We start from the raw sequence: 72089 nt of genomic DNA on the forward strand, positions 1-72089 counted from the left end.
AAGTTTACAACATTGGTATTTTCATATATGTTTTTTATACGCAAATCTTAATAGTTAGTTTGTTACGAGGAGCCGAGGAGGGAGGGAATGTTAGTAGCAGAGATTGAACCCTAAACTATGTGGTATAGACACAACACGAGTATTGATACGTCCACACCAATAATATTTCGAAAAATAACATAATTTAATGTGATCACGTGATTTATAGTGTCAAACTCCGACATGTGTTTGACATTGGGACACCCCTAATTTCGGGTAGTGTACCGGTTGTGCTTAAGAGAGGGGAATGTTGTAAAGTGTATGATATTGAAGGGAGAGAGTATTTCTTCCTTTTGTATATTTAGTTATTGATAGGCTTTGTCTTTCTCTATCGAGAACAGCTTATCATATCTATAATGTGCCATATGGCTTCCTAGAAACTTTGTTTTTGTGGCATATTGATATTGTAAGTTTTCCTTAGACGTGCCTTGGTTTATATTTTGGACAAAATTACTCTACTATCTTTTATCTCAGCTGTATGTGATGTAGCCTAAGATCATAACGTAATGAAATTGTGCTGATTGTAGTAATTAAGATAATGTATGTAATGGCATTGTATGACATATTCTATAATTTCAGTACAACGTAAATGCGTTTGAAGGGTATTTTTCTTTAAGTAAAAAAATATTCATCATGTGTGGAAGTGAATAGATTTATACATCAAGATGCTAATCGTACCATAAGTTATAAGAAAAATAATAAAAGTGTAAGATAGAAGTAGTGTTTTATTTATGAATATTTTGTTAAAAATCAAACAACAACCAACATAATCACAAAAATTACATATCTTTTTTTTAAGAAGCTAAGCAAAATTATATTAAAAAGCTAAAGTAGTCCCTCAAGTACAAGAAGTGTCGGAAGAGACTGAAATCTGAGAAACTACACAACAGTTAGGTTACAAAACAACCTATAAACAACGCAAATGGTTTAACCTCCAAGAAGAATAGTCGAAGTCAAAAAGAACAAAGTGAGCTTGAATTAACCTTATGTTTTGAGTAAAATAGTCATATAAGGTCTACAAACATACTACATTCATGAAACATCTAACTATTTCCACGAGTCACAAAATGACATAATAGATCATCTTTGTAAAGTTTTTTTAGGAGAGTATTCTCAAAGTTTTATTTATTTATTTTCAATAAATATAATAAAGGTGCACCATAAATGATATTTTAAACCTTTAATAAACATAGTACAATAAAGTTACTACAAAACAAGAATTTTAAAAAAATTTAAACCATGCTAAACTCAAAATAATAAATAATAATCCAAAAAAACTGAGTTGAAGCCTGAAGAAACTAGGGATCCACCCAACTGATCCGTGCTTGACAGTTGACATCAAATCATCTGTAGTTACGAAGCCATTTGTAGAAAATGGTAGAGACCCCTAAGCCAAAAAAAATATAGTTGTGGGTATTAACAAAATCACATACAATATTAACAAAGTTAAATCCCATATATCAATGATAGTATCTTTTGCTATCACAACAATATTCCAGGCTTGATCAAGTGTGGTTTCCATAGTAAACATCGAGAGAATAGAAGCAGAAACAAACAAAAATATGCGGATTACACAAGCACAAATTTCATTAGTTATTAAGATGTAGTTGTAAGATGAAACTCCGTCAATTAACATAAGTAATACAACTTCGAAATTACTGGTATTCGGTGAACACACAACAACATAGAACATAAAATAAGCATACAACACCTCAAAAGCAATGAAGAACAAATTAATTAACTATGTGAGATTAACATTCACAAGATTCTCCAAACTCTTTGCAGCAGGAGCTGGAACAAGATTCTTCACAGTCTTTTGAGCAGCGATTGAAATCTCAACAGTTACGAGAGTTCCAGCAACAACATGTAACCAAAAACATAAAATTTTTATCTCCCTCATTTTCTTCCAATACATCACATTAACATGCCTAGTTTTCTCTGGATTTGGATTTTATTTTCCATTATGAATATGTTATTTGAGTGAAGGATAAGTTTGTTATTTTAAATGTGTTGTTGAAAGAAAAAGATTGGATTTTTATGAGTCTGTTGTTCGGATTAGCGGCGAGAGAAATGTTTCAATGAGTGAGTGAAGGATTGTTATTGTTATATAGTACTAGAAAAATACTAATATGGGTCCCGGGTTTGAAGTATGTAGTGTGAAAAACAATGTGAATTATATGTATTTTTTCAGAGAACAATGTGAGAAAAATTGAAATACGAAAAATCAAGGTTAATGTATTATATAATATTGTTCTCATTATTATGTCGAAGATTTGTTTGTCTTTTTGTTATTTAAAATATTTTGATTATGCATTATGAGTGAAAGATAAGCTTGAGTTTTGTTGTTTGAAAGTAAAGGAAGAAATTTTTATGAGTCGGTTGTTTTTCAGGTTTTGATGTTTGAAAGAAAAAGATGAGATTTTTTAAGAGTGGGTTGTTTTTCTAAATGAAGAGGATTATTGTTATATAGTACCAGTACAATAAGCGAATAGTGATAAAATAAAAAGATTATATTTTTGAGTGTGTTGTTTTTCTGAATTAATGAAATGAGTCAAGAGGAATGTTGATATATAGTACTAATACTAGGAAATCGTTGTTATACAATATTGTACTAGGTAATGAGAGCCATAAGAAAATTATATATGGTATCGGGGATTTAAAATATCATACATCCTATTAACATAGTCAAATTCCAGATACTGATGATAGTATCTACTGCTATCTCAACAATATTCAAGGCCTGATCAAATGTGGTTTCCAAAGTATACGTCAAGAGAAGAGAAGCAGAAACAAACCAAATTTTGAGGATTAGATGAGCACTACTTTCACTAGTTATTGAGATGTAGTAATAAGATGAAACTCCATTAAACAACATAAGTAATACAACTTCGAAACAATCAGTATTCAGTCGACACACAGCGACATAGAACATAAAATAAGCATATAAAACCTCAAAAGCTATGAAGAATGAATTCATGAAGTTATTAAAATTACCATTCGTAAGATTCTGCAAACTATTTGCAGCAATACTGGAGCAAGATTCTTTGCAATAGTCTGAGCAACAACAATCAGAATCTCAACAGTTATGAGAGTTCCAGCAACAATATGTAATCAAAAACATAAATTTCTTATCTCTCTTATTTTTCTCACCGTACACAGAATTTAGATGCCCACTTTGTTCATTTTTTGAAATTGGATTTGGATTTTGAACTTGATTTTGATTTGGATTTTGATTTTGATTATGCATTATGAGTGAAGGATAAGCTTGAGTTTTGTTGTTTGAAAGAAAAAGATGAGATTTTTATGAGTGAGTTGTTTTTCTGAATGAAAGAAAGGAAGGAAGAGGATTGTTGTTACATAGTACCAGTACACTGAGCGAATATTGATAAAAGAAAAATATTGTATTTTTGAGTGTGTTGTTTTTCTGAATGAATGAAATGAGTCAAGAGGAATGTTGATATATAGAACTAATACTAGTAAATCGTTGTTATACAATATTGTACTATGTAATGAGAGCCATAAGCAAATTATATATATTATCGGGGATTATATAGTACCAGTACAATATATAGTTATTGAGATGTAGTAGTAAGATGAAGCTCCATTAAACAACATAAGTAATACAACTTCGAAACAATCGGTATTCTGTGGACACACAACGACAGAGAACATAAAATAAGCATATAAAACCTCAAAAGCTATGAAGAATGAATTAATGAAGTTAATAAAATTACCATTCGCAAGATTCTGCAAACTATTTGCAGCAGCAGCTAGAGCAAGATTCTTTACAATCGTCTGAGCAACAATAATCAGAATCTCAACAGTTTTGAGAGTTCCAGCAACAACATGTAACCAAAAACATAAATTTCTTATCTCTCTCATCTTTTCACCGTACATAGAATTTAGATACCTAGTATGTTCAGGATTTGGATTTTGAACTTGATTTTGATTTGGATTTGGATTTTGATTATGCATTATGAGTGAAGGATAAACTTGAGTATTGTTGTTTGAAAGAAAAAGATGAGATTTTTATGAGTGTGTTGTTTTTCTGGTTTTGCTGTTTGAAAGAAAAAGATGAGATTTTTATGAGCGGATTGTTTTTCTGAATGAAAGAATGGGAGGAAGAGGATTGTTGTTATATAGTATTAGTACAATGTTGGTGGTTTTGTTAGGAGCATAATGCCGACTTGTATTTTTGAGTGTGTTGTTTTTCTGAATGAATGAAATGAGTCAAGAGGAATGTTGATATATAGTACTAATACTAGGAAATCGTTGTTATACAATATTGTTCTAGGTAATGAGAGCCATAAGAAAATTATATATGGTATCGGGGATTAAAAATATCATACATCCTATTAACATAGTCAAATTCCAGATACTGATGACAATATCTACTGCTATCTCAACAATATTCAAGGCCTGGTCAAGTGTGGTTTCCATAGTATACGTCAAGAGAAGAGAAGCAGAAACAAACCAAATTTTGAGGATTAGACAAACATGACTTTCACTAGTTATTGAGATGTAGTAGTAAGATGAAGCTCCATTAAACAACATTAGTAATACAACTTCGAAACAATCGGTATTCTGTGGACACACAACGACAGAGAACATAAAATAAGCATATGAAACCTCAAAAGCTATGAAGAATGAATTAATGAAGTTAATAAAATTACTATTCGCAAGATTCTGCAAACTATTTGCAGCAACAGCTAGAGCAAGATTCTTTACAATCGTCTGAGCAACAACAATCAGAATCTGAACAATTTTGAGAGTTCCAACAACAACATGTAACCAAAAACATAAATTTCTTATCTCTTTCATTTTTTCACCGTACATAGAATTTTGATGCCTAGTTTGTTCAGGATTTGGATTTTGAACTTGATTTTGATTTAGATTTGGATTTTGATTATGCATTATGAGTGAAGGATAAACTTGAGTATTGTTGTTTGAAAGAAAAAGATGAGATTTTTAAGATGAGATTTTTATGAGTGTGTTGTTTTTCTGGTTTTGCTGTTTGAAAGAAAAAGATGAGATTTTTATGAGTGAGTTGTTTTTTTGAATGAAAGAATGGAAGGAAGAGGATTGTTGTTATATAGTACCAGTACAATGAGCGAATAGTAATAAAAGAAAAAGATTGTATATTTGAGTGTGTTGTTTTTCTGAATGAATGAAATGATTGAAGAAGAATGTTGATATATAGTACTAATACTAGGAAATCGTTGTTATACAATATTGTAATAGGTAATGAGAGTCATAAGCAAATTATATATAGTACCGGGGATTAAAAAAATCATACACCCTATTAAAATAGTCAAATTCCAGATACTGATGATAGTATCTACATCTATCTTAACAATATTCACGTATAATATTATAATGTGTTACATTTCTTTTTAATTTTGATGTGTATCGTTAGTATGTTTGGATGCGTGTTTCAAATCAACGTAAATTTGTAAGTATGCGTGGCCCCTGCCAAATATGTTTGGGCTGATATAATTTGAATTATATAAACCGAAAACATATTTTATGTATCATGTTTATAGAATCCGAAAATATGTCAATATAATGACTGCTAATGTTCTTAAAAGCTGATTTGATTTGACACGTTTTAGATTGTACAAACCAATATGTTATTCAAATTCTATTTGCTGAAATGTTATAAAACATGATTATAGAGCGATTAAATGGCAAAATACTCGGTCTTCTGAGTTTAAGATGTTTCAGATCATATACTCCAAAATTTATAAAAACACTTCAAAATATGTAATCCAAACGAGAGTAAAATTAGAAAAATAGAGAGCAAACGAGAAGCAAAAAGAGGGAAAAATTATCATTCTATTTATCAGTTTAGGTAACATTTTTCATCATACATTGAATGTGTATTTGGCTAATTTTTTATTTATTTATTTCTTTTTATGAAAGAAATGTATTTGGCTAGTCTTAAATACAACGAATATTGTTTATTTGTTTAAGTACTAGGATCATTCCCCTAAAATAAGGTACTAGAAACAATGAATATCATTTTTTTTAATATATACATACATACATATATATATATATATATATAATGTAATATAGTATAATATAATATAATATAAATAAAATATCGCACACTGATTTTTTATGTTATTGAATTTAAGGTTAATCAGTAAATGATCCATATAAATACAATTTTTTTGTTTTTGTTTTTAAGTATCTATAAAAAAATTGTACTTTTTAGCATTGTACCATTTTTCTTTTGCTTTTTTAGAGACAAAAAATGTTGAAGGAAAAGACTAAAAAGTGCGATTTTTTTGTAGGGACTAAAATTGAAATTCTGAATATTTATTAGAACCATTAACTTAATTAACCCTTATATTTGTATATTTTGAATCAAGAGATATTCTATAAACTAAAAAAAAGATAAAAAAGATAAAAAGAATAGAAAATAAATTAAAAATAACCCTTAAAAGTATATTAAAATAAGCAATTTCCAAAAATATAAAAAGAAAAAAAGTAATATAAATATATTTCCTTTTTTTTAAAGAATATAAATATATAAATATATTTCCTAACATTCAATATTTTTTCCATTTAATAAAAAAATATTTTCTTAATAATAAACAAAAAAAATTCAAAAAGAAAGAAAATTTAGAAATATTTTGGTGCATTTACTTTATATACCACTACTATTATTTTCTTTGACTATCACAGAATATATATTTATATTTTCTTAATTTGTTTTTGTATTTTTGTTAAACTTTTGTTGATTACAATGAAATATTAGTTTTATTCTTTTAATCATTATTTCTTTCTTTCCTAGCATTATTTCTTTCTTTTCTAGCACAACAAACTCCTTAATACCCATCTTATTTTCTTCCCTCTATCTTAAATATCTTTTTGACTCAGTTTAATATTTATGTTTTGACTAGTCAAAAGCAAGAATACATTAAACATTCTAACTATTCTTAGAGCTAAAACAAAGAGAGGAATACGTAGTGCAAGAGGCAAGTGTGAAGTGAAGTGTTGAGATGAGCATAATGGAAATTGGTGATATAAGCACAATGAAGGTTTTGTTAGGAGCAATTTTGGTGGTTTTGGCTCATCTTTTGCATGTTTTTGTTTTGAAGCCAAGATCCCTTAGAGCAAAGCTTCAAAAACAAGGAATTGATGGACCTTCTCCTCACTTCTACTTTGGCAACATCCCAGAAATGAAGAGCCTTTTGCTTCAAGCTCACTCACTCAAAGATGGTGTTCCAACATCCATTTCTCATAACTGGCTTTCAACTGTGTTTCCTCACATTCTCAAGTGGAGAAAACAATACGGTCAATTACTTTATCCTTTCTCATAGTTTTGATTTTTTTTTTTAATATATCAAATGTTAAGACTACTTTTGTACCTTGTTAATTACTACCATAGGTTCTTGTTCGTTTTCTGTTCTTTTTTAATTGTCGCATTTGCAATTCCAACATTAACATTGATTTGTTAATAATATCATTTGTTATTTATTGTCGAGAAAGAAATATATAAAAGGTTATTATGAGCCGTGCTATATCCAGTGAAAGAACATATAGCGAATTTTTCACGAAGGTTTTCACGAAGGTTATTTTATAAACTTGTTGACGTCATTAAATCCCCTTTTTTTGTTGAATACACCCTGCTAGTGGTTCTATTCAGTCAATAGCGTCTATTCACAATTGGTACAAACAAGCTAATCTTATCTTTGTTTGCTACAAACAAGCAAACCTTATCTCATTTGTTTAGGGGATTATCTCATTTTTCTTTTGTTATTAGTGTTTTTTTTTTACAGCTCATTGTACTAATGTTTTTTTTAGGGGAGCTCATAGTATTAATGTTGGTACCTTCATTTTGTTTTGAGAAAAAAATCAATAACCATGATTAAAAAAGTAATGACCATCATAACTTGATCATTTTTGTAAATATATAATCGTAATTTGATATTATTGTTTAACATAAAAACGAACTTGATGCATAATTATAACTTAAAAAAAACTAATTTAACATCTTTTAAGATAACAAACTGTAATAATATAATGGAACGAAAATGAACTCAAGCTATGTACAAAATCTAAAGAAAATAAAATCGGGTTCAGTGTTTTTTTTATCCATAATTTTAAAGTTATTATTTTCAAAATTTTAAGCAAACAAAATTTGAGTAAGCTGAATAAAAAAATTAGTATGCTGGTGGTACGTCTCTTTCAATTTCAATCAAAGAACCCTAATCTCAACCTAGATATATATACATGCAGGTCCCATATACTTGTTTTCTTCTGGAAGTATACAGTGGTTAATGGTGACAGAAATAGAGATGGTGAAGGAAATTGTTTTAAACACCTCTTTGATTCTAGGGAAGCCTTCTTTTTTGTCCAAAGATAATAGGCCACTCCTAGGAAAAGGTATATTATCATCAAGTGGACTTTTTTGGGCTCATCAAAGGAAGATAATTGCCCCTGAATTGTACCTAGATAAAATGAAGGTAAGTCTATATATTCTACCTAATAAGAAGTGTATTAAAAATACACTCTCTAATACACACATTCACTTTTATTGTTTAAAATTTATATAGGTTCCACCAAATTTTTATGTGAAAAATGTGTGTTAGATAGTGTGTTGGTATTACTATTTCTTTTTTCTTTTTAAAAGACAAATGGTAGTATATTAGTGATTGTTAGGTTAATATTTTTCTTCTTTGTCAAGATTTGAATCTGAACCTTTAACTCCTCAACTTTTTAAATTCCCTTAGTCTTTCTTAAGTTGTTGAACTTAAGTTGCTAAAATTATTCTAATCGATAATATCCATTCTTCTCAAGAGAAAAGAAAAATTGCATTAAAAAGAAATGTTTAAATATGCTTTTTTTAAAAGTTTAAATATGTTTTCAATCCTTGAAAATATATAGTTTATCGTTTAGTTCCTATAAAAATATTTTATTGTTGTTAGTTCACACAAATATATAATTTTTTTTTTATCTTTTTTGTTTTATCTTGATCCTGTTAATTATATTTATACTGGTTATGAAATACGTAGAATATTTAATTTTGGTCTCTCAAATAGAACTAACTTCAATGTGAACAAAGTTTGTTGGGGTTACAACAAAATACCAAAGATCAAATTAAAGTAAAAAGTGATAAACTTGCGAGGACTAGAAATAGTTTTTTAAGGACTAAAAGCACACAATAGTATATTTGTAAGGACTTAAAGCATATTTAAATATAAAAAAGTTCCATGAATATAACTCAGTTGGGAGGAACAATGCATACAAATTAATTTTTTTAACGCATAGTAATATGTTGGGGCCAGGGTTTGAACCTCGGACACCCTACTTATTCAATTTTTTATTTTTTAAGATGTTGGAGTATTTTGACATTGAAAACTAATTTACAATGATAGGCATGTATAGGCAATAGTAACGATGTTGTTTTTGCATACGATTGCTTGTAAATGTTGATTTTGAATAGCAATGTGTTTTTTTTAATCACGTTGAAGGCAAAGGTCGGTATGATAGTCGACTGCACAAATATAATGCTAAGATCATGGGAGACAAAACTGGAAAAAGATGGAGTTTCAGAGATTAAAGTTGACCAAGACTTGCGAAACTTATCAGGTGACATAATTGCAAGAGCTTGTTTTGGGAGCAATTATGTTGAAGGAAGAGAAATATTTTCAAAGCTTAGAGAACTTCAAAACATCATTTGCAAAATTTTTGCTGGAATTCCAGGCTTTAGGTATGTTTAATCTTTATCATATAATGATATGAGGTTAATTTTGATGTACAATTAGTGCAGGAATATTTTTACCTCAACAATTGATCAGAAGTTATCTTCTAAATGTCCTGCAAGATATATAGTTATGATTAAATTTAAATATTTTTAATGAAATAATAATTATGTTTGATTGATAGTGTAAAAATCAAATGTACTTTACTTCGCGAGGAAATCTTTACACTGATATTATAGCGCATAAAATATAAATTCTTCCATAAAATTAAACAACTAATTTTTTTCATATATAATATTATGTTCTTATTATTCCTCGTGATGATACTAATGTTCAAAATGGAATCATAATTTGGTTTAGATATTTGCCAAACGAAAACAATAGACAAATGTGGAGATTAGAGAAAGAGATAAGCTCAAAGATATCAAAGCTCATAAAACGACGCCAAATTGATGCTCATGATGAACAAGATCTCCTGCAAATGATACTTGATAGTGCAAAGAAATGTGAGAGTGGTGACAGTTTCTTACCAAACTCCACCGCACGAGAAAGATTCATGATAGATAATTGCAAAAATATATTCTTTGCTGGATATGAAACTACTGCAATTACAACATCATGGTGCTTAATGTTGCTAGCTACACATCCAGATTGGCAAGATCGTGTTCGTGCTGAGGTGCTTAAAATTTGTGGTAAAGATGGTATTATAGATGCAAATCTACTGAAAAGCATGAAAACGGTATGTTCTTACACAATATATGTACTAAAGTCTCATGTTTCAATGCATTATGTTTTGACTTAATTAGTCTATAGCTAGAGCCATCAACTGGGTCGGTCTGGCTCATTTAGGTTTGGTGGATCCAGTTACATAAATGAGTGACTGTTGCTTTTCTGATGTCCAATATGTCTTGGAAACACAAGTAAATGACTAAAAAACCCAGCAGTAGTTAACTGCTGCCGGTTTTCTAGTTATAAGCCAGCGGTAGTTAACTACCGCTGGAGGTATTTTAGTATTTTACTTGGTTTTTTAGGAAGTTTATGATGTTTAAAAAGCATTTGTCTAAATAAGTTAATCAGTTCGACCCACTTGTTATTGAGTTGCATATTATTATGCCCGGCATGCCTACTATGACAAAAAATCGCTCTTTAGGCATCTACCAATTGCTCACAAAGACTTCAAAAAGATCTTGTAAAATTGTAGCACATTTTTTAGTTCATATGCTTTTCTTACTAACAATTAATTGAAGATCTTGAATAAAAATGTGTACTTGCAGTTAACAATGGTGATTCAAGAGACATTGAGGCTTTATCCACCAGCAGCATCGGTTGTTAGGCAAGCTTTTGAAGACATTAATTTTAAAGGTATCCAAGTTCCAAAAGGAATGAATCTTCAAATTCCAATGCCAATATTACATCAAGACCCAGAGCTTTGGGGACATGATGCACATAAGTTCAATCCAGAAAGATTTGCAAATGGAGTGCATGGAGCATGCAAGATTCCACAAGTTTACATGCCATTTGGAATGGGACCTCGTGTATGTTTAGGACAGCATCTAGCAATGGTTGAATTGAAGGTGATCTTGTCTCTCATTTTGTTGAAGTTTCAGTTCTCTTTATCACCAAGTTATTGTCATTCACCTTCCTTCCACATGCTTATAGAACCTGGCCATGGAGTTGCTCTTCACATGACAAGAATCTAATAACCAAAGTAAAACTAAAAGGATTTTCTCATTTTTGTTTGGGTTCTCAGTTTTCATTGTGTTTGGGAAGGTTGATTTAATAACAAGACAATATACACATCTGTTGATGATGTGTCACTTCAGTGTGGTACTAGTTTGACTTTGCAATTTTAAATGGATGTAGCTCAAATTATCTTGACAACGATGATAAAATGATTATGATTTATGAGTGTCATTTGATATAATAATATTTTCTTATCTTCTTATTAAAAAAAAAAAAAATTCTTATCTTCTTGAAGAGGTTATTGTAATCAACAATAATATTTAGATCCCTAAAAAAAATACATTTGGACACCGCAAACTCCTCAACTATCATTCAACACCTTATTATCTCTTATTTTTGGCTAAATTGCATTTTTGGTCCCTTAACTATTTTGCTAGTGTCGCTTTGGTCCCTTAATTAAAATTTAATTTATTTTGATATCCTAACTTTCTCTCTGTTACACATTTTGGTCCTTTACGTTAGTTTTAATTCAAAAATGTTAGGGTTTCTTCATTTTCTTCTCCTCTTCTTCATCTTCATATAATCTCCATCAACCATCAATGACAAAAATCTCAGAAAAATTCCAGAAGAAAATGATGAAAACCTAATGTTTTTGAATTAAAACTAACGGAAAGGACCAAAATGTGTAACAGAGAGAAAGTTAAGATACCAAAATAAATCAAATTTTAATTAAGGGGCAAAAACAATACTAGCAAAATAGTTAAGGGACCAAAAATACAATTTAGCTCTTATTTTTCTATCATATCACCAAAACACACACACATATATCACCCTCTCTATTTTCTATGTTTAACAAGTATATGAATGTGTAAAAACTATTTTCCTATCGTAATAACAAGACTATACACTACCCGACAATACTGCTAGGCTACACTAATTAATCCCTACATAAAACGTATAATCCAAAAAAATGATTCTTCACCATCTTCTTTAAGGCTTCAACATCATCTTATATCACCATCACTCATGAAACTACAATTTTCATGAAAAAAAAAAAAATCAAAACTCACCACTCAACAAAAGTGTTTCGGACTAAGCCAAGGCCCAATCCTTGGTTGGACACAAGTCCCCCTCACAACTTATACACCAGTGGAACACATCATGGACTCACCCTAAATATCACTGGATCAAGGTCCTAAACGATGATATGAACCGTTTAGTTCGGATCTATTGGTGACCTCTTGTAATCTACTTACAAGTGTTCCTTGAAGACAACGGTCTAGGTAAAGGTCTAAAGACCAAATCCCTAGACTTTCTAAAATGTGTCATCTGCTTCATGGTGAACAACATGAATGCTTCCACTATTAACACTCTTCCAAAAGGATGTGATAATGATCCAATGCAGGTACGACTAAATTATCTAACTTTGCTGACGGAAACAGTTGGATCCATGCTTTGTTTGCCAAAGCTTTATCAAGTTTTTCTTCCACTTCGCAGGGTACCCAAACTCTTAAACCAAGTGAAAGGGTATTCATCCATGCCTATATCAATCAAACCTCGATTCTTGTATAATGTGATGAAAATTTCATTTTAAGTAGTTAGGCCTCTCATCTCAACCTCGCTTCTCATGTGCATATAGAATATTACTAAAATCACGAATTATGTACCACATAAGGTTAATATGGTGCACAAGATTGCATATGAAGTTCCATGAATCTTACCTCCTACCACATTATGGAAAGTCATACTATCTTGTAAACTTTCAACAACCTCTTTGACTATCCTCAACCTTTACATTCGTATGGATTGAAGAATAATTCACAATTGTACAGTTAAAAGATTTCTGCCAAAATAAAATAAAGAAATATCGCTGCCTCTACCTTATCTATATGGAGCAAAACAATAATCATATCCCATAAAATAGGAAAATTCCTCGATTTTATTTAGATAGACTAATTTCTCACTAAGAAAATAGCATCCGAATTATAATGCCGAATGGGGAGCTTAAATTTTGGAATTGCGCTTGGGTTTCTCAGCCCAAGACAATTCTAACCCAGCAAACTAGTATTTTTAGATTTGTTATTGGTGACACCGCCATCACTATTCACACTCATCACACCTAGGAAAAAAAAAAAAGACCAAAATGGAATAAACCACACAATCTAGATGGAACAAACCAAATGGTTCGAAACCCAACTCTCACAAGAATCAACAAGGATGCAATTCATAATTGGAGAAACATCCTTAAAATCTTAGGAGAAGAACACCTGATCTCCAAAAATGGAGAACCCAAGCGGAAATAAACTTAGTACAATTCTTTAGGTGTTTTTGTTTAGTTCTTAACTAAAAATACAATTTTTTTTTGGATATAACAAACTTTGAGAAAATTATAGATTTAATGAAATTACAGTGAATTTAATTAAGAACCATAGGAAAAACACCTAAGAAATTGTAACTAAATTTTTTCCAACCCAAGCAAAACCCCATGATTATTTTGCTTAATTTTTGAAACCCAAATAAAAACCTACGGCCGTCTTACTTAAATTTCCCAAATCAGAGCCCTAAATGACGAACTCTAAACGGTGGTCCTCTTAACATTCAAATATAAAACAACTAAAGTACAATGCCAAAAAAAAAATCATAAGATGTTATGCACTTACAAAAACAAAACGGTGGAAGATTGATACAAAAAATCTATGGAGCGAACGAGAACGACATGGTGCATGACACGAGATATCTCGAAGGAGAGTTCGTACCAAGGTTAAAGTGAAGTGAATCATATGAACCACAAATTGTAAATAGTTTAGTGTAATTAACCAAATAAAATTAAAAAAAAACCGGTTTGAACGCTTAAATAAAATGATAAAAATTTTCTGAAATAAGAACCAAAAACATATTTTTTTTTAAACAAGTACCAAAAACATTGATTGACAATTAAAAAAAAAAATCAAAAACATACCCAATTCTCGTTAATTCAAAGCACTATTATCGACCTACATAATTCATGTATACAAGATATTATAAAAGATTTAATGTATACCGCGATAAACAAAGTCTCAAGCTGATCCTTAAATAAGAAGAAATCAAAATCAAGAACATGAAGTGTATGCAATTAATCATGCAGAGGAGGGAAATAACACAAATAATTGCTATGAATTTTTGAACTCTTTTTGAGGCCTCTACATCAACACCAGTGATCTCTAGCAGTTAACATAGATAGCTGTTCCAATTATGAGTGTCCATATGATCAAAACGATGATAGCAGCAGTCCGCGAAACAAGGCTCACTTCTTTATATGAGATGCAAATCAATGAAGTAACATGACCTCATAAATTCAAAACACTACTCTCAGTTTATTTAATAGAAAAAACAAAGTCATGTACAGAGATAAACAAAATCTCAAGCTGATCTATAAAGAAGAGCATCCAAAGTGTGCACTATGCAATTAATCATCCAAAGTATGGAAATAACACAAATAATTGCTATGGATTTCATGAATTTTTTCGAGGCTTCTAAATCAGCATTAGTGATCACTGGCCAGTTAACATCGACAACCACTGCAATTATGAATATCCATACGATCAAATTGATGATAGCAGCAGTCCGTGAAACAAGGGCCACTTCTATAACTGATATTGTACTTGAAATCAACAACATGTATAAGACTCCAAAGATGCTACTGTTAATTGGGTGGTTTACTATAACACCAAATAGATATAATTGAATCACCAAAACAAAAGCGGTGTGGTAAATTGTCAGGAAAGTGTGATCTTTTCCAATGTCATCGCCATCTGTTGAAGCCTTTAAGGCAGGAAAGATAATCAAGAACAAGCATAATACTAACGAGAGACTGGCTACTTGTCCAAATCTTTCTTCGTCGTTAAATTTGTACCTATATTATATTAACAGAAGTTTATACAGAGATTTATGGAATTTTTGGGTGAAAAGAATAGTAGAATTGATTGCAGGATGGTAAATTAAACGGATTGAGTACATACATTTTTGGGTTAGCTGGATCAGACGACTTAGATTCTTCAATCACAATGATTTGATCCCCCGCGCTTTTTTCACAATCGCTATAATAATGTACGTGTGTTCATGTGATACAAATTAAAAGCAAGAAAAAAAAAACATATACGAGGGTAAATTAAACCGATTGAATATGTACCTAGTTGGCTTAGCTGGATCAAACGACTTAGATTCTTCCATCGTAAAAATTTGATCCCCCCTATTTTTTTCACAATCGCTACAATAATGTATGTATGTTCAGTTCAGATGATACATATTAATAGCATATATGAGGGTAAATTAAATAAATAGATAGAATGAATACCTTTGTTTAATTGGCTTAGAGGTCTTAGATTCTTCCATCACAATCACTGTCACTTGATCTTCCATTGTTTAACAGCACTAGAGTATATACTAGTAGAGTCTCAGAAGTAACAATTTTGTGTATAGTTATTATTCATTCATTCAATTTAACTTAGAGGATCTCAAAAATTGGTAACGGTTTATGAGTAATGGTAGCTGAGAAAGTGGAGTATCCAAGTCAAAAGTTAGATGAGATTTTTTCGAGGGTACATCTGTGCATGATTCATCAAGTCCTTATGATATTTGCTAAAATTTCTCTCAGAAAAACACCTGGTTTGGAAGATTACTATGTCTTTTTCTAAAATACCGATTGTATATAATATAATTAATCATGATTTTTTTTTTTCATATTCGAAAATATTTTCAGTGATATTAATTGGAGATTTGTCCTAAAAGTAAAGTCTGACAATATCGAAATTATTAAATTGAACGCCTTTACCCACGTTCAAACCTGCGACTTTGTAGTGTGTGTGAGTTTCAGTGATCTTTACCACTTCATCTGTATAAAAAAGAAATTAATTGGAGATTTATTTGAAAAAGAAACAATAAATGTATATAATACCCCTCAAGAAAAATGTATATAATAATTTGAAAAAGAAATACTATTTATGATAATAATTTTAGGATTTAGCCATGGATCATTAGATACAAGTTATATCATATCATAGTTAACAAAGAATGAATGAAGAAATTGTGTACCTTTGTATTACGTTGATGAAGGATAATCGCCGACAAGCATGAGAGGATGACTACCCTCATTCCGTCTAGCTTCAGGTTTTTTAATGTTCAGAATGGTCAACAGTATTTAACCGTCTGATGGGATGACGTTTAAATAGCTAAACGGCTGAGGGCAGGGACCTCTCATTGGACTTAGCTAAATGGTCCAACCCATCACGATCCATTTAGAAAAGAATAGCCCTATCACACATATTCATCAACTAATTAGTGCTCAACACAATAGACCATAATTTATATTATAATATTAACTTATAATAATTGATTATTGTCAATCCATAATTGATTAATTAAATAATTAATCCAACAATTTATGGACAAATTTTTATTCAAATGAATGATTATATTTAGTAACGGAGGGACTCATGAAATTGTTTGTTTGCAAGTTTAAAACGTGCTATGTTATTAGTGTCATGTTATTTTTCATATAATCATGATGAAGCGAGTCAATTTAATGTTATTTTCACTTAACAACATATCAAACTTGAAGCACAAATAACCCACTTGGGTTGACCGGGTAGTATTGGTTTGTGATCTGGAAGTGTGTTCATCTTCAAAGTCTCATATTCGATTTTCCCGTGCCAATTTGGGTGGACTTATTTAACTTCTTAAAAAAAAACTTGAAGCACAGATATTGTTTGCTCAACTAAAACACCAAAAGAGATTATTGACTTAAGCACAAGAACCAGAAAGGGATCTTGATCTTGGAGCAAGGTTTTCCAATATGCTACTAAATCCAAAAAACAAGAAAGAAAACAGAAACAATATAAGTAGCATGTTCCATGCAAACATTATCATAAACTTTAATGAAACATTTATTCAAAGGTTAATAATTGTAAGAAATGTTTAGAAGTTCAGAGCTAAGTTTTGTAGGTTTGGAGAGCATGACCATATGATCTGAACCCTCGATCATTTTCACTTTAGCATATGGACCGGTTGTCTCAATTATCCACTCTTGAAAATCTTTTGTTTGCAAATTGTCATTTTCAGAGATGATGAAGATTTTAGGCACCATTCCATTGTTTTCATTTGTAACAGTTGTTTGTTTCATCAATAAATCAGCATCGCTCAAAAAGGGAGGTAATGGTCTCACCAGAGATAAAGCAAGTGTCAAATCCTGCATATAGAAATCGAATTTGCTTTAACTAAGTATTAATAATAATCAATATAAATCATATTTACACAAACTTCAGCTAAAAATCAAATCAAAATACATTATATGAATTGGATTTTTCTATTTACCTGAGATGGTGATAACTGGTACATTCTGGATGCTAACAAACCGAGTCCGTCAGACGAGAGGATTGGAGCTTTGTCTGGCCCGTCAATGATGAAATTTTGTCTGTCCAAAGCTGAGCCTATTCTTCTCCTTCGCTACATGTTCCGCACACCAAAAATATTCATCAAATCACGGGTTAAATTCACAAGAGTAATTGTTTTTCCTTTGACGAAGTGATAAAAACACCACCCTATATTCACACATACAACTGTGAGATCGTTGATTCAAACCAAATTAGAAGTGTTTAGTCTGACAATATCGACATTAGTCATTGAATAATACAATAAAGATATAACACTCCAAATAATTTCAATATTTTCTCAAACTATGGACTAATGGTGCTTACTACCTAGTAGATACATACCACTATTTTTTTATTTATTTTTGTTAATACACCTCAATCATTCTTATTTTTCAATTTTATGATAACATATTCTTATTTTACAATATGAATTTAACACTGTTTTCTAGTATGTTTGACTTCCCATTTTAAAATCTTAAATATCATAATTTTCGAAGGCAAAACTTTTAGATTAGATTTTCGACATTCATACAATCACACTATCGATGATTTGAACTGTCATATTAAGATTAGACAATTTATATTCTGGCATTATATTTTGGACTCAATTTACAAAAGTTGACACATAAACGGTCCAAGTTTTGATACAAAAGTGTAGATCGCATAACTACGTAAATTCAGTAGGATTTTATTATTGATAGAATTCAAATCCTAATTTTTTTTTCCTTACAAATGGAAAGTCAATGGTATGTCTTGTGATCAAAGTCCCTAATGAGTATTTTGATTGGCAATAAAGTGTAAATATGCAAATAGTATATCATTGTATGCAAAGTACCTCTTGAAGAAAAGCTGGATAAGTGAGGTTTTGAGTGACAACAGTTGCTGTGATGAAAACTGCAACAAAGATTTTGTGAGGGTAGTTTTCCATAGCAATAGACACAGACAACCCTCCAAGACTATGACCAACAAGAATTACTTTCTCCTCACAAGGAAGTGACTCCATAAATGTCATCAAAGGTTGATGGTATTCAGAAATTGAATGAACTTCTTGCATCTGCTTTGGATTGATACCACAAGCAGCCATGTCTAGTGCTGTGACTTTATGACCAGCTGATTTTAGTTCAGTTGCAATCTTATACCAACACCATGCACCATGGATGCCTCCATGAATCAACACAAAGTGCTTTTCCTGTTTAAACATCTTCAAAATCAATGATAGTCTTTCTTGTCTTTGAAAACTAGAAATTTGGTCTTATATAATGGTTGTTAAACCTACTTTATGGCTTGTACAAAAAAAAAAAACTACTTTATGGCTGTCTAAATAAGTGTCACTTAAACTTTTCATTAATAATAATGGTTGTTAAACTTACTTTTGTTATAGCATAGTGTACACCTATTATACTATGGCTAAAAACCAGACATAAAGTTATTTAGCCAGCCAAAAAAATTTGGCTAAATTTTTATATGAAGTCAATATATATTTAAAAATTGTCGATTGATGCTTTAAATTTTACACATTAAAAAAAAATCAAACCACTTTGAACCAAAATAAAATAAAATGATTGGCCCCATATGAAAAAGAATGAATCATTTGAATAATTTAGTTGAACAATAAAAAAAGAGGAAAAACTTTGAAGAAGCCCCACATTAATATAAAACTAGTTGAACAATCTATGCCATTCCTCAAAAGATGCCAGAAAGACTATCAACGAAAGAAAAATCTAAATGTTTTAGTATGTTTCCTATATTTAGGTTTTAAACCTAAATATTTCTTATAAAGACGTATATTTAAACACGACATGCCTAATGTAGTGAATTCGAGCTTCCATTGGTGCCATTAGAGTGAGATAAATGTAATTCTATTTGTAAGTGTATATTGAGGTAAGAAAGTTTTGCTTCAAATTAATTTCATAATTTTAATTAACAAAATTCTCTATTTCTCTATATAAAGCTAATATCATGCTATTTTTCCTAACCATTCAATTGTGAAAGTTTTTTTACATGATAAAATAAGTGTTATTCAAGTGCCAAAATAGCAAGAGTACAATCAAATTGGTTATTGATTGAGACATTCTCTATCCATATTTTGAAAGACAAATACATGCTATTAATGCACAAAAAAATTTCATAAGTCAAAAGTACATTAACAAACCAAAATCTTAATCCTTACGGCCAAACCAAATTGTTCTACATATAGTCAATGGTAAAGAGTAATAAAATATCCATAGACTTTAATTGCATCTATCCTTGGAAAAAAATTATTGTTGGTTTTCGGTCATTTCGACTATGAGGTCTTTGAAATGGTCAATTCAACCACATGTTGACAAGGCATTTGCAAAGCATATAGAATGATGAAGTTGGTGATAGAAACAATTTTTACTCAAATACAGTACCAACAAGTTTCAACAAACACATAGAGTACAAACTTTAAGCAAATTAAAATAACAAGAGAAGGCAAGCAAAAAAAGCAAAACATGAAAATCATAAAAACTCCAACACAATTATTATATCTCAAATTGGAAAGTGATGGAGTGACCAAAACACAGGGTTTCTATGGTTGCTTTCTAGGAGGGCCCATGGAGATCTCACACTACAATTGGGGTTGAAACCATATGTGACAAATGTAGAGGTGGTGGATGAGGTGAGAGCTGATTAACCGAAGATAGACTTGTAAGAGGGATGGTTGGTGGTTGAGAGAGAGCTAGTGATTTGGTAGCACAATAAACATGAAGGAGATGACACAGTGGTTTGGTTGGAAAGAAAGTCAAAGATAAAGAACTGATTATATGAAGCACTGTACACCCAAAACCCTAACAAACCCGTAGAGCAAGTAGGCAGTGCAAGGACTAGATTGTGAAAGTTAAGAACATTATACGAACAATTATATTATCAACTATACGTCAAATAGAGGAATAACACCTTTATTTTGAAACAAAAGAATGAAGTAAAAACAACGGATACACTCAATTTATTCATAATTGAAATATAAGTCCAGCCCATATACTATTACATTAAAATTAAGGATTAATACTTTTTTGCAATCTTTAAAAGGGTGGAACTAAGCTTCTTTGGTTTAGAGAACATGACCATGTGATCAGAATCCTCTATCACTTCCACCTTCTCAAATGGACCACTTCTCTCAATCATCAACATTTGTAAATCCTCTGTTATCAAATTATCACTTTTGCTTATGATAAAAATTTTAGGTACTCTTCCATTTCTATCATTGGTAACCATTGTTTCCTTCAACAATAGTTCAACATCTTTATAAATTGGTACAGGTCTCACTAGGGACAATGCAAGGGTCAAATCCTACACATTTCAATTTGGAGTTAGTTTAATTATAACATGCAAAATCACTTGTTATTATTATTAACATTAAAAAATACCAAGTCAAAGTTAAATTTTTATGCCATCATTAACATATACTCCACCTCAGATGGTGATAATTGATACATCTTGGATGCCATGAATTTTGGTCCAACCAATCTAGCAGTTGGAGGTTTGTTGGGTCCATCAAAGAAGAAAAACTTTGTGTCCATTAAAGAACTAATCCTTCTAGCTTGCTACAAGATGGAAACTAAAAGTTACTCAAATTGTATATATGATCAAAACGATGATAGCAACAGTCCACGAAACAAGGCTCACTTCTTTATATGAGATGCAAATCCATAAAGTTACATGACCTCATAAATTCAAAACAATGCTCTCAGTTTATTTAATAGAAAAAACAAAGTCATGTACAGAGATAAACAAAATCTCAATCTGATCTATAAAGAAGAGCATCCAAAGTGTGCACTATGCAATTAATCATCCAAAGTATGGAAATAAACACAAATAATTGCTATGGATTGTCTTTAATTAGCCTAAAAAGTAAAAATATTGAGAAATAATTGCTATGGATTGTCTTTAATTAGCCTAAAAAGTAAAAATATTGAGAATGGGCCTCTTTGTCTTTAATCAAAGTTTTGTGGAATTCCTAGAATGAATTGTGGAATTCCTGGAATACTCTTTATTTTTTTTTGTGGTGGCCGAGGTTTGAACCTCGGACCTTGCATATTATTAATATTATTATTATTATTATTATTATTATTATTATTATTATTATTATTATTATGCATTGTCCATACCAACTGAGCTAAGCTCACGAGGGCACTACTCTTTATTTTTTAACAATTATAAACAACTCCCAAAAAAGGATTAAATATGTTTTTTTTTCCCTCACTCAATTTTTAAAATTCAATTTTAGTTATCAGTGATCCATTCTTAAAATATGTCATTGGTAGTCCATAAAATTCAAAAGGTATATATACTTAACCCAAAACAATAAACTATATTTAACCCAACAAAGTAATATATATGTAGACACTTGAGAAAATATTTTGAATGAAACTTTGTTATTTTTAATTTAATTGAGGAAACTCTAAATTATTGTCAATTTTATGAATAATTTAATTTTGTGGGAGTTTCTAATAATAATAAAATAAAAATGTGAGTATAGAATATTACCTCTTGAAGAACAACAGGGTATGAGAGGTTTTGACTAAGCACATAAGCAGTAACAAAAACTGCAACTGAGATTTTTTGTGGAAACATTTCCATAGCAACAGATGTAGACACCCCACCAAGACTATGACCAACAAGAATCACCTTTTCCTTTGGAGGAAGAGATTCCATAAATGTCATCAAAGGTTCATAATATTTTGAAATTGAATGAATCTCTTGTACTTGTATTGGATTGATACCTGAAGCAGCTAATTCAATTGTTGTAACATTATGACCAGCTGATTTAAGCATAGTTGCAACCTTATACCAACACAATGCACCATGGCTTCCACCATGAATCAGCACAAAATTTGCACTATTAACACAAATTATAGGACAAAGAATTAATAACAAAAGAATGTGCACAAAGTGAATCTCCCTTTTCATCATCTTAATAATTTAGAACTTTTTTAGTTATAGATATTTTCCTTCTCAATACGTATATATTCTTATTAGAACCGCGATCCTTTATATATATGCACATGAAGGTTCTATGAAAATAAATTCTTCTTGGCTTATTTTCTATTAATCATTCATTTTTTAGGCTAAAGAATCAATTTACAGAGAAAATATGAAATGTATATATAATTTTATTAATTTGGGAGTTAACTTAACGCAAGTGTGCAACATGTTCTTAAAAGTCAACGCCATCTAAAAACGTATAAGTTATAACTAATATAAAAAATTTAAAATTAAAATAATGGTTTAAATACGTAATTTGAGAATGATGTGTGTTATATGGACCTCTCAAAAGTGGTTTAAATATTGATTTTTACAATTTTTCATAAATATTAAAATAATATAAAATGAAGTCAAATGCTAACATGTGTGGGCACATATGCTAAGAATTTTAAAATACAAATAAATGTCTTAAAGGTTGTACATTCAACTCTATTCAACTTTTTAAAGTCAAAATTTTATTGTTTTCTATAAAAAAAAAAATCTAATTTTGGATTCCTTAACTTATGCTCTAATTAAGGGACAAGATAGCAAGACCCTAAAATATAAAATAACAAATAATTTATTAAAGACCTAGAATCATCTTCGTTTGAGAGTATATCAATTTCATTCGATGAAAAAAATATATTATATTTTAACCTAACTCATTTCTATCAATAATGAAAGACTTAGAATAGACATTGATATTATAGTAGAATTTGAATTTGATTCAACTCATGAAGATACTCCATCCGCCCTAAATTATAAGTCGTTTTAAGGAAAAAAAAATGTCTCAAGTTATAAGCCGTTTTATAACGCCAATGAATCATTAATGATGTTTTTTTTTCTTTCTATTATACGCTTTATTATAATATTCTCTCATCTTTCAATTTTTTTAAATTTATCTTCCCTATACCATATCCCTAAAAAAAAACTTCCCTATACCATATTTAATGAAGGATAATTTAGTAAAGTTACTTATAATTTCATTTTTTTTAAACAACACTCGTTACATTTCTTATAAGATCTCTATTATATTCGGACGAAAAACTTATTTAACCCAATTCTTTTTCCTTTGTCAATGATCATTCGGAAAAAAAATAGGTGTTCAATAAGATACTTAGACATGCATGAAATTCTTTTACATAATGGATTAAATTTTTGAGTTGGACTCTCTTCATATATATACGTAAGTTCTAACAAAAAATTGGTTATCTATGCAAACTGTTAGGTTGGCACTCATACATGATATATATAGACACATCACAACTCACATAAAAGAATTATTCTGTTGTTTCATGCACCAAAACATAGACTCAATAGACAATAAATCAATTGCATTATTGCATATAATTTTACATTTTTTTTCTCTCTCTAAGCATGAAAAGTGATGAGCATATTTTGTTTGGAACATAAATGAATCAGTACATATACACATAAATGATCCTAAATCATATCAGCTCAATAGTAAGAGTTTAACGTTATAATCTGAAATGTTCAAATCCCTTCAATAGTTTTTATTAAAATGATCAAGTGTCAATTTCATTGATAATAATTTCACCATATTCTCCATTTATTTTTAAAAATAATACACATCTATAAAATCACAAACTAATAAACATTAAGGTCTTAAAATTGTTGATCCAAAAAACCAATGAAACCATGAAAATTGCTGTTCACACATTAGAGAAAGCTGGGACACACATGTAAAATACGCTTTTGCCCCTCGGCAGTTAACTGCCGAGGAATTTGAAATCCGGCTGCAGTTAACTGCCGAGGAATTCCTCGGTAGTTAACTGCCGAGGAAAGCATTTATGCAGACAGCAGGTCCTGCATTAATGCTAACCCTTACCAAGCCGTTTTTAGGCCAGTTTTGACCTGTAATTTCACCAGAGAATTTCCATAGGCAATTCAAATTATACAACAATGAAACTCGGTCATAAACAAGAAAAATACAATATCTTTTACATTTGTCCATAATTAAATCAAACCGACATTTGGTTCAAACCACACAAAAGTTTGAAATACATCAAAACGGAACATAGTGTCCATAATCAAACAACACATTACAACTCATTACACATCATTAAATTAAATCCCTACTTACATTCATTACAATTGCATATGGAACGAACATATATATATAATACATTATTTTCCACCATATTCATAAACATAAATCCGACGTCGCTATCGTCTTTAATAAGCCAAGGCATATAGCTTGCCGTTTTCCATGTGAATTCATCTCTATCTTCTCCTAGGTCTATCATTGGCATTAGAGCAGACAAGTGACGTGTATATTGATTTTCACCAAGATGCTCAAAATAAGTGTTAAGTTGTGTCTTCAAATCATCAATAGAGTCCGTCGGTGTTATCATAACCTTAACCGTCTTTTTAAACGCGCAATACCTAACACGCCCTTCAATTCTTGCAACCTCTGACATGTTTCACTTGACAAAAGCTTTAACAAAATAATCATAGATTAGAACAAAATTAAATGGAATGTAATAACGAATAAATCAAATGCGCAAACATTAATAAGCTATAAATAAGTATTGCACTAGTTTCAAGTCAATAAAAGTCATGTTATCATATATATCAATATAAATTACATAATGTTACTTATATATTGGCCACAAAAAATTGCCATTACAATTTTGACCCCAAAATATACGTCGGTGTAATTTCTACCAAAAAAAAGGACTAACACCGACAAAAAAATACTCGTTAATGGCCAAGTGATTGGAGAAGATCAAGTGACATAAAATCTTCCTCATCTTCCGCAATAACTTCAAATTGTTGCTTTGGTTTTTCGGGAGTGTCCAACAAAATAGGCGCCGCTTTGTTTGATTCCTTTTGTGGTTTCGGCGGTTTGTTTCCACTTTCAATAGCCATGAGCTTTCGGAACAACTCATGTTGATCCAAATACTCATCTTCCCAAGTCACCGCATCTTGTTTCTTGTGATTGTGCCACTCCGTAGATGATGGAGGTAGTGGACAACCATTCCTCAAGTAAATAAGCACAAAGTGATTAGGAATTACCCCAAGGCACATGATGGGAATTTTTTGCTTACCCGGCGGTGGTGGCCCTCTTAGTGGGAAAAAAGATTCTGAGTTACCAACTTCAAGATTTGTCAACACAACCACACACCTTTTGTAATAATTAGCAACAATGTGCCCCATGTCCGGAAAAGTCAACCACTTATCAACAAGATGTGCACAACTTTTTGTATTTGCAGGAGGATGTAAGCCATTTAAAATGTAGTTATAACGATCCTCACCCGCAAATACTTCAACATAATCATCTCTATGATCTTTCAATTCTTGACTAAGATGTGTACGAATCATGAGATGATTTTGTTCGGTTAAGCCCATGAACTCGGCTATAGCCCGGAATCCACAATGTCCATCGCCAATAACATCCACCACTTTTTCAATAAATGGAAGCATGAAGCGTGGCATATAATCAATAGGCCTCATAACCGGGATAACCTTAGGCTTTGGATACCGAGAAGGTGGTGGAAGTGGGGAAATTGGTGCTTTACCAAGACGAGCACCTTTTTTCCTTTTATATGATGATGTTGTTGGTGATGGTGACGGTTGACTATCCGGATTTTGGGAATCAACAACCTCCCAAGAAGAAGGGATCCGGCTAGTGGATGTAATTCTTTCTTTAGACCTCGCAATGTCCACTTTTTTCTTGGCTCCCTTGGTTGTTGCTTTTTGTGGTGGTGGAGACATCATGGTGGTTTGAGAAAATGCCAATTGCCGCAAAGCCTCCTTGACTTCAAGCTTCATTTGGAAAGGGAGTTTCTTGAGACGTTCTACAATACCCTTCAACTCATCATCCACCGAAAAACCAAGTTCATTACTTTCTTCTCCCATGTGTAACCTTTGCCAATGGTGGTGTATCTCATCCAATAAAATTGGCTTTTCTTCAAGGAGTTTCGTTGCAATTTCGCATGCACATGGTAAGCCGTAAGATGTCCTTTGAACACAACCACAAATTTCCTTGTTCATGCACAATGTTTCCCTACAACGTGACTCTTCCATAGCAATGTTGTCCAAAGCATATCTAGACACATGACCACCTAAGCCGGAGTACAAAGTGACATCTTTGAATCTATGTTCCAACACGGTAACGCTCTGACCAAAGGCTGTTTGTATCGCAGTGTGTTGAAGCAACAACATGTTATGTATTTTCTCCCAACAAGTACCCAAATCACCCACACTATTGTCTAAATATTTCTTCACCAAAGCATGAGCCGATTCTACCCTATTGGTGGATCTACAACCAAGATGCAACACACGGTCTGTCCATACCCTCACTATTTTCTCCTTCACTTCATTCAAGGTGGTCATGGCATAGGCTAGGAAAGGTGGGAAATCACTATAAGCATCTTGGAACTCCACTAATGCATTTGCATATAACTCTTGAGTGGACGATTCAACCATATCTTTCCATGCCCTCATGATCTTCTTGACAACATCGCGATTACTCACCTCTTTCCCATCCTTTTTTCCCATAGGATATTTACAATCTAAGACGCACCTTTGTTTAACATTTGCTTGCACATGAAAGTAACAATTCATACCATAACTTTCCGGGAAAACAATTCCAACCGCTTTCATCAAATACCCATCTCTGTCGGTAACAATCACCTTAGGCATATTCATCTTTAAAGTAAGAAGTTTGAAGGTGAGAAAAACACAAGAAGGGGGGTTGAATTGTGTTTTGAAAAATTCTTCGTTTCTCTAAACAACTGAATACACTGATCAGAAGCTAAGTGAGACAGCTTCTGAAGTGATAATCAGAATCTAAATGCAGCGGAATAAAACAGAGAGAGAGAAGAAGAACGACACAAAGCAATTATACTGGTTCCTTCCACAAACCGGAAGTAGTCCAGTCCCCCTTGCACTTCCAAGGAGATTTCACTATGAGTAATATCTGATTACAAATGCTCAAGCACACAAGCAAGAGACTTCCAATGCTCAAGCACACAAGCAAGAGACTTCCTTTGCTCAAGAACACAATCAAGAGACTTCCTGCTCAAGCACAACTGCAAGAGACTTCCTAACTAAACAAAATTACACAGAAAATTGTTTAAGGTTGAACACTTGATATACAATCAGAGGTGCTCACAATACAAATCAGATACAGACTCAATGGACTTAAGAATTTCTAAGATATGACTTTGAGACACAGAAATTCTAAGTGAATGCAGAACAATTTCAGCAGAGATTTGGTACTTGTGAAAATCTTTGTGAGTCTTTCGTTCAGAGTTCATGCATTACCAAATCTCTAGGTCTTTACTCCTTTATATAGAGGTGTGAAAGAGACGTTGTGAAATTGCCAGCACACCAAAGAGTCGTTGTTGAAGCTTGATCTTTCACCAATGATCTTTTGCCTGATTTGGTTGTTGTCCTATGAAGAACAAATTTGAAATCCATTCCTTATCCAAGGGAACATCTATGCAGGCGAAACCGTATTCTGGAGCTGTTTTCTTGTCCTGTAGCGTGGACACAAAACAGAGTAGTGGAGAACGTGGTTGTACAATTCGTACAAAGTACAATGTCAACGCTTTCGTCCAAAATGCAAGCACACGCCTTCAAACACCTTTGAAATGACCGTTGCAAACTCCACTAATCCTTTGTTTGTGTTTTCGAATCCAATTGACAGCTTTTGCATTGATAATTCTTCAATTCTTGATTCTTTGCAAATCCAGTTGATATTCAGCTTCTGGTGAAATGGCTTCTGATGAGGCAGCTTCTGATGATGCAGCTTCTGATGATATGACTTCTGCAGCTTCTGATGACGCAGCTTCTGATGATGTGGCTTCTGGACCTCTTGTCTTCAGAAGCACTATTCTTCAGGAGCAGCTTACTTCAGGAGCGCTATTTCTTCAGGAGCAGCTTGACTTCAGGAGCGCTTTTTCTCTTCAGTAGCAAGTTGCCTTCAGGAGCGTCCAAGCTTCAAATTTTTGTTGTTTCCATAGCTCTTTATTTGCTCATTCAGAACCAATGATGATGTAACTTTATAATTATGGTCCTGTACACTTGAACAAATATTAGCTAGTCCAATTTACAATTTTTAATACCTTGTTATCATCAAAACCCTTTAAGGTTCATTGTTAAACACATTTTGTTCCAACAATCTCCCCCTTTTTGATGATGACAAACAAAAGTATTTAAAATTGATCAATTGTTGTTAATCTAATTAACAAGTTGACTTTGGGGTTCTGAGGTTTGTAAGCTCAGAATCTGAGGTTTGTAAGCTCAAACTCCCCCTGAGTCTGATAGTCTTTAAGGTGAGGTTTGTAAGCTCCCCCTAAGTTCTATCCAGGTTAATTAAATTCATTTTTCGCGCAATAATATTATCAGAGCTTAAAAACAAAATTGAATCATTGAAAGAATTAACTTATAGATAAGAAGAATGGTTCAATTAATTTTACTTGAATTTTGATACTCCTTCGTTCGTTCATAGCTTATACCAATAAGGTAAAAAAATGATAGAAGGTTTTCAAAAATTTCAAATGCCATTAATGGGGCTCAGAGCCTTTAAATACTTGTCACATATACTCCCCCTTTTGTCATTATCAAAAAAAATTGAAATATATAGGCATAAAAGACAAAGAGATATGAGAAAAACTCAAACATGAGAGAGTATACTAAGCAATGAACTAAATAAATCAGAGCAAAATATATGAACATGTATATTCAATTGTCAGAAGCAGCTAAACAGTCAGAATCAGTAAGCATTCAGAAGCAAGAGAAATAAGACAAGATGGTTTCAGAAGCAAGGACTAAGAAATTTTAAAACAGACAACAAACAAAGAAAAACACAAGGGTGTGCAACTAAGGGTTGGTTTGTTGTTGTTTCTTCATCTCTTCCATTTCTTCAATCTTCTTCTTCAACAGTTCTTCAAGTTGTTGTTGCCTCTGAAGAAGAGCTTGTTCCCTTTCTCTAGCTTCTTGCTGCTGCTGTGCCATCTGTTTCTTCAGAAGCTTACACAGCCTTGCTTCTCTGGTCAAGTAATCCGTTTCAAAGAAGAAAGGCTGGTTTGCCAGGAGCAGTGTAGAGCTTCTTACTCTAAGACTCTGATTCACATGCTCCATTACCCTTCTGACTGATGCTTGCTTGACTCTGATGCATTTAGCCTTGATTTCTTCAATAAGCCCAGCTGCCCGGTTCTGAAGAGATGCCCAGGAGTCTTCATATGCACCTGTGAGATCAATTGTCCTTCTTTGATCCACCAGATTATGCATCTGACTCAAGATTGTGAGAAGCTCAGAATTAATATATCCAGATTCCAGGATGTTTGAGGGTGGTTGTTCAAGGATTTCAAGATCAGAATCATTGATTTCCAAATCTTGAACAGGGTTAGGAACTGGAATGGTAAAGTGTGTTTGTGTGTTTGAAGATGAAGGCTGGTCAGAGGCAATGTGTGTGGTGGAGGTTGAGGCTTGAACATTGACTAGAGAGATGTCAACATCCATGGGAGTTGGTTCAGGAGAGTGTTCAGGTAAAGGTTGAAACTCAGTTTCAATTGGTGGTTGTTGAGGTGAAGCTGATGTTTGAGTGTTGAGTTGGGGGTCAATGGTGGCTATTGGTGATTGAGGGGGTGTTGTGGGTTTATGTGGTTCAGGTGTTTGTTGATGGGGGTTTTCTGAAACAACGTTTTCAGAAGCAGCTGCTTCTGGAGTTGCTTCAGAGGCCTTTTCTGAGGTAGACTCAACATTTTCTGGAGGAATCATGTTGAGAGGTTGAATGTTAAGAGGTTGAGGGTGAAGGCGAAAAATAGTATCAATGACTCTTTCTCTCTGCTCAGCCAGTTCAGCCAACTTCTCATTAATTATGTGACCAACTGGTTCATAAGTAGTTGACTGAGAGGGCTTATCGTTGGTTTTGGTTGATGTTGATTGGCTTTTTACTGGTTTTCGTAACAGTTGAGCTAAGGGTATATCATCATCAGAATCATCAGAGTCTGATAATGATTTGGATGCGGAATCTGATGATATATTAATTACCTTCTCTGGTTCAGGATCAGAATCCTCTTGAGCAAACTCACTGGTCATCTGCAACATTTGCTTGGCTTCTGAGACTACAGACTCTTGTAGCTCAGCAGCAATTTCCAAGACTTTTTCAGCTGCTGCCTTCTTCTCTTGTAACTCCTTTAACTCTAGATCAGAAGCAGCTAGAGCTGTTAAGGTGATATGAGGAAAATCCTTGGTTCTCTTCAAGGCTGGCTTCCTCTTCCTCTTTGGTATAGCAGGTTGATCAAGAGAAATGCCAACACCCATGATCATCCTGGAATCCATGTCTTCAATGGCTTCTTCAATAGAAGGTACTGATGAACTACCAATTTTGAGCTTGTCAGTAGCAACTTTTGCCTTTTTAGCAGGTTGTTCAACCTCTAGATATTGCTCTGCAGTTATCTTCCTTTTTGACTTTCTGCCTCTGGCTCGTGGCAGAGCACCACCATACATTTCCTCTGGAATATCTTCCAATCTGATTCTCTCATTGGTTGCCTCAAAATGTTCCTTGATATAGTACATCTGCACTTCAATGGGATCCTTCTTGCAGATGGGTGGAAAGTCCTTCATAAGATCAGACTTAACAAATGATTCACTTAAATCAGTTTGAAGTTTGGTGACTTCACTGATTAGCTTCATATTCAAGAGAGTATGAGCATTAATGAATTTTCCAGTTTTTGTGTCAAGTAGCTGATCTGTGAAGCCTTGAGATTGACTGAGACTGTCCAAGATACCTCCTTGATAGAATATCTCTGAGAGGAGTCTTCCATAAGGAACCAAGGGTTTATCCAGTAGCTGACTCTGTTTCAAACACTCTACCAAGTACTTGAACATGTATTTGGGCACATTCACCTTTTCCTTCTTGATGAAGTGCTGGAGAAGGACCTTCTGAGCTAGATTTGGTTTCATACAGTCACCACTTGGAAACAGGTTCTCATTCTGAATCTTCAGAAGCATCTTAGTTTCCATGCTCAATTCAGCATATTTCTTCTCCTTCTCAGAATTGTATATCACCAAGTTGGCTTGCTTTTTCCAAATGCGTTTTTCAGCAGCATCTGAAAGATCAATTCCAGAGTAGTATCCAGAGGCTGCAGCCTTGAGAACATACTCTATGTGCCATTGTGCAAGTCTTACTGGAATACCACAGATGCTGGACCTGATTTCATCTTCAACAAATGGCGCAAGACCCATTTCTTCTCTTGTTTTCCCTTCTAATTCAGGATACATTAGCACCATCTGACTTTCCTCAGCTAAGGATGCCGCTTTGTTGTAGAATTTTGCTCTTACCCAGAAGTGTCTAACCAGAGCTTCATATGTTGGTCCATTCAACATTTTGAAATAATCCATGAGTCCTTGCTCTTCATAGTAGCTTCTGATTGAACACCTATGAAAATACAGAGAATCAAAGTCCACTGGATTCTCTATCTGAACCTGCAAATCCCATTCTTCCAATTTCATGCTTCTTCCTCTGTAGTCATATTCAGGGACCATTCGTGAAGTAGATACTGAATCTTCTCGTTGCGAGCTTGATGATGCCATTTGATGATTGACGAAGACTTGAAGAAGATGAAGATTTTAGGGTTCTAAGGTTGAGAGAATGCGCTTACTTCGCAAGAGGTTTGAGAGCAAATGTGTTTGTTGTGAGTGAGTAGTGTGTGAATTGACAAAGTATTAAAAGTAAAATGATTGCAATTCAAAAGAGACAAACAAACATAACATTAATGACAAAATTGGGGGCGCGTGAAAAGTACTTTCAAAGCTATTAAATCATCATTGCCCTTTTAGTTATACACCAACACATACAGGCCACGTAAGAAGTTCACAGAGTAACTACCAAGTTAGTGGGCCAGAAGTTACTTTTTAAAAGGTAATTTCCAACGTTTCCACTAATTCAACTATTCAGAAGCAACAAATCCAGCTTCTGGACTTCAGATGCTGACGTCATCATCAGAAGCGAGTTTTCCTCAGAACCTCAATAAAGAGCTTCTGATGGACTACTGCTTCTGAACTAACTTCAGAACCTAAAATCCTATTCAGGAGCAAGCAAGCATTTAATCAGATACAAAGTGCATGTTCAAATTTTTCTTTATAAAATCAAATCTTTCAACAGTTAAAGGCTTAGTAAATATATCAGCCCATTGATTTTCAGTATCAATGAATTGTATATCTAAAATTCCTTTTTGAACATAATCTCTGATAAAATGGTGTTTGATTTCAATGTGCTTAGCTCTTGAATGCAAAATTGGATTTTTAGACAAACAAATAGCAGCAGTATTATCACAATAAATGGGAATACTGTTAGCAGTTATCTGATAATCTTCCAACTGATGTTTCATCCAAAGTAGTTGTGTACAACAACTTGCAGCTGAAATGTATTCTGCTTCTGCTGTAGACATAGCAATAGTTGTTTGTCTTTTGCTAGCCCAGGATATAAGATTATTACCCAGAAATTGATAATTGCCACTGGTTGACTTTCTTTCAATCCTATCACCAGCATAATCAGCATCACAGAATCCAATTAGCTTATAATCTAAGGATTTCCTATAAAGGAGTCCAAGATTGGTTGTTCCTTTCAAATACCTGAAGATTCTCTTGACAGCAGTCATATGAGATTCTCTAGGATCTGATTGGAATCTTGCACACAAGCATACACTGAATAAAATATTTGGCCTAGATGCAGTGAGGTATAACAAAGAACCAATCATACCTCTATACAGCTTCTGATCTACTTTAGTTCCTTCATCTTCTTTGCTCAGGTTGCACGTAGGATGCATTGGAGTGTTCATCACTTTACAATCTTCAAGTTTGAACTTCTTCAGAAGCTCCTTTGTGTACTTTGATTGATGAACATAGACTCCATCTTTGCATTGATTGATTTGAATGCCAAGGAAGAACTTCAGCTCTCCCATCATGCTCATTTCAAATTCATCCTGCATTAACTCAGAAAATTCCTTGCAAAGAGATGCATTAGTAGAACCAAATATTATATCATCAACATATATTTGCACAACAAGAATATCTTTCCCAAGGGTCCTTCTGAAGAGTGTAGTGTCAACCTGTCCTCTCTTAAAATCATTTTTGATTAAGAAATTACTTAGTCTATCATACCAAGCTCTGGGAGCTTGTTTCAAGCCATATAGTGATTTCTTCAATTTAAAAACATGGTCAGGATATTTAATATCCTCAAATCCAGGAGGTTGCTTAACATACACTTCTTCTTCTATGACACCATTGAGAAATGCACTCTTGACATCCATCTGATATAATATTATGCCATGATTAACTGCATAGGAAAGAAGTAACCTGATTGCTTCCAATCTTGCAACTGGAGCAAACGTTTCAGTGTAATCAATGCCTTCTTGTTGACTATACCCTTGTGCAACAAGTCTGGCTTTGTTTCTTGTTACTTCACCTTGCTCATTCAGCTTGTTTCTGAATACCCATTTTGTTCCAATAATGTTCTTGTGCTGAGGTTTGGGTACCAGATCCCACACATCATTTCTTTGAAATTAATTCAACTCTTCTTGCATAGCTAGGATCCATCCATCATCTGAAAGTGCTTCATCAACTGTTGTAGGTTCAATCATTGAGATTAGTCCAATCATTGACTCTTCTTGTCTGAAATGTGATCTTGTTCTTCTTGGACTATCTTTGTTTCCAATGATTAGCTCCTCAGGATGTGAAGACTTGTGTTTGAATGTGTTTCTGGGAGGATCTTCTTGATGTGAGCCATCTTGTGCTTCATCAGAAGCAGTTTCATCTTGCGCTTCTGATGTGGGTTCAGCTTCTGGACTATCTTCAGACTCAGCTATCTGATCAGGCTCTGGAGTAGCCTCAGGAACCTGTATCTCTGCAAAACTTTCACCTTGCTTTGAAGTTTTATCTTCAAGCTCCTTGTCATCAAATTTAACGTGCATAGATTCTTCAACACAAAGTGTTTCTGAATTATACACTCTGTATGCCTTTGACCTTTCAGAGTAACCTAAGAAGATTCCTCTTTGGGCCTTGGCATCAAATTTCTTTAGGTAGAGCTTGTTGTTCAGAATGTAACATGTACATCCAAATTGATGAAAGTAAGAGATATTGGGTTTTCTTCCTTTAAAGAGTTCATATGCTGTTTTCTCCAAAATAGGTCTAATATAGATCCTGTTTTGAACATAGCAAGCTGTATTCACTGCTTCTGCCCAAAAATGTTTTGGTAAATTGTTTTCATGAATCATGGTTCTGGCCATTTCTTGTAAAGTTCTATTCTTTCTCTCTACAACCCCATTTTGTTGTGGTGTTCTAGGAGAAGAGAATTCATGGAAAATTCCATGTTTTTCACAAAAAGCTTCAAATGGCTCATTTTCAAATTCTCCACCATGATCACTTCTGATTTTCAAAATTTTTGATTCTTTTTCAGATTGAATTTGAGTGCAGAAGCTACTGAATACATCACACGCAACATCTTTACTCTTTATGAATTTCACCCAAGTCCATCTGCTGTAATCATCAACAATGACTAATCCATATCTACTTCCATATAAGGATGCAGTATTCACTGGTCCAAATAAATCAATATGGAGTAATTCTAAAGGTCTTGAGGTTGAAACAATGTCTTTGGTTTTAAAAGATGATTTCACAATTTTCCCTCTCTGACATGCACCACAGAGTGCATCTGAATGTTAGTCAATGTCTGGTGGCCCTTTCACAAGTTGTAACTTACTAAGCTTAGAGATTAATCTCCAGTTAGCATGTCCCAACCTTCTGTGCCACATCCATTTCTTATCATTCACTGATAGTAGGCAAATCACCTTCTGATCAGCCAGTTCAGAAAAATTGATTTTATAGACATTGTCAACTCTCTTTCCCTTGAACACAATGGATTTGTCTTCCTTGTTGATTACTGTACAGTTGGGTTTTTCAAAAAGCACATCATAACCATTATCACAAAATTGACTAATGCTCAAAAGGTTATGTTCAAGACCATCTACCAACCATACATTATTAATTGAGGTAGAGGAATTACCAATAGTTCCTGTACCTATGATCTTGCCTGACTGGTTGCCTCCAAATTTCACATTTCCTCCCTCTTTCATTGTTAGGCTGAGGAACATGGACTTGTCTCCTGTCATGTGTCTTGAGCAACCGCTGTCTAGGTACCATGACCTTTGCTTTGGCACTGCTCTTAGACATACCTCATTTTCATCTTCTGAGTCTGAGTCTGATCCAGCTTCTGAAGTTGCTGTTGCTACCAACCCAACAGCCACCTTTGCATCTTCATCAGCTTCCTCTTTATCAGATCCAGATTCACTACCCAAATCATCCCAGGTTGCCATTAAACTCTGCTTAATCTGCTTCTTGAATTTGCTTGGTTTGAATGTAGACCTCTTTGACTTGTCCTTTGACTTTTCTCTTTGAAGATCAGGGCATTCAGCAATGAAGTGACATGGCTTCTTACAGTTGAAGCATCCCTTCTGATCTTCTTTCCTTGAGCTTCTGGAGTTACCCCTTCTGGAGAGAAACTTTATGTTCTTCTTGGCCAGATATTGAAGTCTGTTTGAAAGCATGGCCATTTCTGCAGCATCTGGTTCAGAATCTGAACTTGACTGTTCTTCCTCTTCAGATTCAACCACTTTGAGAGCTTTTGATGACTTGCCTTTGGATGGAAGAGCTATTGATTTACTCTTCTTAGTAGACTCATGTTCATTAAGACTTAACTCATGAACTTTGAGAGAACTAACAAGATCTTCGACACTTAAAGTGTTTAAATCTTTAGCTTCCTCAATGGCAGTCACTTTTGGTCTCCATCTGGCAGGTAAGCTTCTGAGTATCTTGCTTACATGATCAGAAGCAACATAGCTCTTCTTTAGAATCTGTAGACCAGAAACTAAGGTTTGAAACCTTGAGTACATCTCCTCAATAGTTTCATCATCCTTCATCTTGAATAACTCATACTGATGTACAAGCTGGAGAGCCTTTGCTTCTTTGACCTTCTTGCTCCCTTCATAATTTGAACAGAGAGAAGCAAACATAGCTTTAGCAGTGGATTTGTCACTCATCTTCATGTATTCTGCTTTGGGTATGGCAGTGACAAGAGCTCCTCTGATAATATGATGCTTCTTGTAAAGTTTCCTCAGTTCTGGAGTATGTTTCTTTCTATCCACAGCAGCTCCTTCTTCATCAAGGACTAAATCACCAACACCATCTTCCAGAATATCCCATAATTCTTCATCTAGGCTCATGATGTAACTGTAAAAGTTGGTCTTCCACCAAGAGAACTCTTCAGCATCTCCATTGAACTTTGGAACTTTTCCAACACTGGTTTTCTTACTATCACTATAATCATGTGAGACATGTTTATAGCTAGTATCACCAGGACCAGTAGGAGTAGGGGTAGACATGTTTTTCTCAGATCTTTGACTGTTGCACGGTTAAGTGTTACACAACAGACCAAGGCTCTAGATACCAATTGAAGGTGAGAAAAACACAAGAAGGGGGGTTGAATTGTGTTTTGAAAAATTCTTCGTTTCTCTAAACAACTGAATACACTGATCAGAAGCTAAGTGAGACAGCTTCTGAAGTGATAATCAGAATCTAAATGCAGCGGAATAAAACAGAGAGAGAGAAGAAGAACGACACAAAGCAATTATACTGGTTCCTTCCACAAACCGGAAGTAGTCCAGTCCCCCTTGCACTTCCAAGGAGATTTCACTATGAGTAATATCTGATTACAAATGCTCAAGCACACAAGCAAGAGACTTCCAATGCTCAAGCACACAAGCAAGAGACTTCCTTTGCTCAAGAACACAATCAAGAGACTTCCTGCTCAAGCACAACTGCAAGAGACTTCCTAACTAAACAAAATTACACAGAAAATTGTTTAAGGTTGAACACTTGATATACAATCAGAGGTGCTCACAATACAAATCAGATACAGACTCAATGGACTTAAGAATTTCTAAGATATGACTTTGAGACACAGAAATTCTAAGTGAATGCAGAACAATTTCAGCAGAGATTTGGTACTTGTGAAAATCTTTGTGAGTCTTTCGTTCAGAGTTCATGCATTACCAAATCTCTAGGTCTTTACTCCTTTATATAGAGGTGTGAAAGAGACGTTGTGAAATTGCCAGCACACCAAAGAGTCGTTGTTGAAGCTTGATCTTTCACCAATGATCTTTTGCCTGATTTGGTTGTTGTCCTATGAAGAACAAATTTGAAATCCATTCCTTATCCAAGGGAACATCTATGCAGGCGAAACCGTATTCTGGAGCTGTTTTCTTGTCCTATAGCGTGGACACAAAACAGAGTAGTGGAGAACGTGGTTGTACAATTCGTACAAAGTACAATGTCAACGCTTTCGTCCAAAATGCAAGCACACGCCTTCAAACACCTTTGAAATGACCGTTGCAAACTCCACTAATCCTTTGTTTGTGTTTTCGAATCCAATTGACAGCTTTTGCATTGATAATTCTTCAATTCTTGATTCTTTGCAAATCCAGTTGATATTCAGCTTCTGGTGAAATGGCTTCTGATGAGGCAGCTTCTGATGATGCAGCTTCTGATGATATGACTTCTGCAGCTTCTGATGACGCAGCTTCTAATGATGTGGCTTCTGGACCTCTTGTCTTCAGAAGCACTATTCTTCAGGAGCAGCTTACTTCAGGAGCGCTATTTCTTCAGGAGCAGCTTGACTTCAGGAGCGCTTTTTCTCTTCAGTAGCAAGTTGCCTTCAGGAGCGTCCAAGCTTCAAATTTTTGTTGTTTCCATAGCTCTTTATTTGCTCATTCAGAACCAATGATGATGTAACTTTATAATTATGGTCCTGTACACTTGAACAAATATTAGCTAGTCCAATTTACAATTTTTAATACCTTGTTATCATCAAAACCCTTTAAGGTTCATTGTTAAACACATTTTGTTCCAACAAAGTTTACGCAACATTTTTAAAACCCAAACAAAGTTTTCCTCTTTCTCATGCATCAAGAATCCAAACCCAACCGAATATGTCAAATCGGTCGAAGTTACCCCAACTACCTCAAACATTGGCATCTTATACAAGTTGGTTTTGTAGGTGGAGTCCATAACCAAAACCGTTGGAAAATTGTTAAACAACTTAACGGATGTTGGATGAGCCCAAAAGATATCTTCGATTGTATTACTTTCACCATGTGTTCTTGAGTAATAAGTATAGTTGTGCTCCTCCAACTTCGAGATTAGATATTGCAACGGCTTCTTGTCACCTCTATTTGCCTTCCATATTTTTTGACGTTCATTGTACACTTGCTTCACATTTGTCATGCAATGTGGTCGTTTGTTCTTCAAGTGTATCAAAATATTTCTTGGAAGCATCTTGCTCTTGGTCAAGTCATGTATAATCTTCTTGTCATCCTCCTTTAATCTACCGGCAAGAATGTGTCCTTCTAAAGCCGGCTCCATCGCATGGTTGTGAACTCCATTAAGAATGTTCAATCCCCATTCCTTTGTTTGCGTACTTTGATATCCACTAATCATGAACAAGCACCCGCATTTTCTTGAGCCCGTTGTCGCATGCTTTGGTTTTTTTTTAGGCACTTTGTGAGCTCCACTCCTTTCACACACTAGGCGCAATATTGGATGGATCAAGCTTGATCTTTGTGTAACAATTGTAAATCCCGCCTTATTTGCTTGACACTGTACCCACCCAAGCAATTCTTCTCTATCTTGAAACTTAATGTCGTCAGAAAAAAACCTAGCCGTGTCCACTTCGTGGGCTTGAAGTGGGACAACACCGGGGCTAACATATTTAGAAGCTTCAACATGGACGGAAGCTCCATCAATGTTTGGTTTGACTTCAACCTTAGGCGGTTTGACATCTCCGGAAATTTGGACAAAATTACGTTTTGTCTCTCCCGAAACATCTTCCGCGTTCTCGGTCATTACTATAATTAAACAACACAAAAATATAAATTAACAACTTACTAATGCATAAACATCAATGCCATAATGAACTAAAACAAAAAAAACAAAAAAAAAACAAAGAAAATTTTTTTTGGAAAAAATGGCAGTAGCTGCCATTTTTTCGTTCCAAAATTTTTTCCTAAGTGTTCCTCGGTAGTTAACTACCGAGGTTTTCCTCGGCAGTAAGGTACCGAGGTTTTCCTCGGCAGTAAACTACCGAGATTCCCCATGACAGTGTTACGTAACTGACGTTGTAAAACCACCATGACAGTGTTACAAATCCAAAAAATAAACCGAATAAAATGCACAATACCTGTTTTTTTACGTCAAAAGTGTGTTGAATCATCCTATGCTTGATGCTTGAATCATTTTGGAGCAAGATTTGATGAAAAAAATTTAGGATTTTGGGTTGGATTGGAGTTGTATGGAAGGTGATGAGAAAATAGTGTGTAGGGGGAGCAGGTGACTGTTTCATCTGATGAAACAGCTTTTCTCGGCAGTTAACTCCCGAGGAATTCCTCGGCAGTTAACTGCAGCCGGATTTCAAATTCCTCGGCAGTTAACTGCCGAGGGGGTAAAAGGGTATTTTACATGTGTGTCCCAGCCATATGGAATGTGTCAACAACAATTTTCTAAAACCATATCTAATATTTGTGAGCAGTCTTTAGAATGTGAGAGGTGAGTTTTTTAGGTTTGGAGAACATGACCATGTGATCTGAATCCTTTATCACTTTCACCTCATCATATGGACCAGTTCTCTCAATTATCCATAATTGCAGATCCTCTCTAATGAAAATGTCTCCTTTGGAAATAATGAAGACTTTTGGTACCCTTCCATTCCTCTGCTTGGTAACTCTTGTTTCTTTCAACACCAGTTTTTCGTCATTAAAGATAGGATGTGGTCTCACCAACGACGATCCAAGTGTCAAATCCTGCGCATGTTACCATCAATAATTGGCTTCAATGTAAATTAATAAAATATGTATAATATAATATAATATGGTATGTTAAGGTAACTTAGGGTATACATAACAAATAAGTGTATAGATTTTTGGTCTTAACCCCCTCCTTGCTAGGGAAGGCCTTCTAATAATTTGAAGTTTAATCGAGACATAAATAAAGTCTAACTAATGCTTATTATAAAACAAGATTGAAATTCACATTCTCCTAGACAAATTATTTTAACAGAAGTCAAGGTTGATTCAATAAATCTAAAGGTTTAAAACGAACTTTAAAATACGTCTTTAAAAAATAACTACAATAAAATTATAGACATTTTCAATCTAATTAGTTTTGCATTATTATATAATGCTTAAATAAATATTAATTGCAGTCAAATGATTCAATTAAAGTAAAAATATTTACCTTTATTTCAAATTTTCAATCAACAGCAAAAAAAATTACCTCATTAGGCGATAATTGATACAGATTGGATGCCAAGAGTTTGGATCCAAATAACAAGGCAGTTGGAGGACTGTTTGGTCCATCAGAGAAGACTAACTGTGGTGGATCTTGTTGAGTGGAATTTAATCTTCTCTGATTCTATGAGGCAATAAAACAAAATGAGACAAATTAAAAAAATGTGACAATAAGCTTCCACAATTAAAATTAAAACTCAGAAAATTCTAAATTAAAATTCATTAAAGTATTTTAGGTTTCTTCATGGGATTCCGAGTTTATTCTTTTTTAGGGAGCATTTGAGTTTAAATTTCTGAGTTAATGAAGATGTTAAAAAAGATGAAGAACCCTAATAATTTTAATTTTGAATTTTAATTTCTAATAAAAGGTATTAGATAATATCTTAACAACTATGCGTACTTTTTGTAACTTAAATGATCAATATGAAAAAAAATTATAAAAGTTCAATTAAAAAAATAATCAAATTCAAAAGACTTGATGTATAATATTGCCTAATTTTTATGGTGAATTCTAGGGTGAGAGTTCAATCAAGTCCCTCACCGGTGGAGCATGAAAAAATTACCATTAGATTTAAATAATGGTCTAGATCTATTGAAAATAAAAATGAGAACATCCATATATTTTCACACACAATTCTACTTACCCCATCTCTTTCCCAACCGCATCATCTCAAACTACCAAAGATCTTTGGCATATACTTGCTGGATTGTTGGAAACCAAGACAATACGATGAAATAATGTTTGAAAACATAGGTCCCTGCCCAATATACTTGAGATAATAATACCGGAATATGATCAAAATTCATTCACAAAGATTTTTCACTGTTAGAAATTGTTGAAAGTAATATTTTATACATGATATATCAAATGAATCCAAATTCAAGAATTAAAATTATTGCGGTTATGTTTGCTTATGGCATTATCGTTCCTGATTTTGCTTGACAATTGAGTTGCCAAATTATAAAACATCCCTTGAAAATTATTTAATGTTGATAACCACAAACTGCACTTTTGTCCTGATTTTTAACACACAAACAAAGAAATCAAGACTTGTTCTTTGAATTCAACAAGTTAACAAAGATAGATCGAGAATAGAAAATTAAGCAATTCACCCTTTTTTTTAATTTTTCAGCAAGCATCCGTAGACTTTTGGAGTTTGAGAGGATGCAGTTGAAAAAATAATAAAAGTAGATAAGATTGTGTGTGGGAAAGTGTAGATGTTATCAGTTTTATTTTCAATAGATCTGGATCCTTGATTAAATTCGACGGTAATTTTTGTATGCTTCACCGGTGAAGGACTTGATTGATCCCTCACCCTAGAATCCACCTTAATATAAATATATATAACCATGGTTACTATTTACCAACATCTACTATGAGAAAAAGACAAAGCCAAGTACCCTACTATGAGAAAAAGACAAAGCCAAGTACCTCTTGAAGTAAACATATCAATTTCATCGTGGCAAAGAAAAGCAATGGAAAGTTTTTCATATCGACTATCACATATCGATATAAATTTTCATATCGACTATCACATATCGATATAAATTTTCTAAGTTTTTCATATCGACTATCACATATCGTTATAAATTTTCTTCTGCATATATAAACATATAAAATTTTGAAAATAGTCACGAGTTTTCAAAAGTTTTTCATATCGACTATCACATATCGATATAAATTTTCATATCGACTATCACATATCGATATAAATTTTCTAAGTTTTTCATTTCGACTATGACATATCGTTATAAATTTTCTTCTGCATATATAAACATATAAAATCCTCAACGAGTGTGATTTAAATATTTAATGGTGTTTTAAATATAAATAAAAACTTATTTAATAGACACACTACATTAATGATATTTTGAAAATAGTTATGAGTTTGCATATCGACTTTTTCATATATGTATATAAAAATTAGTTTATGTAAATTTAAATACATAAAATTTGCAATGGATGCGGTGCAAACATTGAACGATATTTTCCATATAAAATAAAAAGTTACTTTATAGAAACGCTACATTAATTTTGATTTTGAAAATAGTCATGAGTTTTTAAAATTTTATCATATCGACTTTCTCATATATGTATATAAAAATTTGTTTTCGCATATATAAGCAAATAAAATCAATAACTGGTGTAACTCAACTATTTAACAAATTTTTGTATATGTAAGAGGAAAACAGCTAAGAGAAATATTACAATAAAACTCATAATTTTCATTTAATATCTATAAACATTCTACAATATTAACAATCTAATTATTTTTATATAATTAACAATCTAATTATTTTTATATAATTATTGCAATGTTACACGACCCGTGCGAAAGCACACGGGTCTTTTTGCACGGGTCTTTTACTAGTTACATTCATATGGTTTGAAGAATAATTCCCAATCATACAGTTAAAAAAATTCTGCCAAAATAAAGAAATATCACCCCCTCTACCTTATATATATGAAGCAAAACAATAATCATAACCCATCAAATAGGAAAATTTTCTTGATTTTATTTAGATGGACCAGCGTCTCACTAAGAAAAATAGCATCTTACCTAAGGGAGTTTCTACGGTACACCCTTAAATTAAGGTGTACCGGTACACCTATTTTATAAATCAATAAGTTAACGATAATTTTTATGTAATAAAGAGATATTTATCGACTTTTATATTTTAGAAAATATTATCCCATAAAAAAAAGGGTTAATTAAGTAAATGGTCCCTATAAATATTCAGAATTTTGTTTTTAGTCCCCACAAAATAAAATCACACTTTTTAGTCCCTATAAAATTTTCCATCAACATTTTTAGTCCCTATAAAATTTTCCATCAGCATTTTTAGTCCCTATAAAATTTTTCCATCAGCATTTTTAGTCCCTAAAATGCTTAAGGAAAATGTCACAAGGACTAAAAAGTGTGATTTTATTTTATAGGGACTAAAAACAAAACTGTGAATATTTATAGGGACTAAAAACTTAATTAACCCTAAAAAAAAAACAACATTTCATTCTTTATTTTTCTTTTGGTGGTGGCCGGGGTTCGTGCCCCGAACCTTGCATATTTTTATGCATTGTCCATACCAACTGAGCTAAGCTCACGAGGAAATCATTCCATTCTTTATAAGAATTATACTAAATTTTTTTAACAATTTGTTGGAAAAAAATCAATATTCACTGTTATGAGTAATAAAAATTTTTAAAAACTTGAATTTTGCTTTGCCGACACTTTTGATAAATAAAATATGATTATTATAATTATAAATGATAGAAAATATTTTTTTCTAAAGAAAATAAATTATTAAATTATACATTTAAATACACGGGTGTACCGGTACACTCAAAATTTTTGAGTGTACCATAGAAATTGCCCCTAATTATAATACCAAATGGGGAACTTAATTTTTGGAGTTGGGATTGGGTTTCCCCAACCCCGACAGTTCCAACTAATCAATAGTATTTTTAGATAGTTATTGGTGACACCGCCATCACTTTTCACACTCATCACACCCAGAAAAACAAACGAAACGATCAGGATGAAATAAACCACAGAGTCTAAATGGAATAAACCAAATGATTTGAAACCCAACTCTCACAAGGATCAACAAGGATGAAATCCAAAATTGGATAAACACCCTTAAAATCCTAAGAGAAGAAAACCCTATTTGAATCCCAACTCTCCACAAGGATCAAGAATTATAAATTTTTGTACCCTCATCCATGTGCAAATTGTGGAATTGCTCCTTCAACAACAACCGATTTGAGATGTCATTTTCTTGATATAACCTTTCGAACTTTTCCCAGAGCTCTTGGCAGATGACAGATTCTGCACATTAGCAAGAACATTCTTTGCCAAACACATGATACGAATTGCACTTGGAACTCTCAAATCTAGTTCATCCCACTTATCGGCCTCCATGTTTGAAGTGTTTCTAATCCTAATTGTATCAGCACATCCTTGACTTGTACTTTCCACAAGTCAAAGTTGATTCTTCCATCAAACTTCTCTATCTCAAATTTCATTGCGCTTGAATAAGACATAACAGCTGCACAATACCACCCTTCTTCAACACCTTCACAATATCACACTTCTTTTTCTGATGTGGAAGATCAGACAATGCTGTTGATACCACTGTTAGGAAATAATAGAGATGAAGAAGAAAAATAACCACAATCACAACAAATGAATATAACATGGAAACTCCAAAACCGAAAAAAAAACCATGACCGTTGTCTAAACCGACAACAAGAGAATTATTATTATATGAATTATTTTACAACACACAGACATCTCTCGTTCTCACCTCAATGTGTCTCAATACAACCACCCTTTCACAAAGCAAATATTTAAACTAAGTTAGAGATAAGCTTAAAGTGCTACCGAGTGGTGTATCTAAAAACAAAGAATTAGGTCCAACATATAACCTTGGTCCTTCCTTTGCTTCACCACACTAAGTGATGTGTGACTCTTCCAATAGCTAATGCTTTTTAACCTCCTTTGTGTTAAGAATCTTGAAAATGAAACTCAACACCTTTAAGGCAATGACGATAATCAAGAACAAGCATAATCCTACTGAGCAACCGGGCACTTGCTCAAATCTTTCTTCATCGTTAAATTTGCACCTATATTAACAGAAGTTTAAGAGATTTATGGAATTTTTGGGTGAAAAGAATAGTAGAATTAATTGGAGCCTTGGAGGATGGTAAATTAAACGGATTGAGTACATACATTTTTGGGTCAGCTGGATCAGACAACTTAGATTCTTCCATCGTAATGATTTGATCCCCCGTGTTTTTTTCACAATCACTACAATAATGTATTTGTTTTTTGTGAGGAACAAGCTTAACTCATTTCATTAATGATAATAGATTCAATACATGTTGGGATGATAGAATACAATAATGTATGTATGTTCAAATGATACATATTAATAGCATATATGAGGGTTAATTAAATAATAAATAGATAGAATTAATGAATACCTTTGTTTGATTGGCTTAGAGGACTTAGATTCTTCCATCACAATCACTTGATCTTCCATTGTTTAACAGCACTAGAGTATACTAGTAGAGAGCTCTCAGCAGTAACAATTTAGTGTATAGTTATTATTCATTCAATTTAACTGAAAGGATCTCCAAAAATTGTAACGGTTTGAATGAGGTCATGAGTAATGGTAGCTGAGAAAATGGAGTATCCAAGTCAAAAGTTAGATGAGATTTTTTCGAGGATACATCTGTGCATGATTCATCTAAGTCCTTGTGATATTTGCTAAAATTTCTCTCAGAAAAACACTTGGTTTGAAAGATTACTATGTCTATTTTATGTATTAATAATGTGTCTAAAATACCGATCGTATATGTATATGTATATAATATAATTAATCATGACTTTTTTTTTTTCATATTCCAAAATACCTCAATGAAATATTATTAATTGAAGATTTGTCCGTAAAGTCTAACTTAAATGGCATTGTCAAAATTGTTAAATTGAACTCATTGTCAAAATACATATTAATAGCATATATGAACGCATTTAACAATAAATGTATATAATACCCCTCAAGAAAGGGATCTTGATCTTGAAGCAAGGTTTTCAAATGCTACTAAAACCAAAAAAACAAGGGTGAAGTCTACGTTACCCTCTCATGATTTGAGGGTATTTACCCTCTCATGATATCAACCAATCAAATTGTGAGTAGCCTATATCATCATTTACATCAATTTTTTGTTATTCGCATCTTTACCCCATATTCAATTAATGTGTTTTTATCTTTCCAATCAAAAATTTAAGAAGATATTTTATTTCCACTTTTATTTTTTTAGACAAATTTTGTTCTTCTTTTTTCTTTATTGTTTTTTGTTCCACTTTTTTTATTTTTCTACAAATTTTTGACGTTACAAATTTTTTACAACCATATCTTGTTTTTTTTTGTTTTTTGACAAACAACCATATCTTGTTGTTTATTTAAGCTTGGGTCCCAAAATATAAAATTTCAAATCGTTATTTTGTAGAAATATCAATTAGATTTTTATTTATTAATTAGATTATTATATATTATCATATGTTTGTATCTATCGATATTAGTCTCAACGTTATTTTATTTTATTTTGATGATTAAATGCTATTAACCCAAACGAATATTTTTTTTTGGCAAGTTAAAAAAAATGAAGACTCGTTTTAGTTCTTGAGAAAAATTGTAAGACCTAATTTAGTCTCTGAAAAATATATAATTCACTTTTATTTCCTAATAAATATAAACAGAGGCAATTTGGTCACTACTTTCTTTACATTTTTTTTTATTGATGAAAGAAATATAAAGGAAAGAAAATAAGATAGAAGCAATTCTGTTTAAAAGATACTAGCAATTATTTAGTAGTATAGTATAAGAGAAAATTAAATAAATTCATGATAGGAAAGACATGTGTATTTATAAAATAGAATAAATATATTTAAACAAAAATTAGATATGATAAAATAAAAAAATTATTATTTCATTACAATAAATATAAAATATATTCTTTAACAATTTTCAAAATATATCATCCAATTCAAGAGAAGTCGGACATTTTTGAGTCAATGTGATAACCACAATTTTGATTGATCTCTATTTAAGTCTCATTGTTGCTCATACATTCAAGAATAAATTTCAAATCATTGTTAAAAAAGGAACAAGCCACATTTCAACTAATAGCGGGTTAAGTCTCATTATAGTTCATCTGATATACAAGTAAGGTCAAACCATTAACAAAAAATAACTAACAACAGTTCGATCAAAAACGAGTTAAGTCACACAATAGTTAATCTGATTCAGAAGAAAGCTCAAACATTTGTCAGAAATAGTAATGCTAACAGCGCTCTCTTTTGAACACCCTCCTTAATACTCACTCTCTAATTGGTTTAAATTATTGTGGGTCTACACTTTGAAAATTGTACCCCACAAAGTGGTGGGACATACATTGATTTCATCCAATAAATAAATGAATGTTAACCACAAATCGAGTAATCGCGAAGGCTCACTATAGTTCATCTAATTCATAAAAAAGCTTTAACCTATGTTATAAAATGATATGATCATATTTCAATTAGTAAATAACACTTCCCTTCCTTGAAAGATGCTTGAATTACACTCCACTCTCCTCTATATGTTAAATATACACTCCCCCACCTCTTATACAAAACATATTAGAAAACATTTCACATTTAAAATGTATTTTATGTTCTAAGTTATAAAATTAATAACAAAATATTTAAATTTAATCATCATTGACACTTAAATTACAAAGAAATTAATTATTTTTTCTTCTTAAATTGTATTTTTGAATTTGTAGATATTGTAAAAAAATTTATTTATGTTAAAATAGATTAATGTGTACTGCATTTAATTATGGCTAAAATATGATTTTAGTCCCTGCAAATATGCCTCGCTTTGGTTTTAGTCCCTGTAAAAAAAATTTGTAGTTTTTGATCCCTGCAAAATATTTTGTTTTTGAAAATAGTCCCTGGAGGGACCTTTTTAAAAAATATTTTGTTTTTGAACATAGTTCAGAGACTATTTTCAAAAACAAAATATTTTGCAGGGACCTTTTTTAAAAAACAAAATATTTAGCAGGGACTTTTTCCTACATAATGGGTTCAGTCATCATGTATCACATATGCAAATCAGCACAAAAGTGGAGCTAGGGACTAAAACCAAAACGAGACATATTTGCTGGGACAAAAAACTACAAAAAAAAAAATTACAGGGACTAAAACCAAAACGAGACATATTTGCAGGGACTGAAATCATATTTTAGCCTTTAATTATTAAGGGAGAGAGTTGTAATTCAAGCATCTCATGGGGGGTATAAGTTTTATTTTCAACGGAGGGAAGTGTATATTTTAACTCAAGAGGTGAGTGTCATTCAAACTTCTTTTAGAGGATGAGAGTGTAATTTGCTCTATTTTAATTGATCGCATGTTGAGTTTCGTTTAGGGTTACCTGATGCAGAAGAAAGGTTGAACCTTTGTCAAAAAAATCAAATCACAATTTAACTGATAAAAAGTTCGTTTGATCTAGACGAACGACTCATTATAGTTCATTCATCTAATAAAAAGTTAAGGCTCACTATAGTTACATCCAATTAGGTAGAAATGTCGAACCTTTGTCAGTGAATGAAAAAACCATCGCTCGACTAATTAAAAGATATAATCATTGTAAAATAGGGTTTTGCTAGAAGACACATTTTATGAAGGTGTCTTTTAGCAAGATATTCTATGAACATTTGCTAAAAGACACCAACTAATTTTTATGAAGGTATCTTTTAGCAAAATTATAACTAAAAAATGAAAATCACACCTTGAGGGGTGGATTGCTAAAAGACACCTTCATGAGTGGCTTCTAGCAAAACCCTATAAAATTAAAATTCAAAACAAATTAAAATTAAACTTATCGAATTAATTATTTCATAGTGAAATTAAAATTAAATTACGATTCTAAAAGATAAGAAGTGATAACTAGTTAAACAATTTTTAATAATTTGTATCCAAAGATAATTTGGTGATATTTCTATGCTAAATAGATAATAAATTTTAGAAAATAAAAATCAGAGTAAAATAAAATTAACAAGGGAGCGACACGTCTACATAAAAAAATATAAATACTCGGTTACTTTTTATTGAAAATATAAAAAATATAAATTAACAAAATTTGTATATTTAATATAAAATATACAAGTTCCGATACATTTTTACTATTTTAAACTTCTTAATATACGCAAGTTTAACATGTACAAACTTGTACACAGTAAAAAAAATCATATAACAAAAATCAAGTTCTATGAATTTAGAAATTTAGGTGCTGTAAAATATATTTTTTTAACAAAAAAGGTGTTTTAAATTGATTAATTACATAACGTTTAGACCAATATCTTTTTTATTTTTATCAAAGAAAATAATTTTTAGACTAATATATTGATCTTAGGAAAATATAATATTTATTCATCATGTAAAAAAACTAGCGCTTAAACTTGTATTGATATATAAACACATGATAACATATATTCTTTTATTCCTAAAAAAAACATATATTCTTTTATGGGTTCAAGGGAGTATATAATCAAACTGATGTAAAAGAAAATAACGTTTATTCTTTTAGGGTAGAAAAATAATGGATTTTGTGAAATTATGAGAGAAGAAGAACTAAGATTGAAAAAACACCAAGACATAGTGTAAAAAAAAACTTAAAAAAATGGTGTAAAAAATTGTGCAGAAAAAGAAGAGATGAAACAAAAAACAGTAAAGAAAAAATAAAATATGCCCAAACAATTGAATAAGGTAGCAAAAAATTTCATTAGATTTATTAATTTAAAACATAAAAACACATTAGTTGAATGTGGGGTGAATATGTAAATAACAAAAATATATTCAAAATACGTAAAATATTATATGTTTGACTCTATTTAATTGGTCCACATCAGTAGAGGGTATTTACCCAATAATTTAGAGAGGGTAATCTAGAAAAAACCAAAAACAAGACATAAAACAGAAACAATTTAAGTAGCATGTTCAATGCAAACTTTATCATAAACTTTAATGGAACATTTATTCAAAGGTTAATAATTGTAAGAAATGTTTAGAAGTTCAGAGCTAAGTTTTGTAGGATTGGAGAGCATGACCATGTGATCTGAACCCTCAATCATTTTCACTTTACCATATGGACCAGTTGTCTCAATTTAAATCAATATATATTTTATATTTTGAAATAAAACTAGTGAAAGAAAACCTTTAAAAGCTCCTGTTATACAATTGCACAAATAAAACAACAACAAAATAAATTAACCTTGACCTAGGTAAAATAACAGAGAAAAAAGCATACGGAGTACCACACTTCATACTCTTAAACTGAGTAATCATTTATTTGAAATAAAACTAGTTTGAGAGTGATATAAAACCAAAGCTCCTGTTATACAATTTTCATCGCTTAACTCCATCCTTGAATCAACTACTTCTCTTTCTTCGTTATTTAGAGATACACTGGGTTGTCCATTTGCGTGCCACGACTTTCAATTTCTCTTACTTTGCTTACTAATTCTAATACGTCACGTTCTCTGCCAGGAACATCAATTAGTGCAACCAATATCCCACCATAAAAACATTGATATGGCTTAAATCCCTTAGAAAGCATTAAATTGAACAGATGTAACGCAGCATCCACGTTGTTGGATGCTAAAGATGACCTAACCAGAGTGGTATATGACTTGATAGCAGCATGATCAGAACAATCGGTTTGTAACATTTCAACAAACAACTTGGTAGCCTCATCAAATCTTTGCAATTTGTAATACTTATAGATGAGTAAAGTAAAGAAATTGTCAGAGAAATCAATACCTAACTTAACCTTTAAACCCCAAAGTTGGTACACTTGGGGTGACATGGCATCCTTTGTTTTACAAAAGGAATTCAGAACCTCATTAAAGGTGGACTCATCAGGATAATGAGGGATACTTAACATGAGTCTAAGAACATGTGAAATATTGGTAATGTCATTCAAACGGGATAGATGACAAAGTGAAGTTTTGAAAGTGGTAAAATCTGGGGATTTCATTTGCTTGAAAACACATAAAGCAATATTGGATTGAGAAGTTCTAAACAGCGAATCCATAAATAAATTTGAAGCAAAGGTATTAGGAACAAACCCTAGAAATTGAATCATATGGTGATAAGCATCAATGAGCATACCGTGTTTACCTGCACGAGAAAAAACCCTTAACAAGAGTAAACAAGATTCGGAGGTTGTATTAAGATAATCAATGGAACCAAGAGATTGTAACTCTGTGATAATAGTTTCAACTGATTTGAAACGGCGAGTGAGTCGATCCACTACGGGAACCATTAGATCGAAGTCTAGTGAATCGCGCTTTAAACCGCGGCAGAGGAAGATGGATATGCTGACTAAATCAGAGGGGACATTTGGGAAGGTTAAGTCCGGAATCCCCCTATTCAAAACCGGGGTGTTATTGTTAATGGTATTCATCATGTTGATAGGAACTCGGGGAGTAGTGTGGGTTTGTGATATCGATGTGATGGTCTTTGTGAAGATTTTGAGGAATCTTCGAGGTTGCCGCAATAATATTGATAAATTTGAATTCATGCTTGCTTGCGAGGGAAGGAAAAGCTGCTCTAGGGTTTCTGGCGGCCGACGAAGGAACAAGGAAAAGCTCAATATTATCTCAAACTAATTTCAATAAAAATACAAAAGAAATTGAATAATACAATAAAAATATAACACTCCAAATAATTTCAATATTATCTCAAACTATGGACTAATGCTACTTACTGCCTAGTAGATACATACCACAATATTTTTTATTTCTTATTTTTCAATTTTATGATAACATATTCTTATTTTACAATATGAGTTTAACACTGTTTTCTAGTATGTTTGACTTCCCATTTTAAAATCTTAAATATCATCATTTTTGAAGGAAAAACTTTTGGATAAGATTTTCGACATTCATACAATCACTCAATCGATGATTTGAACTATCATATTAAGATTAGACAATTTATATTTTAGCTTTTATATTTTGGACTCAATTTACCAAAATTGACACATAGACGGTCCAGTTTTGATACAAAAGTGTAGATCGTATAGCTACGTAAATTCAGTAGGATTTATTATTGATAGAATTCAAATCCTATTTTTTTTCCCTTTACAAATATAAAGTAAATGTTATGTGACTTGTGAGCAAAGTGTAAATATGCAAATAGTTTCATTGTATGCAAAGTACCCCTTGAAGAAAAGCAGGATAAGTGAGGTTTTGAGTGACAACAGTTGCTGTGATGAAAACTGCAACAAAGATTTTGTGAGGCTAGTTTTCCATAGCAATAGACACAGACAACCCTCCAAGACTATGACCAACAAGAATCACTTTCTCCTCACAAGGAAGTGACTCCATAAATGTCATCAAAGGTTGATGGTATTCAGAAATTGAATGAACTTCTTGCATCTGCTTTGGATTGATACCACAAGCAGCCATGTCTAGTGCTGTGACTTTATGACCAGCTGATTTTAGTTCAGTTGCAATCTTATACCAACACCATGCACCATGGATGCCTCCATGAATCAACACAAAGTGCTTTTCCTGTTTAAACATCTTCAAAATCAATGTTGGTCTTTCTTGTCTTTGAAAACTAGAAATTTGGTCTTCTATATATGTTTAGCCTAATTAACAATCGTTGTTAAACCTACTTTATGGCTGGCTAAATAAATGTTACTTAAACTTTCCATTAATAATGGTTGTTAAACCTACTTTATGGCTGTTTAATAAATAAGTGTCACTTAAACTTTTTTAGTATAGTGTACCCCCCAATTATACTATGGCTAAAAACCAGCCATAAAGTTATTTAGCCAGCCAAAAACATTTGGCTAAATTTTTATATGAAGTCAATATATGTTTAAAAATGGTCGATTGATGCTTTAACTTTTACACATTAAAAAATTCAAATGACTTTGTACCAAAATAAAAATAAAAAATAAAATGATTGGCCCCATGTGAAAAAGAAGGAATCATTTGAACAATTTAGTTGAACAATTAAAAGAGGAAAAACTTCGAAGAAGCCCCCACATTAGTATAAAACTAGTTGAACAATCTATGTCATTCCTTAAAAGATGTCAGAAAGACTGAATGAACGAAAGAAAAATCTAAATGTTTTAGTATGTTTCCTATATGTAGGTTTAAAAAAACCTAAATATTTCTCATAAAGACGTATATTTAAGCATGACTTATCTATATGTAGTGAATTCGAGCTTCCATTAGTGCCATTAGAGTGAGATAAATGTAATTCTATTTGTAAGTGTATAATGAGGCAAGAAAATTTTGCTTCATTTAATTTCATAATAACAAAATTCTCTATTTCAATATATAACCTAATCATGCAGAGAAAGGGGGGCGGGTGGAGGAGGGAGGACGTCACTGTTCTCCGTGGTGGCGGTTGGTTTGTAGGATTAGGGAGGGATTAGGTGAGGGTGTTGGGAGGTGGTTTGATGACAACATTCGTAGGAGGATAGGTGATGGTAGGAATACTTTATTTTGGCATGATAATTGGTTGGGGGATACACCTTTACGTTGTAAATTCCCCCGCCTTTTTGATTTGTCCGTGAGTCAAGAGTGTACGGTGGAGGATATGAGTAGGGCAGGTTGGGAGGTTGGAGGTGGGGGGTGGGAGTGGAGGCGGAGGTTAATGGCGAGGGAGGAGGAAAGTGTGAAGGAATGTTCTATGTTACTTTCTAATGTCGTTTTGCAGGATAATGTTCACGACTCTTGGATATGGTTATTAGATCCTTCCCATGGTTACACGGTACGAGAAGCTTATCGCTTTCTCATTGATAATGGTAACGTTGTGGATAGGACTCTAGTTGAAGATGTTTGGCATAAGAGCATACCCTCTAAGGTGTTTGTATTTGTGTGGCGCCTTTTCCGGAATAGACTTCCTACTAGAGACAACTTGGTTCATCGGCGAGTTCTTTTGATAGCAGACTCGGTTTATGTGTCAGGTTGCGGTGCTTATGAAACCGCAAATCACTTGTTTTGCGTCTGTAATATTTTTAGTTCGCTTTGGAATCATATATTGCATTGGTTAGGCTTATCTGTGGTGTTTCCAGGTGACATTCGGCAGCATTTTAAACAATTCTCTAATTTGGCCGGTTTGCCTAGAGCCACTCATTATTTCCTGAAAGTAATCTGGTTCGCTTCTGTTTGGGCTATTTGGAAGGAAAGAAATAACCGTCTGTTCCAAGAAACGACTTGTGATTCTTCTTCTTTAGCTGAAAAACTGAAGCTGAACTCTTTTATGTGGCTGAAATCATCGTAGCATCTTTTATTTATTCTTATTATGACTGGTGGAAACATCCAATCCCTTGCATGGGTGTTATTGTGTAATATTCTTAACTTTTTTGTGGTGCTCTTCTAAAATAGCACCCTACTGATCTATCTCGGTTGGTAGGTTTACCTTTTGCATGTCTTGTGCACGGTAAATCACCATTGTTCATATTATATATCTCATTTTAGTTTGTTCAAAAAAAAAACCTAATCATGCTATTTTTACTGACCATTCAATTGTGAAAGTTTTTTTTTATATGATAAAATAAGCGTTATTCAAGTGCCAAAATAGTCCTTGTCAAAAAAAAAAAAGTGCCAAAATAGTGGGAGTGCAATTAAATTGGTTATTGGTTGAGGCATTCTTCATCCATATTTTGAAAGACAAATACATATTATCAATGCACATAAAAATTTCATAAGTCAAAAGTACATTAAGAAACCAAAATCTAAATCCTAACGGTCAAACTAAATTATTTTACATGTGGTCAATGGTAAAGAGTAATGAAAGATCCATAGACTTTAATTGCATCCATCCTCGAAAAAAAAGCTATTGTTGGTTTTCGGTCATTTCGACTATATGAGGTCTTTGAAATGGTCAATTCAACCGCATGTTGACAAGTCATTTGCAAAGATAGAATGATGAATTTGATGATAAAACGATAAGTCTTCTACTCAAATACAATACCAACAATGTAAGTCGCTCTTAGACGATTCAACAAACACATATAGTAAATTAAAATAACAAGAGAACACGAGCAAAATAAGAAAATTATAAAAACTCAAACACAATTATTATATCTCAAGCCGGAAGTGATGGAGTGACCAAAACACAGGGTTTCCATGGTGGCTTTTTAGGAGGGCTCATGGAGATCATCACTATAATTGGGGTTGAACCCATAGGTGGCAAATTTAGAGGTGGTGGGTGACGTGAGAGCCGATTAACCGAAGATAGACTTGTAAGAGGGATGATTGGTGGTTGAAAGAGAGTTAGTGATTTGGTAGTATATAATAGAGAGGGAAAAGAAAAAGGAGAAGACATGAAGGAGGTGACATAATGGTTTGGTTGGAAAGAAAGTCAGAGATAAAAACTGATATATTATATGAAGCACTATACACCCGAAACCCTATCAAACCCTAGTAGAGCAAGGAGGCGGTGCAAGGACTAGATTGTGAAAGTTAAGAACATTTTTGAAACAATTACACTAATTGATTATATTATCAACTATACATCAAATAGAGGAATAACACCTTTATGTTGAAACAAAAGAATGAAGTAAAAACAACGGATACACTCAATTTATTCATAATTGAAATATTAGTCCATCCCATATACTATTACATTAAAATTAAGGATTAATACTTTTTTGCAATCTTTAGAAGGATAGAACTAAGCTTCTTTGGTTTAGAGAACATGACCATGTGATCCGAATCCTCTATTATTTCCACCTTCTCAAATGGACCACTTCTCTCAATCATCCACATTTGTAAATCCTCTGTTATCAAATTGTCACTTTTGCTTATGATAAAAATTTTAGGTACTCTTCCATTTTCATCATTGGTAACTGTTGTTTCCTTCAACAATAGTTCAACATCTTTATAAATTGGTACAGGTCTCACTAGGGACAATGCAAGAGCCAAATCCTATACACATTTATACTTGGAGTTAGTTTCATTATAACATGCAAAATCACTTGTTATTATTAACATAATAAATACCAAGACAATTAAATTTTTATGGCAACATTAACATATACCTCACATGGTGATAATTGATACATCTTGGATGCCATGAATTTTGGTCCAACCAATCTAGCAGTTGCAGGTTTGTTGGGTCCATCAAAGAAGAAAAACTGTGTGTCCATTAAAGAACTAATCCTTCTAGCTTGCTACAAGATGGTAACTAAAAGTTATTCAAATTGTATATAATGATAGTTATTATATAACAAAAAAAAATCTTCATAAATAAATTGTTTTTGATTAGGCTAAAAAATATTGAGAATGGGCCTCTTTGTCTTTAATCAAAGTTTAAAATTGTGGAATTCATAAAATTATGAATCCTTATCATTTATAACACTGGGAGTTATGAACAACTACTCTATTTTTTGACAATTATAAACGACTCCAAAAAAAAAATATGTTTTTTGTCCCTCACTCAATTTTTAAAATTCAATTTTAGTCGTCATTGATCCATTTTTGTCCTCCAACTTTGAAATATGTCATTCATAATCCATAAAATTCAAAAGGTATTTATATATATCCCAAAACAATAATATGTAGATTGTAGACACTTTTGTTAAAACAAAAAAAATATGTAGACACTTGAGAAAATATTTTTAATTAAACTTATTAATTTTTAAGAGAAATTCTTACATGAACTCTTACCTAAGAGATCATTCTTACACCCAACCAATTAAAATCAAACATCTCATTAAAATAATAAAAATAATTAATATCATAAATTTTTTCTCATTATTTTTAATATTTCTCTCTCCTTTTAATTTCATTGAGCGAACACTAAACTATTGTCAATTTTCTGAATAATTTTGTGGGAGTTTCTAATAATAATAAAATAAAAATGTGACTATAGCATATTACCTCTTGAAGAACAACTGGGTATGAGAGGTTTTGACTAAGCACATAAGCAGTAACAAAAACTGCAACTGAGATTTTTTGTGGAAACTTTTCCATAGCAACAGATGTAGACACCCCACCAAGACTATGAGCAACAAGAATGACCTTTTCCTTTGGAGGAAGAGATTCCATAAATGTCATCAATGGTTCATAATATTTTGAAATTGAATGAATCTCTTGTACCTGAATTGGATTGATACCTGAACCAGCCAATTCAATTGTTGTAACATTATGACCAGCAGATTTCAGCATAGTTGCCACCTTATACCAACACCATGCACCATGGCTTCCACCATGAATCAGCACAAAATTTGCACTATTAACACAAATTATAGGACAAAGAATTAATAACAAAAGAATGTGCACAAAGTGAATCTCCCTTTTCATCATCTTATAAATTTAGAACTTTTTTAGTTATATATATTTTCCTTCTCAATACGTATATATTCTTATTAGAACCGCGATGGATCCTTTATATATATGCACAACACATGAAGGTTCTATGAAAATAAATTCTTCTTGGCTTATTTTCTATTAATCATTCATTTTTTAAGCTAAAGATCGAATCAATTTACAGAGAAAATATGTAATGTATATATAATTTTATTAATTTGGGAGTTAACTTAACGCAAGTGTGCAACATGTTCTTAAAAGTCAACGCCATCTAAAAACGTATAACTAATATAAAAAATTTAAAATTAAAATAATGGTTTAAATACGTAATTTGAGAATGATGTGTGTTATATGGACCTCTCAAAAGTGGTTCAAATATTGATTTTTACAATTTTTCATAAAAAAATAAAATAATATAAAATAAAGTCAAATGCTAACATGTGCGGCACATGCTAAGAAATTTAAAATAGAAATAAATGTCTTAAAGATTGTGCATTCAACTCTATTCAACTTTTTAAAATCAAAATTTAATGTTTTCTATAAAAAAAAAATCTAATTTCGGATTCCTTAACCTGTATCTTAAGGGCACAAGATAGCAAGACCCTAAAATAAAAAATAAAAATAATTTATTAAAGACCTAGAATCATCTTCGTTTGAGGGTATATCAATTTCATTCGATGAAAAAAATATATTATATTTTAACGTAACTCATTTCTATCAATAATGAAAGACTTAAAATATACATTGATATTATATTAGAATTTGAATTTGATTCAATTCATGAAGATATTGCATCCGTCCTAAATTATAAGTCGTTTTAAGAAAAAATTGTCTCAAGTTATAAGCCGTTTTATAACGCCAATGAATCATTAATGATGTTTTTTTTCTTCTATTATACGCTTTATTATAATACTATCTCATCTTTCAATTTTTTTAATTTATCTTCCCTATACCATATTTAATGAAGGAAAATTTAGTAATGTTATGTAACACCCATACCAGACGTATCTAGAAAGTTTAGCACGTGCGTTAATATTAGTACTGGATACATTAAAATTTACAACATAAACTACATACAAATGAATATTTATACAACAAATTGCGTCCGAACATAGATAACATAACCATCTCAACCATACATATATAATTAATCCTTAAAATCCAAAGCATTCTGCAGCGACACGAACGCACACTTGTTGAAATATCCATCCGACTTCAAGCTTGCAAATCCAACCTGTTAATCTGAAACAAATAAGGATTGGGATGAGACATAATGTCTCAGTGAGTTCCCCTAAATCCTAGGCTATAGGCAACCTCAAGGGGAAACCTCCGGTCACCACGTGTCTACATTACAACCTGACGGTTGATTATACGTGTGTGGGGACTTGCATACTAGACGGTCGTGCATACTAGAGCCCACTACTAAAAAAACAGTGTTTTCAGACGGAATTTTCGGACGGATAAGATTTTGTCTAAATTTTTCGGACGGATTTGGGACAGTTTTAACGGAGCTGAATTTTCGTCCCAAATCCGTCCCAAAATCGTATGAAATTTTCATGACAAGTTCAAACAGAGTTTTTTCCCACGAATTTCGCACGAATTTCTTTTAAAAAAACAAATCCGTCCCAAAACCGTGTGAAACATTGAGACGGACTTCAGACGGCCCGTGTTGATAAATTATTTTCATATCCAGCTACTGTGTTAAAGCTTTCCATCGCGTGTTCTCTCTTCAATCCCTAAAAAATTTATTCCAAATTTGTACCGCTCTCTCTCCCTCCTTTGATAAATCATTTTCTCAGTTTCACTCCCCCTCTTCAGGTTTTGCTTCAGATTTTGCATCTTCATCTTCATATTTCCGCTATTCCTCTTCAGGTTGGAAGTGATTTTGGCTCTTCTTCTTCAGATTGGGGAAAGCCTCTCTTCAGATTTTGGCTCTTCCAAAGTCAATTTCGGCTCTATCTCTTCAGATTCTTAGTTTTTTCATTCAAGGTATTGTTTTACTTATTAGGGTTAGTGATATGGTGATCTGGGGGAATCTGTAACGCCCCATTTTTATTCTATTACTTTTAATAGATGTGTGAATATTTTTATATGACTTTATCTGTTAAATATATGATTTTATGTGAAATATGTGTTTTGAGTGATTTTATGTGATATATGGTGTGATGCTATTTTATTATATGATTTATGGAGTTGAGTTTTATTTAAATGAATATGGCTTTATTATTTGTGGAAATAATAGGAGAAATAGAAATAGGTAGAATTATTATTTATTTTGGTTAATGGGAATTAAGTAAATAATTATGAGAGTTTAGTGGGAGTTAAATGAAAAGAAAGGAGTTATATTTTTTGGGAGTAAAAGAAAGAAAATCAGATAGAAACAGTTTCACGTACAAACAATAGAAAAACTGGTTTTTGGAGAGAAAAAGGAGAAGAACCAAGAGAAAGCTAGGAGAAGAGCTAGGAAGAGAGAATCCAACCGTTTTTGCTGTAGAATTTGCTGTGATAAGGTAAGGGTGGGATTCCTTTCAATAATCATGGTATATAATTTGAAAATTGATGAATTTGTTGTTCTTGGTTTTTAGGGTTTGAGAAGTTATGTTAGATGTTGAATTATGATGAAACTTGTTGTTGAATTGCATGTTTCTATGTTGTTTTGGTTGCTAGGTTGTATATGGAACCTATAAACATTGTTCTAATTCATTTTGGGTGATTAGGGGATCAAAAATTGGGTTTTGGAGTGAAAACTGGTCTGTTCTCGTAAATCTGTTCATGTCCCATCGTAGTACGATGCTGGGAAATCGTACTACGATTTTTCCAGCAGCAAACAAGAATTTTTCAGTATATCCCATCGTAGTACGATGCATTCCATCGTAGTACGATGTAACAGTGACAACATTCCCTTGTTTCGTGTTCTTGCGTCTTTTTCACCCGTTTTTGTTTTGAATTAGCTTTCGGTGTAAACATGAAAGTTGTAGATAATTAAGTTAGCTTTAAAATGGCCTTGGTTTGGAGTGGAAAAGATTTGTAGATTTTGAGTTATGATAAAAATAGTCCAAGTGGGTCTTTAGCAAAATTTAAGAAAACTTAGCATAACTAATCCCAAGTTAGTCCAAAAACTTATGGTTGGTTTCCCAACTTCAAACTTAAGTGTTAGGGATTTAGTTGAGGTGTTTTATGGATATTTGAATTATGTTCTATTGATCAAAACTTAATTGCTTTTGGGGGATGTTTTAGATTCTGAGATAAATGTAATTGATTTATATATATATATGCTATGTTGTTGATTTCCGTTGTTGATGTCGTTGTATCATCTGATGTCAAAGTTGGGGAGTGTGTCATAATTGTTTTAGGCACATATGTTGTTGTTGTAGTCGTTGTTGAAGTTGTATGTTGATATACACAAGTTGAGTCCATTTGCATACTCACATCTGTTGGGGGCTTATGCCCTGGAATGTTCATCATTCAACCCGTTGGGGGCTTATGCCCTGGGATGCTTTAACCATCCAAATTGTTGGGGGCTTATGCTCTGGAATGTTTAGCATTCAACGCGCGTAGATTGGTACCACCTGCATGATGCATTAGTTGTTGTTGTCGTAACATTGTTGGGTTGTTGTTGTCGTTGTAGCATTGTCGAGTTGTTGTCGTCGTCGCATTGTCGAGTTGTCGGTGTCGTTGTGGATAACGTTGTTGTTGTTGATGTACCTTGTTGCTGAAAATAATTATGTCGTTGCTTATGTGTTTATTTAAATACATTATTAATGATGCCTGTTGTGATATGCTTTGTTGTTTTCATTAATTTGATGAATTATATATTATTATTATTGGATAAGTTTCTCACCCCTTCTGCGTATATGTTGCCTCGACCGTGGGTAATGTGCAGGTACGGATGACTTGTAGGTTTGGTCGGCTCAAGTGTCTAGGGCTCTGATACATACTAGGATGGGGAAATCGTTGCGAATGTCTTCTCATTTCTTTTATGTATCACATATTTTGGAAAAGACTTGCTATTAGAGTTTATCGTTGTTGAAAATAAAGTTGAATTATGTTGGGGCCTTTGTGCCAAGATTTTCATTGATGTTGAATTTTGGTTGAAATTATATTTTTAAAGAATTATTCCGCTGCAGTTTATTAAGATTCTTTACGTTGGCCTTAAATAAATAGATATTTTCTATTTATGAATTTTTGAAAAGTAGTGTGACACTCCGTTGTGTGATTACTCTGATTATAATAATTAATATTACGTTGTTGGGAGAACGGGGTGTTACAATTGGTATCAGAGCAGGTCGGTCCGTCCGGCCAATTAGTAGAGTCGTGTCGAGCCATGTAGAGTTGTTTGACAATTTATATTGTCTCAGTTGTGCTGATTTATGTTGTTATGTAGAGTAGAGACCTGGAGGCTGCGAATATTATCTGTTACAAGAGAAATAGAATGGCCGGAAGAAACGATGCTGCGGTGGCTGCTGCGTTGGAAGCTGTAGCCCAAGCTATAGGACAACAACAAAATGTTGGTGCTGGTGTTAATGCTGACGTAAGAATGTTGGAGGCATTTCTGAGGAATCATCCTCCTACCTTCAAAGGAAGGTACGACCCTGATGGAGCACAGACATGGCTCAAAGAAGTTGAAAGAGTTTTCAGGGTTATGCAATGTACTGATGACCAGAAGGTACGTTTTGGTACGCACATGCTAGCTGAGGAAGCTGATGACTGGTGGGTGAGTCTCTTACCTGAATTAGAGCAAGGTGATGCAGTTGTGACTTGGGCTGTGTTTAGGAGGGAGTTCCTGAACAGATATTTCCCTGAGGATGTTCGCGGAAGGAAAGAGATTGAGTTCCTTGAGCTGAAGCAAGGAAACATGTCGGTGACAGAGTATGCAGCCAAGTTTGTGGAGTTGGCTCAGTTCTATCCACACTATACTGGAGACAATGCTGAATTTTCTAAGTGCATAAAGTTTGAGAATGGTTTGCGTGCTGATATTAAGCGAGCCATTGGTTACCAGCTAATCAGTGACTTTTCTGCTTTGGTGAGCAGATGCAGAATCTATGAAGATGATACCAAAGCTCACTACAAGGTGATGAGTGACCGTAGGGGTAAGGGACAGCAGAGTCGTCCGAAGCCTTACAGTGCCCCTGCTGACAAGGGCAAACAGAGGATGCCTGAGGAAAGGAGACCCAAGGGAAGAGATGTTCAAGCTGAGATAGTTTGCTACAAGTGTGGTGAGAAAGGCCACAAGAGTAATGCATGTACTCAACGGGATGAGAAGAAGTGTCATCGTTGTGGCAAGAAAGGGCATATCATGGCTGAGTGCAAGCGTGGTGACATGGTTTGCTTTAATTGTGATGAAGAGGGTCATCTTAGTTCTCAGTGCAAGAAGCCTAAGAAAACTCAGACTAGTGGGAAGGTGTTTGCATTGGCCGGTACACAAACGGCTAATGAAGATCGACTTATCAGAGGTGCTTGTTTCTTTAATGGTACTCCTTTAATTGCTATTATTGATACTGGTGCTACACATTGTTTCATTGCTGTTGATTGTGCAAATAAGTTGGGTTTAGTTATGTCAAGTATGCCTGTGGAAATGGTTGTTGAAACTCCAGCTAAGGGTTCAGTAACCACATCGTTTGTTTGTCAGAGTTGCCCTATATCCATGTATGGTAGAGATTTTGAAGTTGATCTTGTATGTTTGCCATTGACGGGTATGGATGTGATCCTTGGTATGAACTGGTTGGAATACAACCATGTGCATATTAATTGTTTTAGAAAGACGGTGTACTTTTCTTCTGCTGAAGAAGAGAGTGGAGCAGAATTTTTATCTACCAAGCAGCTGAAGCGGTTAGAGCATGATGGAAACTTAATGTTTTCCATCATGGCGTATTTGTCTGTAGAGAGTCAGTCGATAATTGATAGATTGCCCGTGGTGAATGAATTTCCTGAAGTTTTTCCTGATGAGATTCCAGATGTGCCACCAGAGAGGGAGGTTGAATTTTCGATTGATCTTGTACCGGGTACGAAGCCTGTGTCGATGGCTCCTTACCGTATGTCAGCCTCCGAGTTGGCAGAATTGAAGAAGCAGTTGGAAGAATTGCTTGATAAGAAGTTTGTAAGACCGAGTGTCTCACCTTGGGGAGCGCCGGTATTGTTGGTGAAGAAGAAGGATGGTAGCATGAGATTGTGCATAGATTACCGTCAGCTTAATAAAGTGACGATAAAGAACAGGTATCCACTTCCGAGAATTGACGACTTGATGGATCAATTAGTGGGTGCTCGCGTGTTTAGTAAAATTGATTTGAGGTCAGGTTACCATCAGATTAAGGTGAACGATGAAGATATGCAGAAGACGGCCTTTAGGACACGGTATGGCCATTATGAGTATAAAGTGATGCCCTTCGGTGTCACTAATGCGCCAGGTGTGTTCATGGAGTATATGAACAGAATTTTTCATGCTTTTCTGGATAAGTTTGTTGTTGTATTTATTGATGATATCTTGATATATTCTAAGACTGAAGAAGAGCATGCAGAACATCTGAAGATTGTGTTGCAGGTGCTGAAAGAAAAGAAGTTGTATGCAAAGTTGTCAAAGTGCGAGTTCTGGTTAAGTGAAGTAAGTTTCCTTGGCCATATTATTTCTGGTAGTGGTATTGCAGTTGACCCGTCGAAGGTTGAAGCGGTATCACAATGGGAGACTCCTAAGTCAGTTACAGAGATTAGAAGTTTTCTTGGTTTGGCTGGTTATTACAGAAGATTTATCGAAGGATTTTCGAAGTTGGCACTTCCATTGACTCAGTTGACCTGTAAAGGTAAAGCTTTTGTGTGGGATGCTCAGTGTGAGAATAATTTCAATGAGTTGAAGCGAAGATTGACAACGGCTCCAATTTTAATTTTACCAGAGCCGGATAAACCTTTTGTGGTATATTGTGATGCGTCCAAGTTGGGCTTAGGTGGTGTGCTTATGCAAGATGGCAAGGTAGTAGCTTATGCTTCGAGACAATTGAGAATACATGAGAAGAATTATCCTACACATGATTTAGAGTTGGCTGCTGTGGTTTTTGTGTTGAAAATTTGGAGGCATTATTTGTACGGTTCCAGATTTGAAGTGTTTAGTGATCATAAGAGTCTGAAATATTTATTTGATCAAAAAGAGTTGAACATGAGGCAGAGAAGGTGGCTAGAGTTGTTGAAAGATTATGATTTTGGCTTAAATTACCATCCGGGTAAAGCTAATGTGGTTGCAGATGCCTTGAGTAGGAAAACGTTGCACATGTCGGCTATGATGGTGAAAGAATTTGAATTGCTAGAGCAGTTTAGAGACTTGAGTCTTGTTTGTGAATTGGCACCTCATAGTGTACAGTTGGGTATGTTGAAGATTAATAATGATTTCTTGAAGAGTATCAAAGAAGCACAGGAAGTTGATGTGAAATTTGTAGACTTGATGGTTGCTAGTAATCAGACTGCAGATGGTGATTTCCAGGTTGATGATCAAGGAGTGTTGAGATTCCGAGGCAGGATTTGTATTCCTGATAATAATGAATTGAAAAAGTTGATTTTAGAAGAAAGTCACAGAAGCAACTTGAGTATCCATCCGGGAGCTACAAAGATGTACCATGACTTGAAGAAACTGTTTTGGTGGTCTGGGTTGAAGCGTGATGTCGCACAATTTGTTTATGCGTGTTTGACTTGTTAGAAATCGAAAGTTGAACATCAGAAGCCTGCTGGTTTGTTGACGCCTTTAGATGTGCCGGAATGGAAATGGGATAGCATCTCCATGGACTTTGTGATGAGTTTACCAAACACTCAAAGAGGGCATGATGCCATTTGGGTTGTTATCGATAGATTGACGAAGTCAGCACATTTTATTCCAATTAATATCACTTATTCGGTAGCTCAGTTGGCGGAGATTTATATTCATAATATTGTGAAGTTGCATGGTGTCCCGTCGAGTATTGTGTCGGATAGAGATCCGAGGTTCACTTCGAGATTTTGGAAGAGCTTGCAAGAAGCTTTGGGCTCTCAGTTGAAGTTGAGTTCAGCGTATCATCCGCAAACAGATGGTCAGTCGGAAAGGACGATTCAATCATTAGAAGATTTGTTGAGGGTGTGTGTACTTGAGCAAGGTGGAGCTTGGGACAGTCACCTACCATTGATAGAGTTCACGTACAACAATAGTTACCATTCGAGTATTGGTATGGCACCTTTCGAAGCTTTATATGGTCGAAGGTGTAGAACTCCTTTATGTTGGTTTGAGTCGGGTGAAAGTATTGTGTTGGGACCTGAAATAGTTCAGCAGACCACGGAGAAGGTCAAGATGATAAGAGAGCATATGAAAGCGTCGCAGAGTCGACAGAAGAGTTATCATGACAAGCGTAGGAAGGACCTTGAGTTTCAAGAGGGTGACCATGTGTTCTTGAGAGTCACTCCTATGACCGGTGTGGGTCGTGCATTGAAGTCCAAGAAGTTGACTCCAAAGTTTATTGGTCCTTATCAAATATCTGAGAGAATTGGCACGGTGGCTTATAGAGTCGGTTTGCCACCACATCTTTCGAACTTGCATGATGTGTTTCATGTGTCGCAACTTCGGAAATATGTAGCGGATCCTTCACATGTTATTCCTAGAGATGATGTGCAAGTTAGGGACAACCTTACGGTAGAAACTTTACCTTTGAGGATTGATGATCGCAAGGTGAAGACGTTGAGAGACAAGGAGATACCCCTAGTGAGAGTTGTTTGGGGGGGAGCAGCTGGTGAAAGTCTTACTTGGGAGTTGGAGAGTAAGATGCAGGAGTCTTATCCTGACTTGTTTACTTGAGGTAATATTTCGAGGACGAAATTCTATAAGTTGGGGAGAGTTGTAACGCCCCATTTTTATTCTATTACTTTTAATAGATGTGTGAATATTTTTATATGACTTTATCTGTTAAATATATGATTTTATGTGAAATATGTGTTTTGAGTGATTTTATGTGATATATGGTGTGATGCTATTTTATTATATGATTTATGGAGTTGAGTTTTATTTAAATGAATATGGCTTTATTATTTGTGGAAATAATAGGAGAAATAGAAATAGGTAGAATTATTATTTATTTTGGTTAATGGGAATTAAGTAAATAATTATGAGAGTTTAGTGGGAGTTAAATGAAAAGAAAGGAGTTATATTTTTTGGGAGTAAAAGAAAGAAAATCAGATAGAAACAGTTACACGTACAAACAATAGAAAAACTGGTTTTTGGAGAGAAAAAGGAGAAGAACCAAGAGAAAGCTAGGAGAAGAGCTAGGAAGAGAGAATCCAACCGTTTTTGCTGTAGAATTTGCTGTGATAAGGTAAGGGTGGGATTCCTTTCAATAATCATGGTATATAATTTGAAAATTGATGAATTTGTTGTTCTTGGTTTTTAGGGTTTGAGAAGTTATGTTAGATGTTGAATTATGATGAAACTTGTTGTTGAATTGCATGTTTCTATGTTGTTTTGGTTGCTAGGTTGTATATGGAACCTATAAACATTGTTCTAATTCATTTTGGGTGATTAGGGGATCAAAAATTGGGTTTTGGAGTGAAAACTGGTCTGTTCTCGTAAATCTGTTCATGTCCCATCGTAGTACGATGCTGGGAAATCGTACTACGATTTTTTCAGCAGCAAACAAGAATTTTTCAGTATATCCCATCGTAGTACGATGCATTCCATCGTAGTACGATGTAACAGTGACAACATTCCCCTGTTTCGTGTTCTTGCGTCTTTTTCACCCATTTTTGTTTTGAATTAGCTTTCGGTGTAAACATGAAAGTTATAGATAATTAAGTTAGCTTTAAAATGGCCTTGGTTTGGAGTGGAAAAGATTTGTAGATTTTGAGTTATGATAAAAATAGTCCAAGTGGGTCTTTAGCAAAATTTAAGAAAACTTAGCATAACTAATCCCAAGTTAGTCCAAAAACTTATGGTTGGTTTCCCAACTTCAAACTTAAGTGTTAGGGATTTAGTTGAGGTGTTTTATGGATATTTGAATTATGTTCTATTGATCAAAACTTAATTGCTTTTGGGGGATGTTTTAGATTCTGAGATGAATGTAATTGATTTATATATATATATATATATATATATATGCTATGTTGTTGATTTCCGTTGTTGATGTCGTTGTATCATCTGATGTCAAAGTTGGGGAGTGTGTCATAATTGTTTTAGGCACATATGTTGTTGTTGTAGTCGTTGTTGAAGTTGTATGTTGATATACACAAGTTGAGTCCATTTGCATACTCACATCTGTTGGGGGCTTATGTGTAACGCCCGTCTTAATTATTCGATTATTTAAAAATATATTTATATATATGATTTACGTGATTTTCATGATTGATATGTGTGAATTTTATGATTCATGAAGTTGAGTGGGTTATATGATTTATAACTGCATAATGTGGAGTATTTTGTTGTGGTGAAGTTGCTATGTTGTTATGACTTATTTTATTATTAAATAAAATAAGATTTGATAAATAAAATAAAAATATGAAAAATTGGGCTGTGATGTGAGATGAGCAATTAGTAGTGATAAGAGTAATTAGAAGAGATAAATAGACAACAAAAGTTAGAAAACAGAATACGTACGTTTTTGGAGAAAAAGGGAGAAAAGTCAGAAAAGAGGAGAACTAGAGGGAGAGCTGCGATTCTGCTATTATCAGGTAAGGGTGAGACTAATTTTCATTACTATTAAGGGTATGATTCTATAGGATGAATTTGGCATGATTAGGTTAAGTTTTGGTGAGAATTGGGGATTAGGTTTAAGACCGAATTGGATGATTGAATCATGAAAAGATGTTAGGTTGATGCTAAATTAGTGTACAGAACTTAGTTATACCATAAGATGATAATTAGATGTTGAATTGAGGTTAGAATTAGGAGATTAAGTGAAAAGTTGGAATTTTTAGGTTTCTGGCCGTACTGACATTCATCGCTCGCACCTGCGAGCAAGAACACTCGCATCTGCGAGCTAGAACCCAGAACTCGCAACTGCGAGCAATGCAACTCGCAACTGCGAGTGACCTGTAAGCTCGCAACTGCGAGCAGAATAACTCGCCACTGCGAGTAAATACGTAGGAACCCAGAATGCACACTTTGCTCGCCATTGCGAGTGAAGTTACTCGCAACTGCGAGTTAGGCTGTTAGTTGCCCAAAATTGTCCCGATGCGATCCTTTCGCACGTATAGTCTTGAGCTGACCTTAGAAGTAAGAATGAGGGTGATTTAGAATGTTTCTAGATGTTACAGAAGTCTGTTTAAATGACTGAAATGATTAATAATGTTGCATGAATAATGTTATGATGTTTTTATGATATTTATGTTGATGTAATCCATTTCTTTAATGATGTTGAGATATTCCAACACTGTTATATGTTGTAAATCTGTTGCTGTTCATTGCTGCTGACCTTTAATGTCTTGAGATTGCATGAGTCGGTCTATGTTGCAAGAAATTAAGAAGTTGTCCATGATTATGAGTCGTATGAGTCGTTCATGATGTCGTCTAAGTTGCTGGAAGTTTGAGTCCATTGCATACTCATTAAAGTTGGGGGCTTTAGGCCCGGCAGCCTTTGTGCTCATTAAAGTTGGGGGCTTTAGGCCCGGCAGCCTTTGTGCTCATTAAAGTTGGGGGCTTTAGGCCCGGCAGCCTTTGTGCTCATTAAAGTTGGGGGCTTTAGGCCCGGCAGCCTTTGTGCTCACACGTTGAAGAGCCTATTATGCTCATTTGTTGTTGATTGGTACCACATGCATTTGCATATCAAGAAGTTCATGATGTTAAGTTGTCAAGTTGTTGTTGAGTTGATAGAGTTGCATGGTCTAAGATGAGTTGTGTTGTCGAGTTGATGTTGAGTTGATAGAGTTGCATGGTCAAAGATGAGTTGTGTCGTCAAGCTGAGTGTTAAGTTGATTATGATTTGTGATGAAAATTAGTAATGATATTTGATGATCGTATTGTTATGAAATGAAAAATATACTGATTGTTAATTGTTGATATGTTATTAATGTTTAAGTTGTTAAATGCATTTTATTGGATTATATGCTTAATGTATTGATTATGAAATCTCACCCCTTCTGCGTATATGTTGCCTCGACCGTGGGTAATGTGCAGGTAATAAAGATTAGAGGCGTTCGTGAGTGGACTCCTCAGTCGGTGTCTAGGTGCTCTGATACGTAACGGGATGGGGGCTTGCTTTTACTTCTATTCCTTACGTGTCTCTTTTATGAACTAATTTATGAGATTTTCCAATAAGGCCTGCGTGCCAAGACTTTAAAATGTTAAACTATTTTCCGCTGCAATAGTTTAAGATATTTCATGATGTTGAATTTGAAAGATAATCATTATTATCCATTTTATGATTTGAATGAAGTATGTGACATTCCGTTGTGATCAAAATACTCTGATTTTTAAATGAAATTTTTATGTTGGGAAAACGGGGTGTTACAATTGGTATCAGAGCAGGTCGGTCCGTCCGGCCAAGTAGTTGAGTCGCGTTGTGTCGTTTTACAGTTTTGTACTGTATTTAAGTTGTCTTGTTTGTTGTTTAACCCTTAGTATGAACTGGTTGGAGTACAACCATGTTCACATTAATTGTTTTAGTAAGTCGGTGTATTTCTCTTCTGCTGAAGAAGAAAGTGGAGCAGAGTTTTGTCTACTAAGCAGCTGAAGCAGTTAGCACGTGATGGAATTCTGATGTTTCGTTGATGGTGTCACTGTCAATTGAGAATCAAGCGGTGAGTGATAAGTTGCAAATTGTGTGCGGATTTCCCGAAGTTTTCCTGAAGCGAGAGGTTGAATTTTCTATTGATCTTGTTCCGGGAACAAAGCATGTGTCTATGATACCTTATCGTATGTCAGTTTCTGAGTTGGCTGAGTTGAAGAAACAATTGGAAGATTTTCTTGATAAGAAGTTCATAAGACCGAGTGTTTCACCTTGGGGAGCGCCGGTATTGTTGGTAAAGAAGAAAAAGTATGAGGTTGTGCATTGATTATCGACAACTGAATAAAGTAACTATAAAGAATAGATATCCACTTCCTAGAATTGATGATTTGATGGACCAGCTGGTGGGTGCACGTGTGTTCAGCAAGATTGATTTAAGGTCGGGTTATCATCAGATTAAAGTAAAAGATGAAGATATGCAGAAGACGGCCTTTAGGACGCGATATGGTCATTATGAATATAAGGTGATGCCTTTTGGTGTGAGTAACGCGCCTGGCGTGTTTATGGAGTATATGAATCGCATTTTCCATGCATTTTTGGATCGCTTTGTGGTTGTGTTCATCGATGATATTTTGATTTACTCTAAGACAGAAGAAGAACATGCAGAACATTTGAAAATTGTTTTGCAAGTGCTGAAAGAGAAGAAGTTGTATGCTAAATTGTCCAAGTGTGAATTCTGGTTGGACGAGGTAAGTTTTCTGGGCCATGTTATTTCTAGTAGTGGTATTGCAGTTGATCCATCTAAAGTTGAAGCAGTATCACAATGGGAGACTCCTAAATCGGTTACAGAGATTAGAAGCTTTTTGGGTTTGGCAGGATACTATCGAAGATTTATAGAAGGATTTTCTAAGTTGGCACTTCCGTTAACACAGTTGACGTGTAAAGGTAAAACCTTTGTGTGGGATGTTCATTGTGAGAACAGTTTTAATGAATTGAAGGAGCGTTTGACGACGGCTCCAGTTTTGATTTTGCCAAAACCTGATGAACCTTTTGCAGTGTATTGTGATGCGTCCAAATTGGGCTTAGGCGGTGTACTTATGCAAGATGGTAAAGTTGTTGCTTATGCATCAAGACAGTTGAGAACTCATGAACGAAACTATCCTACTCATGACCTTGAGTTAGCTGCAGTCGTATTTGTCCTTAAGATTTGGAGACATTACTTGTATGGTTCGAGATTTGAGGTGTTTAGTGATCACAAGAGCTTGAAGTATTTGTTTGATCAGAAAGAATTGAATATGCGACAGCGACGGTGGCTCGAATTGTTGAAGGATTATGACTTTAGTTTG

The 72089-nt window shown here is 33.5% G+C and overlaps 7 protein-coding genes and 2 long non-coding RNA genes across 9 annotated transcripts in view; 2 read left to right on the plus strand and 7 right to left on the minus strand.

Moving 5' to 3' along the window:
• The first annotated feature begins 6824 nt into the window (after window positions 1-6824).
• On the plus strand, window positions 6825-11786 carry LOC146896405 (cytochrome P450 714C2-like). The gene is made up of 5 exons (XM_085734009.1): window positions 6825-7344; window positions 8290-8516; window positions 9525-9763; window positions 10116-10494; window positions 11030-11786. The coding sequence occupies exons 1-5, from the start codon at window positions 7050-7052 to the stop codon at window positions 11453-11455; spliced, it is 1566 nt and encodes a 521-aa protein (XP_085590135.1). The 5' UTR covers window positions 6825-7049; the 3' UTR covers window positions 11456-11786.
• A 2786-nt stretch (window positions 11787-14572) lies between these two features.
• Window positions 14573-16411, minus strand: LOC146896406 (uncharacterized). Its single transcript, XM_085738359.1, has 4 exons — window positions 15772-16411; window positions 15607-15684; window positions 15437-15514; window positions 14573-15330 (listed from the first exon to the last, which is right to left on the minus strand). Exons 1-4 carry the CDS (start codon window positions 15834-15836, stop codon window positions 14838-14840), a joined length of 714 nt encoding a protein of 237 aa, XP_085594485.1. The 5' UTR covers window positions 15837-16411; the 3' UTR covers window positions 14573-14837.
• Window positions 16412-16940: 529 nt separating this feature from the next.
• Window positions 16941-20454, minus strand: LOC146896407 (methyl jasmonate esterase 1-like). Its single transcript, XM_085738358.1, has 3 exons — window positions 18681-20454; window positions 17787-17918; window positions 16941-17661 (listed from the first exon to the last, which is right to left on the minus strand). Exons 1-3 carry the CDS (start codon window positions 19044-19046, stop codon window positions 17371-17373), a joined length of 789 nt encoding a protein of 262 aa, XP_085594484.1. The 5' UTR covers window positions 19047-20454; the 3' UTR covers window positions 16941-17370.
• A 336-nt stretch (window positions 20455-20790) lies between these two features.
• LOC146896408 (methyl jasmonate esterase 1-like) lies at window positions 20791-22972 on the minus strand. Its single transcript, XM_085738360.1, has 3 exons — window positions 22355-22972; window positions 21280-21411; window positions 20791-21157 (listed from the first exon to the last, which is right to left on the minus strand). The coding sequence occupies exons 1-3, from the start codon at window positions 22778-22780 to the stop codon at window positions 20870-20872; spliced, it is 846 nt and encodes a 281-aa protein (XP_085594486.1). The 5' UTR covers window positions 22781-22972; the 3' UTR covers window positions 20791-20869.
• A 17445-nt stretch (window positions 22973-40417) lies between these two features.
• LOC146896409 (methyl jasmonate esterase 1-like) overlaps window positions 40418-72089 on the minus strand; it is a 44446-nt gene continuing 12774 nt past the window's right edge. Inside the window, exons 2-3 of the mRNA XM_085738362.1 lie at window positions 41189-41326; window positions 40418-40716 (exon numbers count right to left, since the gene is read on the minus strand). Of these exons, the coding sequence (XP_085594488.1) occupies window positions 40429-40716; window positions 41189-41326 (426 nt within the window). The 3' untranslated portion in view covers window positions 40418-40428. The remainder of the gene's footprint in view (window positions 40717-41188; window positions 41327-72089) is intronic.
• LOC146896410 (uncharacterized) lies at window positions 45428-46391 on the minus strand. The gene is made up of 3 exons (XR_015023802.1): window positions 46187-46391; window positions 45933-46010; window positions 45428-45826 (listed from the first exon to the last, which is right to left on the minus strand). It is a non-coding gene; the product is annotated as an uncharacterized LOC146896410 (long non-coding RNA).
• Window positions 56333-58293, minus strand: LOC146896411 (methyl jasmonate esterase 1-like). The gene is made up of 3 exons (XM_085733150.1): window positions 57659-58293; window positions 56818-56949; window positions 56333-56704 (listed from the first exon to the last, which is right to left on the minus strand). Exons 1-3 carry the CDS (start codon window positions 58082-58084, stop codon window positions 56417-56419), a joined length of 846 nt encoding a protein of 281 aa, XP_085589276.1. The 5' UTR covers window positions 58085-58293; the 3' UTR covers window positions 56333-56416.
• Window positions 59093-72089, minus strand: part of LOC146896412 (uncharacterized) — a 22035-nt gene continuing 9038 nt past the window's right edge. Inside the window, exon 2 of the long non-coding RNA XR_015022171.1 lies at window positions 59093-59329. This is a non-coding gene — a long non-coding RNA (uncharacterized LOC146896412). The remainder of the gene's footprint in view (window positions 59330-72089) is intronic.
• Window positions 61697-65779, plus strand: LOC146896413 (uncharacterized). The gene is made up of 2 exons (XM_085732766.1): window positions 61697-65436; window positions 65766-65779. Exons 1-2 carry the CDS (start codon window positions 62520-62522, stop codon window positions 65777-65779), a joined length of 2931 nt encoding a protein of 976 aa, XP_085588892.1. The 5' UTR covers window positions 61697-62519.

This window comes from Medicago sativa, chromosome 8, assembly GCF_051527215.1.
Source record: "Medicago sativa cultivar Bolivia chromosome 8, Bolivia_mono, whole genome shotgun sequence".
Classification (NCBI taxonomy): Eukaryota; Viridiplantae; Streptophyta; class Magnoliopsida; order Fabales; family Fabaceae; genus Medicago; species Medicago sativa.

Coding starts and splice junctions, on each gene's coding strand:
- LOC146896408 (XM_085738360.1), bottom strand. CDS start 22,780: ATGATGAAAAGGGAGATTCACTTTGTGCACATTCTTTTGTTATTAATT. Junction 21,412..22,354: donor ACCCTGTTGTTCTTCAAGAG/GTAATATTCTAT, acceptor TCCATCTTGTAG/CAAGCTAGAAGGATTAGTTC. Junction 21,158..21,279: donor ATCAATTATCACCATCTGAG/GTGGAGTATATG, acceptor TGAAATGTGTAG/GATTTGACCCTTGCATTGTC.
- LOC146896411 (XM_085733150.1), bottom strand. CDS start 58,084: ATGATGAAAAGGGAGATTCACTTTGTGCACATTCTTTTGTTATTAATT. Junction 56,950..57,658: donor ACCCAGTTGTTCTTCAAGAG/GTAATATGCTAT, acceptor ACCATCTTGTAG/CAAGCTAGAAGGATTAGTTC. Junction 56,705..56,817: donor ATCAATTATCACCATGTGAG/GTATATGTTAAT, acceptor AAATGTGTATAG/GATTTGGCTCTTGCATTGTC.
- LOC146896405 (XM_085734009.1), top strand. CDS start 7,050: ATGAGCATAATGGAAATTGGTGATATAAGCACAATGAAGGTTTTGTTA. Junction 8,517..9,524: donor TGTACCTAGATAAAATGAAG/GTAAGTCTATAT, acceptor ATCACGTTGAAG/GCAAAGGTCGGTATGATAGT. Junction 10,495..11,029: donor TACTGAAAAGCATGAAAACG/GTATGTTCTTAC, acceptor GTGTACTTGCAG/TTAACAATGGTGATTCAAGA.
- LOC146896406 (XM_085738359.1), bottom strand. CDS start 15,836: ATGGAAGATCAAGTGACAGTGATTGTGATGGAAGAATCTAAGACCTCT. Junction 15,685..15,771: donor TCTAAGCCAATTAAACAAAG/GTATTCATTCTA, acceptor ACATTATTGTAG/CGATTGTGAAAAAAATAGGG. Junction 15,331..15,436: donor GATCCAGCTAACCCAAAAAT/GTATGTACTCAA, acceptor AATATAATATAG/GTACAAATTTAACGACGAAG.
- LOC146896413 (XM_085732766.1), top strand. CDS start 62,520: ATGGCCGGAAGAAACGATGCTGCGGTGGCTGCTGCGTTGGAAGCTGTA.
- LOC146896407 (XM_085738358.1), bottom strand. CDS start 19,046: ATGTTTAAACAGGAAAAGCACTTTGTGTTGATTCATGGAGGCATCCAT. Junction 17,919..18,680: donor ATCCAGCTTTTCTTCAAGAG/GTACTTTGCATA, acceptor CGGAACATGTAG/CGAAGGAGAAGAATAGGCTC. Junction 17,662..17,786: donor ACCAGTTATCACCATCTCAG/GTAAATAGAAAA, acceptor TTCTATATGCAG/GATTTGACACTTGCTTTATC.